General features: G+C 42.7%; 2 protein-coding genes, 2 long non-coding RNA genes and 1 pseudogene across 4 annotated transcripts; 3 read left to right on the plus strand and 2 right to left on the minus strand.

The window, feature by feature from the left end:
- LOC8065475 (phosphatidate cytidylyltransferase 1) lies at positions 98-6,107 on the plus strand. Its single transcript, XM_002459990.2, has 11 exons — positions 98-534; positions 653-906; positions 985-1,136; positions 1,672-1,813; positions 2,322-2,478; positions 3,768-3,815; positions 4,062-4,148; positions 4,250-4,378; positions 4,453-4,509; positions 5,499-5,582; positions 5,672-6,107. The coding sequence occupies exons 1-11, from the start codon at positions 442-444 to the stop codon at positions 5,747-5,749; spliced, it is 1,281 nt and encodes a 426-aa protein (XP_002460035.1). The 5' UTR covers positions 98-441; the 3' UTR covers positions 5,750-6,107.
- On the minus strand, positions 13,741-14,408 carry LOC110432217. Its single transcript, XR_002449619.1, has 2 exons — positions 14,136-14,408; positions 13,741-14,028 (listed from the first exon to the last, which is right to left on the minus strand). It is a non-coding gene; the product is annotated as an uncharacterized LOC110432217 (long non-coding RNA).
- Positions 16,648-20,923, plus strand: LOC8065476 (annotated as a pseudogene).
- LOC8065477 lies at positions 25,172-25,680 on the plus strand. The gene is made up of 3 exons (XR_002449743.1): positions 25,172-25,194; positions 25,281-25,475; positions 25,568-25,680. It is a non-coding gene; the product is annotated as an uncharacterized LOC8065477 (long non-coding RNA).
- Positions 28,271-51,546, minus strand: LOC110432714. The gene is made up of 4 exons (XM_021453503.1): positions 51,469-51,546; positions 29,323-29,544; positions 28,897-29,233; positions 28,271-28,812 (listed from the first exon to the last, which is right to left on the minus strand). The coding sequence occupies exons 1-4, from the start codon at positions 51,544-51,546 to the stop codon at positions 28,271-28,273; spliced, it is 1,179 nt and encodes a 392-aa protein (XP_021309178.1).

The following is a 72,089-nucleotide window of genomic DNA, read 5'->3' on the forward strand; positions in this document are numbered from 1 at the left end:
CAGATCCTTAGTTCAAATTCAAATTTGCCCATTTTAAAACGTGTCTTCAGTTCTGCCGTGATCCAGTCCAGGGGCAAAACTGGCAAGAGGGGGACCCCAGGGTTTGCCGAATTGCCGTTCGGACTTTCGGACGGTGATCCCTGTCTCTTTCTGTCTCTGACTCTCTCTCTCCTACCGCCGCCAGCCCGCCACCAATTTGCCGTGTCTCACCGCCGGCGACCTCTCCGCCGGCGACGGCGCGTAACAAACCAGCCGTCCTCACATCCAAGTCTCCATCCACCAGTGGCGCCGTCCCCCTATTCCGCTAGTGGTATTGAACTGCTGCAGAGCGGAGATCCGTCCGCCCATGACCATTGACCCACCAGCAGGCCCTTGATCGATCTGTCATTCTCTTGGTAATTAACCCACGCTTGCTCGGAGGAACGCTGCAGGGCGCAAGAAATGCAGAGGGACACCGGCGCCGGCGACCGGACGCCGGGCACCCCGAGCCCGACGCACGGTGGCCGCCTCAGGCACCGGAAGCGCTCCAACGAGGTGATCTGTTCTACCCTTCCATACAGAAATGCCTCTCTATTCGGCTGTTCCTGGCTGTAGAGGTGGAGGACTCATCTTGCAATCTTTGCGCATCGTTGTTGTTATTTCTATTGTTTAGGTGCCCAGCGATGTGAACACGGCTAATGGCGCCAACCTGCTCTTGAACGATCAGAACAAGTACAAGTCGATGCTAGTTCGTACCTACTCCTCACTGTGGATGATGGCTGGTGTCGTGTTCTTGATATATATGGGGCATCTCTACATCTGGGCCATGGTGGTGGTCGTCCAAATCTTCATGGCCAAGGAGCTCTTCAACCTTCTCCGGAAGGCCAATGAGGACCGGCAGCTCCCAGGGTTCAGGATGCTCAACTGGTGAGGTGGTGGTAGGATATATGGCTGATTCATGCATTGGATGACCTGGTGTTTACATTTTAATCTGTGATGTGACAGGCATTTTTTCTTTACCGCAATGCTGTTTACCTATGGCCGCTTCCTTAGCCGCCAGCTTGTTAACACGGTAACCTCAGATAAGTTGTTGTACAAGCTGGTGAGCAGGCTCATCAAGTACCAGATGTTTATTTGCTACTTTCTCTACATAGCAGGTAACTGTGACCATCTTATTTTTTCTCCAAACAATGGTCATGAAAAAGTACAATCTTACAACACAAGGAACTCCAATATTTTGTTAGTTCTTGGTTTGATAGGCAGGCATTGGACCCAGTGAGTTCAGACTGTCAAGGAAATTTGGTCCATTTCCCTTTTGGTAGATGTGTTTAGAACTGTAAGCTGGAGAAGTAGTGCCATCAAATGTTCCCTCGTTCTCCAGTTCAGGTGTTCGTTTTAGTTGATTTTGTTTATTGAGTAAAGGTGGTTTTATTATGTTTATTGAGTGATGGTGGTTGGGAAGGTTGTGTATGATGTTTATTGAGTGATGGTGGTTGGGAAGGTTGATTATGATGGTACAATGCAATATAATCCTCTATGTTCGTCTCATTAAGTTTGGGTCCTTAAGCACTTAAGCTTTTATAGCACATAAATTCTTAAGCTGTTGTTTACAAATAAATGATGCAAATGCATTCTCATAAAGTTTGAAAATTGCTTGCTTGTTGCCACCATACTAATTTATTTATTATCCAGGTTTTGTTTGGTTTATTATCACACTAAAGAAAAAGGCATACAAGTACCAGTTCAGTCAATATGCATGGACTCACATGATCCTTCTCATGGTATTTGCCCAGTCATCTTTCACTGTGGCAAACATTTTTGATGGAATATTCTGGTAAGTTTGCATCTTACAGCATGCTTTAATGCTTTGGTCTGATAGTATAATATGGATGCCAGTGCTATGCTTGAACGAGATGTAGTCATGAATACCAGCTTAGAAGGCTGAAATGTTGTTACATCTTACAGTTGTGAATAAATGATATTTTGGACAAACAAAACAAACTATGGCATATATTCATGACTGGAGGGCCTACTAATTTCTACTTTATGCTTTTGTACCGAACTGTTTTTAAGATCGTCATACCAATTGATTTTTGCTTTACTCCATTTATCCTCATTTAGTTTTGCATAGCGTGTTGAGATTATGCACTTGCCAAACTACATGATGGGTATTGTTAAAGCTTGGGCACCTAAACTGTGCCTGGATGCTGGGTGGGGGTGGGGGTGGGGGTGCATTGCTCTGGGGGTTGTTACTATTTGTTTGAAATCTGATTCAGGTCCCGCATTCAACCGGGCCCTATGTGATTAGTTGTAACGCTGACATAAAGACGATGCTTTTGTAGGTTCCTCTTCCCAGCTTCGTTAATTGCTATCAATGATGTTGCTGCATATTTCTTTGGATTCTTCTTTGGGAAAACACCGCTGATCAAGCTCTCTCCCAAGAAAACATGGGAAGGATTTATAGGTGCATCAGTGACAACATTGCTTTCTGCATTTGTGGTCAGTAAATACTTACTGGTCTTCTAAAATTATCTCTGTTTGCTATTGCTAACTAATGTCCATGTAACCAAAATATGTGGTGCATAAATATCTTTGTTCAATGGTTTTTTTGGTTGCCTTCTTTCTGCAAATGTTGGGGATGCCTTCTTATCTGAATTATGAACATTGTAAAATTTTCAATATCCGCATGTCCTGTCGCAACAGTTTATTTTGTATCACTGATGGGCTGGAAATTGGTGGGGGGTTGTTTGGTTAATGCCCCAGCCTTCTGCACTGCAATTGGGCATACTTTCTATCAGTGTTTTCTGATCGTCTGATTAATCACGATTAATCGTCCTTATCGGTCTGTAGCACTCGATTAGGGCCTCCGATTCGATTAGAGCGATCAGAAACCTGATCGTCCGATTAATTGTCGATTAATCACGATTAATCGTCCGATCAGGCCTCCTGACCGATCAGAGTTGACTGGCAGATGGGCTGCTTTTGGCATGGGATATATTTAATTGGGTCAGGCCTATTAGGGTTTCCCTTATAACTTCACCCCCACTCTCTTCTCAGTCCTCACTCCCACTCCAGCCGTCAGCTATTGAGCTGCTGCTCCTGCTCGTGCTGCTTGCTGCTTGCTTGCTGCTTCCTCCTCCCTCTTCCCTGCTGCCTGCTTCTTCCTCCCCATTCCAGCTCCAATCCAAGTAGCCCGCTGCTGCTTGCTTCCTCCTCACTCTTCCCTGCTGCCTTCTTCTTCCTCCCCCTTGACCTTGATGCTTGATGTGTACTATATAAATATATGGAGTCAAATCTCACAGGTAAGTACCCAACTAACTAGAAATATAGTCTTGATGCTTGATGTGTACTATATAAATATATAGTATATGGTATATATGCCATACATATATGATATATACTTATATAGTCCTGCTTTATGCTGGACGATTATATGGACGATTAGACCGATCAGGAGTCGATTAATCGTCCTGATCGTCGATTAATCATCCTGATCGTCCTGATCGGTGCGAGACCGATTAGAAACGATAAGCCGATCAGAAAACATTGCTTTTCTATGAAATTAGTTATTAGTCAGAAAAAATGTATGTTTGAGGGTGAACAGAAAGCTCCAAACCTTGTGTCTTCGAAAAACAACTATTGATCCTCTTATCAAACGTATGAATCTGTGATGATTTCATTGTAGTGGTGAGCAAGATTGTGCATTTAAACGTCTTATTCTGTATGTTTGCATACTTTTTTTAATAATTGGGTCTAGCACTATTAATTTAGTTTTCCTGTTTTGGCAGCTTGCTAATTTCATGGGTCATTTCCAGTGGTTGACATGCCCAAGAAAGGTATAGTTCCTGTTGGATGATTTCTTTCACCTGCTGCTGCAAAATTGCTCAATCCTGTATTTCCCATCGGCTGTCATTGACATATGGGGCCCAGGTCCATATGTCATAGACATACCAATGGTGTGTTGAGCAATTGTAACAGTGGTAACTACCTCCTTTGTCATAGAACAGCACCATTCAAGTGTGATCTAAATGTATTTCTACTGAGCTTACTGAGCTTACCTTATTTCATTACTCTGTCTATAGGATTTATCAACTGGATGGCTTCATTGTGACCCAGGTCCTATGTTTACACCAGAAAGTTACGATCTACCAGGATGGATACCACAATGGGTAAGAAGGCAATTCAAGTCTTAACTCAAATTCTCAATTGGAAACGGTTACATTCCATCTGTTCTAGTTGTTGCTCCAATTAGTTTATTGGTACTGTGCAGTTTCCATGGAGAGAAATTGCAGTTATGCCCGTTCAGTGGCATGCCTTAGCTCTTGGCTTGTTTGCTTCAATAATAGCACCCTTTGGTGGCTTTTTTGCAAGTGGCTTCAAGAGGGCATTCAAATTTAAGGTGCTTATTGTGTTTGGAATTATTTGTTGGAAATACATATCACCCTCAAAATCTTATTATGTTTATACATTCAGGATTTTGGGGACAGCATACCTGGTCATGGTGGATTTACAGATAGGATGGACTGCCAAGTATGTACTTTTAACTTGTTTTGTTTCCAAAAGGTTACACATTTGTTAGTGGTGATTTTGAATGGGTTAAATCAATTTCTGAATGTACCTTCTAGTTTGCTTCTAGTGTATTCTCTGTAATATATTTAGTGTGAATTCGTGATTAAAAAAGAATGTGTCTTTATGCATGATCATAGATAGTTCTTTTTTATTGGCTTTGCTGCCAATTCCAGACCTTAGGAAAAGTATGTAGCGATGTTTTCAGGTCGTACGATTAATCGTGATTAATCGCGATTAATTGTCCTGGTCGGTCAGGAGTGCTTGATTAGGAGGTCCGACCCAACCAGGTCGACCAGAAACCTGGTCGTCCACTTATCGTGATTAATCGTCCGATTAGGACATGGACGACCAGGTTGTGTGCTCTGTTTTTGGGCTTTTTTGACTGGGCAGATATGTGGGGGGTATGGAGATGCTGTTGGTTGTCCCAGTTCTCCAGAAATAGTTAAGAAGGAGATGCTGGTTTACATCAAAAAGAGTTCAAGGACCGTTCTAGAGGCGCCAGCACAAGTTGAAGATGAAGAGGAATGTTGGTTTACACTAATGCAGTCTTGATGCTTCCTTTATTGTGTATAATATAGTGTATATATAGAGGTATATATATAGGTCGACCAGCTGATATGCCTGGACGACCAGGGACGACCAGGGTCGATTAATCGACCTGGTCGCTGATTAATCGCGATTAATCACCAGGTCGGTCCCAGGATCGACCAGCCGACCAGAAAACATTGGTATGTAGTGATGCTCATTCTCTCTGCATGCAGTTGAGACTTTCAACTATGTTTAGTTATGCTCATTCTTTCTGCATGCAGTTCAGACTTCGACTATGTTTTTTTTTAAAAAAAAAATTGGTGTATGCTTTGCAACGTGAAATCTGGTAGTTTACAACAGTGTTTTTTTTTTTTTTTTTTTTTTACTTCCCTTGCTGAGAAACTCCAAAATATGTCTTGCAGATGGTCATGGCTGTCTTCGCATACATCTATTACCAATCATTTGTGATGGTACAGGACTTATCTGTTGAGACAATCCTAGAGCAGGTAATCTGGGTTTTGCCGTACCTGGCTAACGTTACTTCCTTTGCTCCATAAAGATATCTAGGTGCTAAACAGCATGCCCTTCAATGCAGATACTACGGAATCTGACCTTTGAGGAGCAGCATGAGCTGTATGAACAGCTAGGCAAGTTACTTGTGAGAGCGAACTGATGCTAACAGCATATATAATCCAAAAGGATAATGTGCAGTGGTTTTGAGGCCTTGCTTTTGTTAATCTTCTTGTATAGCCCTAACACCCCTAAGAACGAAACAAAGAATCACAACGCTGACAGGGATTGCATGGTTGTATGATGTTTTGGAGGATACAGCTCCGGTGTTTTTCAGAGATTTGTGTCATCTTTTTTTCATTTGCTTCGGGTGTTAGCTTGTTGCCGCATCAAAACCAGCTAATGCTGTTTTTTTCATGTCAAAGGTTCTTGGTATTTGACAATGTGTAGGAGGTTTCCTCCTGTTAGTGTTTTATTCGCTAGTACTAGTAGTACGCTATGCATCCATGTTTTTGTTACTGTATCTAGTAGCAGTATTCCAAGCCAGAATGAGTCACATGGCATCGAGTTGCATCAGTGAACTGATGCTGGTAACCATGGGATTTCTATTTTATATGTACATGGATATATTTTTGCTGTCATGCAGATGCGTTAACAATGCGGTTAGCGGGAAGGAGTGAAAACGGAATGTATATTTCACGATATCCATTTGTCCTAATGAGGTTTAGATATATGATGAATCTATGTATTTAATATCTACTATATCCTCCAAATACCCTCGAAGTTGGATTTCTGATACATATTTGAGATAAGTGCCAATTTTTGCCACATCTGCCACTGTTCCTATCCAACTCTGAATCCTAGAAACAAACTACTACCTGAATTTGCATTTGCAATGTTTGTTTGTATACGATCTGGCTTCATCTTTAATAAGTGTGGTGGTAGAGTGCCTCTATTTATTTATTTTGCAATTGCTCCCCTCAACCATCTACACTCAATCCCAACATTCATAACAAACATATTGTTCTTTTTTTTTTTTGCGAAAAAACAACATATTGTTCTCTAAGGTCCATTCGTACCTTTTTAAGACATGGAACCAGAATGGAGTATTGAGATTCTTTCTCATTACACATCAGCCAGAATGTTTCCATGATGAACGATCTCTGCATCAGTGTTGCCAACTCATTTCTTATGGATGAATAACTGCGGGTTGTCCTCTTGGTTTGTGCTTTCCAAATGCCAATACCTTGAAGAGATAGCTAAACTCTTCTTGTGACAACGATTTCAGATGGATTGGCTTTATGGTAGAAGATCTTGCAATCTTTTCAAGCCTACTTATCCTTCACCCATGCGTGACACACAAGAATAGAACTTCGTCCAATCATCGTCATCCACACCCGATGTAAATTCGATCACGACAAAAGTCCTCACACATGGGGAACTTGCCATGTTCTATATATATAGAGCACTGCTTTATGACGTGCCCAGTAATTTGCAATATCGAATAAAAAATGGCTCCCCGAATCTCGGAATTGCAGACATGTGGATCAAGAGTTCTTTTGCCAACCTTACCACCGCCAAATCTTCTGTCTTCTATCTTCTATACGGAGTACTTACGTAAGAGAACCCCACAATAGGGGATTTTTCTACCTTCTCATGAAGCCACGTCATCACCATGCAAAATCGTGTCTCATGTTTCTTTTGCGGCTTTGCCGTTTTCCCTTCCCCTGTATGCGCATGCTTGCCTAAATCCACTCCAGCCATTGATGCACCGCCGTGTCTCCTTCCCCGCATGCCATGCATGTGCCGTTTCTCATCCCTAATCCCTTCATGCATTCGAAGGTAGTTTTTTTTTGTCTCTAGAGACACATGCACTATGGGCCTGATTGGTTGCTCCTTTAATTTGTAGGTGAGCCGGGATGGAGTCCCTGTCCCAGCTGATTTCATACACATCCAAACCATACACTCACATGTGTTTGGTTGCCCAAAAGTGACTTATACAGGATGAGCGAGTTTGTTTGGTTGTCCCGTTGGACCGATTCCCGGAACGAAATCGGCCTCTCAGTTGTGTTTGGTTGCAAGAATGAAGTGAGGTGTAAGCACCCAGATATAGAATTGGTGAGGTTACCACTGTGACCAACAGAAAAAACACTACAACACAAAATAATTCAACATTTCTTCAAACTTAGATCATTATGCACCATCATTAAAAAGGACCTTGGAGTATCAGAAACATCATTGCAAAGTGCCTTAGGTCTCAATTAATATTACAAGTTCTCATCAAAGCTACTAGTACACAGATACCACCACGAAGTAGTGCAAATTAGAAAGGGATGATGCACTATGGGGTGTACTGATAGTAAGCAAAAATTGTAGACAGCAATCTTAAGCAAGGCGCGGCTGCCGCACCCAAGGGTGCTCCTCCCGCGCCTACAAATTCAACACCATTGACTTAGGCACTTTGCTCAGTGTGAATAAAAAATGGCATGAACATCATGTGCATGATCTAAAGCAAGACCACATATGTACAGCTAAAAAGAGGAGTGCATCGCACAAATCCGAGGGTGGAAGAAGATGAATCAAGAAACGAAATCCAGATCTGAAGTAAACACATGTAGATCAGCAGTAGCAGAGCACAGATCTAAAGTTCATTGTATGAACCCTAATGCTCATGGCACAACAAACAAAATCCACAAATAAATCAACAAAATTGCCGCATAGGAGACCAGAGGATTCAGGTGTCGTCGGATCTCTGGAGGACCAGCACGGGAGCCGACGGAGTAGGTCGACTCGGTTGATGAACCGAGGTCGATGGGGATGAAGAGGAGAGGGCGCACCAGAGCAAAAGGCGAAGAAGAGGTGTGGATATGGGGGGCGGTAACCCTAGCCATGAATCCCTGCGCGCTCGGATGTGGCCATCTCCCGCGCTCAACGAAATCCATCCCGCCAAGCACCACGCTGTCCCGGCTCGCGAGGGAAGCTCAGGTCGAGAAGATGAAGGCGTCCTGGATGGTGGAGGGGAAAGGAACGAAAGGATACAGACAAATCATACAAGACAAGCAACCAAACACGGGCCAAGTGCATCAAATGGAGCCAGATGGGTCTTTGCACCACCCTGTTGGGGCAACCAATCAGCTCCTATATGTATCAGCGAATCAGAGCACATGCCCGCAATTTTAACTTAAAAAAGTCTACTTTTCCTGCATCAACTTTCACGAAAGTCCACTTTTTCTTATTCAACTCCAAAACCGATCAAACCACCTCCCTCAACTTTTCAAACATTACATTTTACCTCCCTAGAGCAGTTTTGAAGGCGGTTTTACTACAATGAATAGTGGTTTGCTACAGTGACAATGATTTTGTCCTTTTCTTTTTAATTATTTCGGCTGAATATTTGAAAAATCATAGAAAAAAATCATAAAATAGAAAATTCAATTTTGTTGGACTCCACAAAAGTAGATCTACACAATGAACATATAATATGGTATGCTTTAGTATAAAGTTTTTGCTATAAAGGTTTTGTCTTTTTCTTTTTTATTTATTCTGGCTAAATATTTGAAAAATCAAAGTAAATTACAGAAAAATCATAAAATATAAAATATAATTTTGTTACACTCTACATGAGCATATCTACATAGTGAATATATAATATGGTATGATTTAGTATAATTCTTTTGTTGTAACTTTAGATCTATGCTTTTCTCTAATTAATTGAAATAATTCATAGCTGCAGCTTCTATAATCATTTTGTCGGACTGAAATGTATATATATTATATGTTCATTATGTATATATACTCAGATATTCTATTTTATGATTTTCTATGATTTACTATGATTTTTCAAAGATTCAGCCAAATAAATAAATAAAAGAAAAGGACAAAAACTTTATAGCAAAAACTTTGTACTAAAGCATACCATATTATATGTTTACTATGTAGATCTATTTATGTGGAGTCCAAAACAATTGAATTTTCTGTTTTATGATTTTTCTGTGTTTTAATATGATTTCTCAAAGATTCAGCCAAAATAATTAAAAGAAGAAAATAATAAAACCACTGTTACTATAACAAAACCGCTATTCACTGTAGCAAAACCGCATTCGAAACTATTTTAGGGATGTAAAATGTACGGTTTAAAAAATTGAGAAAGATGAATTGCCTGATTTTAGAGTTGAAGAAAAAAAAGCGGACTTTTATAAAAATTGGGGGAGGAAAAATAGACTTTTTCCTTTTAACTTTACCCGTTCGTCTCCCCTCTCCAAGCTCTCCTCATCCTTCCTTCATCATTCGTTAAATGGCCCATGATTCCTGGTCGTCATGGGCTGAGGTAAGCCCAGCTCGAATCCTTCTTCACTTGTTGAATGGACTGGCTCCACCTTCTTCCCCACACCGACATCCATTCTCTCGCCTCGCGTCCGTCCACCGGCTGCTGCCCCACGCGCTGCCCGCACCTCGCCTTCCCAGCGTGCCTCTCGCTGCTGGCGCCCCCAGCCGTACGTGCCTCTCTTCTTGCCGTCAACATGCCACCGATTCGGGATTGGGCGTCCCTCGCTCCAGATCTAGTGGAGCTCATCGGGTGGCGTGTGATAGATCTGATCTACTAGCAGTAAATCGAATCAGGAATACAATGATCCAATAGATACAAATACAAATAGACAGTAATACATACATACGCTAGATCTACCAGAAAACAGAAAGTCAGAGAGGTTAGGGTTTCGACCATGAGCGTTGCTAATGAGAGCGGATCCGACGGCGTCCATGACGACGGTGTTGACGCTGCGACGACGTAGGCCTCCACCGGCGCTGACCGACGACAGCGGGGAAGGAGTAGAATGGAGGCGGCGCGGTGGTGCTTCTCGACGCCACTGCGCACGCCGATCGGATGGCCTAGGGGATGTGAGTAGGGTTTGGCGGTGCACGACGAACTTCGTGTTGTGTGCCTGTAGCCCTCTACTTCTATTTATATAGCGCAGCGTATCGGGGGCCCACCGACCATAGATAGGTTAGGCGCCCCCAATCAGGGTGCGATCCAGAGGGAAAAGGCCCCAACAGAGGGAAAAGGCCCCAGCCGTTGGGCTAAGCCTGTGATCAATCTAACATTCTTCCCCTTGATCTCATCTGTGCTCTTTCGCTTTGTCAACCCATCACAAATCAGTGCATTGAGCATATTTCATCTTAACAGTTATCACGGTTAGATTAGACAACCACAAATACTTTTATGTTTAGAGATGAATTCTCGCATTGGGCCGCTTGCTATTCGGGAATCACAGGTTTTCCCTTAAATCCATGCCGGCTACATGTTCTTCTGAACACATTGGGCGGTAAGCCTTTCGTAACCGGATCCGCTAGCATCTTTTCTGTGCTTATATGTTCAAGACTTATGATGTGATCCCGGATTTTATCCTTCACAACATAATATTTTATGTCAATGTGCTTGGCGGCATTGCTTGACTTATTGTTGTGAGCATACAATACTGCTGGCTCGTTGTCACAATACAACTTTAGTGGTTTATCGATGCTGTCGACCACCTTTAAACTGGGTATAAAATTTTTAAGCCAATTCACCTGTCCTGATGCCTCATAACAAGCAATAAACTCAGCATACATTGTGGACGATGCAGTGACTATTGTTTGTTTTGAGCTCTTCCATGATATGGCTCCTTGCACGAGAGTGAATATATACCCTGAGGTAGACTTTCTATCATCTCCCGCATAATTAGAATCTGAATACCCTACTATTTGTAGGTCATTTGATCTTCTGTAGGTTAACATGAGCACTTTTGTGCCTTGCAAGTATCTTAAGACTTTCTTTACTAGATTCTAGTGTTCCATACCTAGATTACTTTGATATCTGCCAAGCAGCCCGGTCACAGAAGCCAGGTCTGGGCGTGTGCATACTTGAGCATACTGTAAGCTTCCGACACCTGAAGCGTATGGAACGGCTTGCATGCGATCGCGCTCAAACTTGCTCTTGGGACATTGATGTTCCCATACTTGTCACCTTTTACAATAGGAGCATGTGAAGGTCTACACTTATGTATATTGAATTTCTTCAAAACTTTCTCTGTATATGCCTCTTGGGACAATCCTAGTACCCCTAGACTTCTATCTTGGTGAATTTTTATGCCCAAGACAAAAGAAGCTTCACCTAAATCTTTCATATCAAAATTTGAGGACAAAAACCTTTTGGTTTCCTACAACAGAGTGACATCACTACTTGCTAGTAGAATGTCATCTACATACAGTACTAGGAAAATGTATTTCCCATTCTTAAACTTTGCATATACGCAATTGTCCTCAACGTTCTCTTTAAACCCAAACTTTCTGATTGTCTTATCAAACTTTAAATACCACTGTCTGGATGCTTGCTTTAATCCATAAATGGATTTCTTTAGGCGACAACCCATTCTTTCTTTGCCTGTCACAACAAAACCTTTCGGTTGTGCCATGTATACTCTTTCTTCTAGATCCCCGTTGAGAAACGCTGTCTTCACATCCATTTGATGCAATTCTAGATCAAAATGTGCCACTAGGGCCATTATGATTCTAAAAGAGTTCTTGCTCGAGACGGAAGAGAATGTTTCATTATAATCTATCCCTTCTCACTGAGTAAAACCCTTGGCTACCAGTCTTGCTTTGTACCTTTCTATGTTCTCTTTGGAGTCACGTTTCACCTTGTAGACCCATTTGTAGCCTACAGTTTTGGCTCCTTTAGGAATTTCCTCTAGGTCCCAAACTTTATTGGTACTCATAGACTTTAATTCATCTTCCATGGCTTCTTACCACTTAGATGCTTCAGTGCTCCTCATGGCTTCTTCAAATGAAGTGGGTTCATCCTCCATCTGAACTTCTTCGTATTCATAGACTATGTAGTCATCTGAAATAGGAGACTTTCTCGCTCTTTGAGGTCTACCAGAAGGTTCTGCTATTGACATTTCTTCTTCTTGGGGTTGCTCTTGTTGGGGCTGCTGTTCATCGACTATAGGTTCATTCGGATCCTGAAGGACAGGTTCCAAATTAGCCATAGGCGAAATAGCAGCAGGTGTTGTCACTACTGGTGTAGATCCAACAACAACAGGCAGTGTGAAGTAGGGTTCTTGCACCATAGGAATGGGCACGATCACCCGCTTCTCTTCAAGGGTGATTTCTTGCGCTGCCTTGCTCCCCCTGATCATTTGATCTTCTAGGAAACTGGCGTGCCTCATCTCCACAAACTTGGTATGTATACCAGGGCAGTAGAAACGATAACCTTTTGACTTTTCTAGATAGCCAATAAAATGGCAACTTACTATTTTGGGGTCTAGCTTTCTTATGTTTCGGTTAAATACTTTTGCTTCAGCAGGGCTCCCCTAGACACGCAGATGGTTGACTAAGGGTTTTCCGCCGGTCCACAACTCATATGGTGTTTTAAGTACTGACTTGCTTGGAACTCTGTTGAGAATATGAATGGCGGTTTTTAAGGTCTCCATCCACAAACTCAGTGGTAGAGTGGAATAGCTCATCATGCTGCGCACCATATCCATTAGAATATGGTTACACCTTTCTGCTACTCCATTTTACTATGGGTCGCCCGACATTGAATACTGGGCTACTATACGATTTTCCTGTAAGAACCTTGCAAAAGGTCTAGGAACTTGTCCATAAGGGGTATGTCGACCGTAGTACTCCCCCCACGGTCAGATCTTACTACTTTGATTTTTTTGTCTAGTTGATTTTCAACCTCAGCCATGAATATCTTAAACTTGTTTAAAGCTTCTGAACATTCTTTGATTGGATAGATATATCCAAAGCGAGAGTAGTCATCTGTGAATGTGATGAAGGAATCAAAACCATCCACAAATGTCACTGGAAAAGGTCCACAAATGTTTGTGTGGATCAATTCAAGTACTCTCGTGCTTCGCTTAGCGCCTTTCTTTATGTACTTTACTAACTTGTCTTTAATGCAATCAACGCATTGCTCTAACTCTGAGAGTTTTAGTGGTGGGAGGATTGATTCTTTGACTAAGCGTTCTATTCACCCACTCAAAATATGGCCTAAGCGACAGTGCCATAATTTTGATGAGTATCAATTCTCTTTCTTTTCTTGCTTGCATCTGCAGATATTGCATTCTCAGCGTTATTACATTCAGCATTCACATTCTCAGACATAGATAATAAATAAAGTTTGTCTTGTCGGAAGGCAAGACTCACACATTAATTATTTAACTGTAGCTTACAATCATTCTTGCTGAAATGACAATCAAAACCATAGTCTAACAAACATGAAACTGAAATTAAATTTCTAGCTAAAGAGGGAACATAAAGAACATCATGCAACTTAAGTGTGAAACCACTAGCTAAATCTAGAGATAAATTTCTTATAGCTTGAACTTCAGCTTCAACACCAGTGGCTACCATAATTTGTCTTTCTCCTCTTTGAAGGGTTCTCCCTCCATTGAATCCCTGCAAAGAGTTTGCAACATGAACAGTTGCACCTGATTCAATCCACCATGTGGATCTAGCATAGCTTAGATATAAGGATTCATCAACAAAAGTTATAATGTCCTCACCTTTTACTAGGCAGTGTCTCATGAACTTAGGGCAATCATGCTTCCAATGCCCTGTCTCATTGCACCATCTACAGCGATCCGATTCCTCCTGCTTCTGCTGGTTGTCTTGCTTTGGCTGTGCTTTGGGCTATGAAGAGCTTCCTCCATGTGGAGGCATTTGGAGCTTTCTTGTTGTAGAATGGTTTTTTGTTCTTTCCTTTCACAAAGTTCACACAACCACCATTTGTATTCTTTAGCCTTTCTTCCTCTTGGACACACATAGCAATCACCTTCTCTAAATCTCACTCCTCTGGTCGTGTGTTGTAGTTAACAACAAATGTCTCATACTCTTTGAGAAGTGAGTTTAGAGCTAGGTGAATGATGAAACCATCTGCGAGGGGCATCTTTAGCTTCTCTAACTTAGCTGCCATGGTGCTCATGCTCAAAATGTGCTCCCTCACACTACCCTTGTGAACCTCATGTTAGTGAGTTTCTAGATCAGGGTGGAAGCATGAGCTTTTGTGGAACCAGTGAACTGATTCTTCACTTTCTCAAGATATTCTTTTGTTGTGTCACATTCTGGGTTGACACCTCTTAAGCCCTCTGTGATGGTTTTCTTGATGACAATCTTGCACTTGCGGTTTGACTTTTCCCACTTATACTTCTCAAGATCATACTTTGCTCTAATGGGAGCATAGTCTCGCTTCCGATTAGCAAAAGCTTCATCGGTCTCCTTCTGGCCCCTTTCAGGCTCCTCTGGCTCAGTGGGCTTTGGCTCCTGAAGAGCCAAATCTATTTGAGCAAGTGCTAGAGCTGCATCAAGTTCTTCACGCCACAAAACATAGTTCTACCCCGTCAGCTTTAGGATTGCACTAATGAAGTGCATCGCATTCAGCGCTTGGTCTGAAATTAAACATGAGAAAACAGTGAGAACATTAACATTAAAACTAGGAAAAATAATTACATCTCTTAATTTAACGTTGGTTAAAATCAAGATATACAAAAAATTGACTCTCTACATAAATTCTAATCACTGTTGGGCAGAATAGAATAAATGCATAAAAATTAGAACTTGAAATTTGCAATATTGCTATTATTAACATTGGTCAAAAAATAACAATATCACAAAAATTCTGAGCTTTAAAACACAGTTTCTCAAATTAAATATCCCGTTGGTTCAATTTAATATAAGAATTAAAAATATAACTTGTGCAGCGGAAAACGTTAATTAACTTGCTATTTTTTTCAGAAGCATAACTGACTGACTGTGCTGTCTAATTAATATACACTTTGGTGCAAATTAAATAGAATTTAGACTGGGCAATCAAGTATTCAAATGCTTCTAAAAATAAAAATAAAAAATATTTTTTTGCATGTTTGGGCCTAGGCGCACTAGTCGGCCTATGGCCACTATCGGTCCAGCCCAGGGGGCTCAAGCTGGCGCGGACGGCAACCTGGGCCGGCCTGCATAAGGAGGCCTAGCGCGCGGCTGCTGATATTTTTTTCTTCTTTCTTGCTACGGTTTGCGGCCTGTCTGCTTGATTTTGGCCCAGCCCGTCGTCACGCGGTCGCGCGGGCACTAGGCAGGCCGTAACATGGGTCGGCTGGGGCAAAGAAGCCCAGTGCTCGCACCCGCCTAGGCTCATTTCAGTCCAGTGAATCCTGGTCATTAATCTCAATCCGACGGCCATCCTTCAATTTTGCATGAACAAAAAGGCCCCCAAGCAGGCCACCACTGAGAAACCCTAGCCACCATATGCCCCGTCGCCCTCTCTCTCTTCTCTCTGTATGTTCTCTCTCAGCGCGGGCAGGGAGCTGCCGCCGGCGCTCTTGCTCCTTCTTCCGGCGCGCCGCGCACAGGGAGCCACCAGCGATGGCCTTGGCGCCACCCGCGCCACCGCACCCAGCAGCAGAGGAAACCTGCCGGAGCAGGGACCAACGAGGTCCTCGGTGGTCGGAGAACTGAGTGGCACCGCCGCGGACCCTCTCGCCGGTGCGCGTGCTCCCCTTGGTGGGTGAGCACGCAGCTGTCGAGGGGATTTGCATCGGTGCCCTGTGCTCGCTTCCTGACTCGGCGCAACATGGCTAGGAAGGGCTAGTCTGAGGTAAGGCCGCCTCTTCCCCTTGCTTTAGGGTTAGGGTTACCCCTTCCCTTATCTATGCGTCTAGGGTTAGGGTTCGTTGGTTCCTTTCCCCGATCTCATTCTTTTGTGTTAGGATCTGGTGCGCTAGGGTTTTGGGTGTTCTCGATTTGACTGAGTTAGAGTTAGGATTTGGAAAATCCCCTCCTTCTACTTGTTGTGTTTGCTGGGTGATCCCCGAAACCCGATCTACTACTAGATTGGCTCTGATACCATTGATAGATCTAACAGGATCTAGCAGTAAATCGAATCGGGAATATGATGATGCAATAGGTACAAACACAAATAGACAGTAATACATGCATACGCTAGATCTACTAGAAAACAGAAAGTCAGAGAGGTTAGGGTTTCGACCATCAGCGTTTCTGGTGAGAGTGGATCTGGTGGCGTCCATGGCGACAGTGTTGACGCTGCGATGACGTAGATCTCATCCTTCGAGCCTCCACCAGCGCTGATCGACGACGGCGGGGAAGGAGTAGAATGGAGGCGGCGCGGTGGTGCTTCCCGACGCCACTGCGCAAGCCGATCGGATGGCCTAGGGGATGTGAGTAGGGTTTGGCGGCGCACGACGAACTTCGTGTTGTGTGCCTGTAGCCCCCTACTCCTATTTATATAGTGCAGCGCGTCGAGGGCCCACCAACCATAGATCGGTTGGGCGCCCCAGATCAGGGCGCGATCCAGAGGGAAAAGGCCCCAGCCGTTGGCTGGACGTGAGATCAATCTAACAGCGTGCGCTGGCCGGCGACCAGCAGGACTACGTCCGGTTCCGCGCCGTGTGCTCGCACTGGAGTGAAAGCACCATCCGCCCTCACATCCGCGACCCATGCTTCCACCCGCGCCGCTGGATGATGTTGCCCGAGGGCCACGGCCTCTACCCCGGCCACCCCGACCTCCGCGGCTTTGTGCGCTTCCTCAACCTCTCCACCGGCGCCCTCGTCCATGCCCACCTCCCGCTCCTGGATGACCATGCCATAATCGACTCCGTTGACGGCCTACTCCTCCTGTACCACGACCGTGACACCGTCATGCGCCTCCTCCACCCTTTGACCGGCGAGGTCGTCGATCTCCCGCCGCTGGCGTCCCTCCTGCCACAGATGGAGACCCTTCAATTCTGCCCCAAGGGACCCAACCGCCGCGGTTTACTCATGAACCCCTATGCCTCGGTTTCCGTTAGCTCCCAAGGCACCGTCACTGTCATGCTCACCTTTACTTGCCTGGACCGTGTCGCCTATGCCACCGACGGTGACCAGCGGTGGACTCTTTGGGATCCTTGCATGAGTCTCTTGTCTTCCCATCTTATTTCGCAAAAAAGTCTCTTGTCTTCCGGTGGTAAGATCTATATGTTGGAGTGCGCTTATCAGAGTGACAAGATACACATCTACCGGGTTGATCCTTGATCCACCAATGCAGCTGATGGATTTCCTCATTTCCCGTTGCTGATGAAGATTGCCGAATACCCATTCGACAGAATAAGCATTATCTTGAACCTTGTAGAGTGTGGCTCAGAGGTATTGCTTCTTTCTTGGGAGGATGAGTCTTGCATAGATCTAGCAGTATACAGACTTGCTGACCTTGCCGTAGGGGCGAAGCTATGTTGAAGACTGTGGGTGCCTAGGCACCCACCAAAATTTGAAAAATTACTATTAGAAGCAGATTTCCACCATGGTTATAGATTAAATTTTCATAACTACAAGAGAAAGGCACCCCCTTCTAATTTGCTCTAGCTTCGCTCCTTTGCCGTCGGAAGGTTTTTGCCTATAACGAGCACTGGAAACTCAGCCTTGGTTATAGGGGAACGCTGTCTGTGTGTTTTACTCTCACCAAACAAATGGCTGCCCTCCGTTTCACCTAATTCTGTCATCTGCGCACGTAAGCCCCAGTCTGGTCCGAATGCTGGAGAATATGTTTTTGAGCAGTACAGCCTGGGTACTGGCATGTGGACTCCAGCCAGTGATGGACACATTGTAGAGATGCTGCTGCCAAGCCCCCATGAGTTCACTCATCATATATTTACTTGTTGCTATCGTAGATATTGGTAAGTCTGTATCCAGCTAAGTTTGCCTTTTTGTTTATTGTTCATAGATTATTTACTGTTTGAAGGAGTCAATGTGGTTGTCACATCGCTTCATCCATGGTAAACTAACACTGCTAAAATTTTCTATCTTAAAATTCCAAACTGATATAAATACTTTGTGTCCTTGTAGGAATAAAGGACTCATGTTTTCTGCAGGACCTGAGCCAAAATGGTTAATAAAGCAAGAACAACGGTTTGGAGTAAGTCTGTGTGTCTACCATTTTGTATTTATTTCAACCGTCCTGCTTTTGTTATTATCAGCAACCATTCAGACATATGGTATAATTTGGTTCAATTGTTTGTAAAATATGTAACTATTCATTAGAGGTTAGATGTTGTTTGGTTGGATAAACTGCAATCAGATTCCATGGATTGTCTTGCCAGGCCAATCCAATCCAATCCAATCCAATCCAATCCAATCAGTAGGCCATTACCGGGTTACCCCCAAATAGATGGTTAGTTCCCTGTGGTATTTTGGATTTCTTAGGCTATCTCCAACAGGGAGACCCATTTGGGAACCCAAACCTAAAATGGATCTCCAACACAATACCTATAGCCTCCAATAGAGTACCCATACAGAAGACCTATTTTGGGTATCAGGAGAGGCATAACCCAAATTTGGGTATCCTCTCTCCTCGAGACCCATTTGCAGAGAGTGTTGTCTTTTAGGTCTTGTTGTTGTAGAAGACTAAAAATAGGTATGGAACCTTTTATCTGTAGCGCTACTCAAAGGACAAATAGGTCTTGTATTTTGGGTGACGATTGTTGGAGATAGTCTTAATGCTATATTAACAATCTTGGTAAAAGGTACATATTCAGTGTAAAAGTAGAAACCTACAAGTCCCTGTGTATAATATATTCTGTCTATAAATATGATAAGATCTCTGTACTTATTTAAATATATTATAATCTGCAGGTGATTTATATAGTTGGCGTTCATTTTATAACTTTTGCATGTCAATTAGTATTTGCTAGGAGTTGGTATTTAGATGCAAATGTTTTTTAAATTATCATGATTGCATATACATTTTAGCTTCTACTACCAAACCGTCTTTGGTGTGCTTTGTTGCATTTTGCTCAATATTAAGAAGATAATGTGAAGCATTAAGTCAGATAAATTGTCAATTTAATTGTGGTGCACTGCTCTTTGGTATAAAATCAGAAATTTGGTATATAAGCAACATTTACTTTTTGAAATTTGGTATAAAATGCCCTCTTTGTGATCAGGAGGACGAATCTATCCAGCATCTCTTATGTTCCTGCGTTTTTTCGGGACAGTTTTGGCACCTGCTGCTCTGTCGTTTTGGACTTCCTGACATAGGTCCTCAACCAGACTCGACAAATTTCTTTGATTGGTGGCTTCAGGCCGGCAGCTCTTTCAACAAGGAAGTTAAACAGCGCTTCAACTCGCTGGTTTCTTTGGGTGCTTGGATTCTTTGGAAAGGAAGGAACGACAGGGTTTTCAATGGCATCTCGCCCAATCTGAGTCGTGCCCTTCTCCTTGCAAGTGAGGAGGTTGATCTCTGGATTTTGGCTAGTGCCAAAGGCCTCAGAAGACTTAGAAGTCTGGTTGTTGTTCGCAATGGTGGTTAGAGGCTTTTTATAGTGTTTTTTGGTCGTCTTTCTTTGTCTAGGGCTTTTTCTGGAGTGGTTGTTTTTGTAGGATGGTTTTTGTGTTTTAGTGTTCCTTTGCGTGTGTTGGTGTGAGTATGGGGTGGTGTTGAACCTGTTTTGTACTTCGGCATTTATGCCTCCTTTTTTCTCTCCTATCTTAATGCAATGATACGCAGCTCTCCTGCGTATTCCAAGAAAAAAAAATCAGAAATGCAAATAATGTCTTCGGGAGTATTTAATTTTTTTCTTGATAAGGGGTGTAATCATCTATTTGAACGAATCTTATCCATGCCAAGTAGTGGATTATGCCATAGCATTCTTGGTCACAGGGAAAAGTTAACAGTTCCCAAAGGTTTCTATAAATGTTGGTTTTTTTTAATGTCTGAATAGGCTTATTTTGTTCTGAAGCTTGCATTTTCCCCTTTCCAGAACATGCAGGTTTATATTGTGTTTCTGTTTGTATGTATTGGGTGTTGCTGACATTCCTTATTTCGAACTCTTTCCAGGCTTGATGCTTGCTTGTTGCCCGCGGCTGGACCATGCTAAAGAACAATCCCTTCTATGGAAGTTGGAAGGCTATGTGTGCGATTAGAATTAGAACTGGCAAATGGAGCCATTCTTATCCTACTAGGCTACTACTCTTTAACTCTTTAGCAGTCAGAGGTCATGAACAACTGTAGTTGAGTTCATGCTGCAACTATGCTTTTGTCTTAAAAAAAATTGAGCATGGCAGACTTTACCTTCTCTTCTTATATATATATATATATATATATATATATATATATATATATATATATATATATATATATATATATGCTGCAACTATGCTTTCCATCTGCGTGACCCAGGCGTCGTGCCATATCTTATCCTTTGTTTTTGATTTCTCTCCGAATGTTTCACTATTGCAGGGGAAAAGAAAAGAAAATACGGTCGTCCAGTCCTCCGGCGCCGCGGTACAGGGAACGCGGGGCAGCGTTTGAAAGGCCGATTTCTTCTACCGCCGCCGGTCCAAAAGATCAAGAAATAATCAAGCTGTTTGGGTTGGGTTTTTTATTTCTTTTCCATCAAGAAATAATCAAGCGGAAACAAAGACGCTCTTGATCGTTTACTCCTGGGCTGGCTGTCCTGATATCCATCAATCAACTTCTGGATATATAGTGTTTCTAGGTGACACCATCTGGTCTCTCCAAGCGTTCGATTTTTATTTTATTTTTAGCCTATTTTTAAAACAAATTTCAATTTTGACACGGTTTTGAAAAAAATTTCAAAACTAGGCCGTTTGGCCCCGCCACCATGCATGGCGGGGCAAAATCAGAGCACCCCGCCATGCATGGTGGCGGGGTATAGGCGCCACGTGGCGGATGCATGGCGCGGGTGGCCGCTGCATGGCTGACCTGGACCCCGCCACGCCCGATGGCGGGTTAGGCCAACCCCGCCGTGGATCATGGCGGGGCACGGCCGCGCCCACAAAAGCCGCTCCCTCCTCTGTTTGGTCCATTTTTCGCGGCCGCGCCCGATCCGCCCGCGCCCCAGCCCCGCCCCTGCCGCGCACCGCCCCCGGCCGCTCCGCCCGCGCCTCCCCGTCCGCGCCCCAGCCCCGGTCAAGCCTTGGCGTCCGCGCTCCGGCGGCGCCTTCCCGGCCGTGCCGCGCCCGCGCCGCCTCGGCCGCGGCCCGGCCCCGCCCGCGGCGCCCCGGCCGCGCCCCTCCAGCCGCCCCCCGGCCCACTCGCCCCGGCCCTCTCCGGCCGCCCCCGGCCCTCTCCGGCCGCCCCCGGCCCTCTCCGGCCGTTCGTCGGCTAAGGTAATTTTTTGAAACAATTTGTTAGTTACATTGTTATTTATTTTGTTATATAGTTAAATTTAGCTAGTTAGTTAGTATTATGTTTAATTTTTATTTTTATTTTTGTTAGTAAAACTGTGAAGTAGCTAATTATTATTATTTACTTAGTTTGTAGTATTATGTTTAGTTTTTTAGTTTTTATCATAGTTAAATTAATTAAATATTTTGGTAGTGAAATTGAGAATCATAGACTTATGGTTAATTAGTTAGTAAAGTAGTATTACTTAGTTAGTTAGTTATGTAGTAATTTGTTTTACCGTATTGCTCGGTTAGTTAATTATCGGATGTCTGGGCATTTTTGTAGATGGATTACGGTGTAAGAGTTTTTTACGGAGGAAGTGTTAGGAGAGAGGATTGTCAGTTTGAGGATATGTCTGAGGATTTGGAATGGTTTGATGGTCCCCCTAGTTTCAGTGATCTATGTGAGCGTTTGAGTTTGAAGTTTGGCGATGGTTTCACACTAAAGGGTAGGTTTGATGTTGGAAAGAATAGGGCACACTATGTGATGATGGACCTGTGCAACCAAGCTGAGTGGTCCCGATACAATAGGGTCATCCAAGGTTCGAATGTGGGCATGGCTGAGTTGGTGTTGGAAACTGTTGAGAATGAGGAGGCGTCCTTCGACGACGGTGGTGATTGTGGTGTGCAGGTCCAACAAACTATGGAGAGTATGGACTTGGATGGTAATTGGACGCAGGAGCGGGTTCAATCTCCTCCAGTTGGTCAAATAAGAAATGATTTTGATGTAGACGAGTTTGAACATGAGGAGAATGAGGCGGCAGAGGATGAAATGATTGGTGATGATGTTTGCTCTGATTCTGAAGAATTAAAAAATGAGGAAGCAGGTTCACCTGGCATGTGTGCACCGGTTCGTGGCATGCCCTCAGGAGTTCCGCTTGAGGTACTTCATGCAACGCAGACTCAGGGCAATTTAGCCACAGGGTATCCAGATGATGTAGAGGAATATGAAGGATGGGGTCGGGTTAGAGAGGCACAACCTTACGTTGCACCACCCTCTTATACATCGGCAGAGCTTACACAGCTGAGGGAGGCTGGCTTGCCCTTTACCGGTGTTCCAAATTATATGGATGTCAGCATGTCGCATATGGCAGTTTGTGACACGGGTTTGCAGATTTGTAAGGAATCATTGTACAACCATGAAAATTTAATACTCAGGAAGGGAATGCTTTTCAATACGATGTCTGAGATGAAGTTGTTCCTTCAGGACTATGCTGTGTATCATCATAGACCGTACACGGTTCGTCATTCCGACAAGGAGGTAAAATTTCAAATAGTATGCAAGGCAGGGTTTCCGTGCACGTGGAAGTTGAATGCACGGAAACGGTCGAGTGATGGGAAGTGGAAGGTAACTTCAGTAGAGCAGCCGCACAGATGCCAGACTAACAAGGGCAAACGGTACCATCCCCAGTTGACGGCTCGGTACCTTGCTCGCCGTATATTGGGTCTTGTAGATGCGGACAACGACGTATCGGTGTCTTTCTTGCTGGAGACCATAGCCACTTTTGTTGGGTATGAGGTAACATATGGAAAGGCATGGCAGGCAAAGCAAATTGCCCTGGCAATTCGGTGGGGTAATTGGGAGGAAGCCTATAACAGGGTTCCACGCATTTTGTGTGCAATGCAACACTTCAACCCTGGCATGAGATGGTTCATATACACAGGAGGGTTTTATCTTCAGAACCCGTTGAGGCATATTCTGTACCGTGTGTTCTGGTATTTTGATCAGTGTAAGCATGCATTTCAGTATTTCCGGCCAGTTGTTCTAGTTGATGGCACATTCCTCACCGGCAAATACAGAGGTACATTGATGATGGTTGCTGCTGTAGACCCTGAGAATCAAATTGTGCCACTGGCTTTTGCTTTGGCAGAGGGGGAGAACAATGATTCGTGGTCATGGTTCATGCGTCTGCTCCGTCTTCACGTCCTTGGTCCTTCTTGCACCATTTGTTTGATATCGGACCGTCACATTGGAATTCTTAATGCTGCCGGTGAACACATTGATGGGCACCCACCCCTAGTGCACCGTTGGTGCATGAGGCATTTTGCCGCTAATTTCTGGCGCCGTCAACGGAAGAAGGAGGTGGCAGACAAGTTAAAGGAACTTTGTAATAAACGTACGGAACACGAGTTTAAGGAGACAATGGCGGAACTACAGAAGATGATGAACCGAGCGGGCAAGGCATGGTTAGATCAGCAGATGGAAAATAAAGCGAAGTGGGCATTAGCATATGATGAGGGTGGGTTTCGGTATGGCATAATGACAACAAACTCCTCTGAGTCTTTCAATCGTGTGTTCAAAGGCGTTCGATCTCTACCAGTGTCCGGTATTGTTGAGTTCTCTTTTAAGAAGTGCAATGAATATTTTGTTACGCGGTATGGCCTAGCCCTGAGGAATGAAGAGGAGCTTGGAAGATGGGGGAAGGCTGCACACGAATATTTGCAGGAGGCTGAGGAGTTGTCCAAGCAACAGGTTGGCGAGGCCTATGGACGAGATAGACTTGTTTTTAGCGTACGAGCTAGAGGGGGCACAAACCTTGGCGGCGAACGATTTGGTGGGCGAACGTACCGTGTGGATCTTCAAAAAGTAGAATGCAGTTGCAACGTACCTCAGATCATGCATGCCCCTTGCTCACACATGATTACGTCTTGTCGGCTTAGAGGTTTTGACCATACAGTTGAACCATACATGTCACCCTTGTATCTCCGTGCCAACACCCTAAATGTTTGGGAGAAGAGCTTCGAGCCGTACCTTGACGAGTCGCAGTGGCCTCCATATTATGGTGAGGACTACGTGCCTTATCCGGACCTAAGAAAGGTAGGGAAGGGAAGGAGGAAGAAGAAGCGACTGAAAGGCGATATGGACAATATGAAAGGTTATGGCGATGACATGTATGGTGGCGGTGACTTCAACGAAGAACGTGCGCAGAACCTATGCAGCATTTGCAAGAAACCTGGTCATAACGCTAGATTTCATAGGAGGGGTAGACAAGAGGTTGTTTATTAATCTTTGTGCTTATCAAAATTCTTAGTAAACATGCATTTATGTTATTTGTCGTCAAATTTACTTGCTTTGTCTTATTACTAATGCTATTAATTGTACTAATGTTTTTTCTTTCATTGTTGAAATAGGCGGGCTACGATGGCGGCGCGGGCACCTCATCCCCGCTTTAGCCTCATTGAGGCGGACTACGACAAGGACCACCGGGCCAAGGCCTTGTCGGAGCAGCAGAGGCCGTTGTGTGTGCTTCGTGGTCGCACGCACCACGTACACAGCTGGAACGAGCGATACACGCCGTACATTCGTCGTGTAGGCTTTCTTGAGATCGTCCGGGTCTACAACAGTGGACTTCCCACTCTAGACCCTGTAGTTCTTACTGCTTTTGTTGATAGGTAACATAACATTTTACATTACTTTAATTTGTTTGTTAAATATGTGCCCTCAAATAATTGATATACACAACATTATAATGATGCAGGTGGAGACCAGAGACGCACACCTTCCACACACCTTGTGGAGAAATGACTATCACATTGCAGGATGTGAAGATGATATTGTGTTTGAGTTTGTCTGGTCATCCGGTGACTGGGGTCGTCGATGAGTCTACTTGGCTAGACTTGGTACAGGAGTTTTGTGGCAGGCGGCCATCAGATGCTGAAGTTAAAGGCACCAAGTAAGTTCATATTTGAGTCCCATTGAAATTACTAATACAACCGTTTTAGATACATCCATATTTATACAATATTGGTTTACAGGTAATTGCAGGAAGACCTCAGGAGTCTCGACGTCTTGGATTACGCAGAACTTTGGTGCAGGACCACCGCCTGATGCTCCAGATCATGAGGTGGAGATGTATGCAAAGGTGTGGTTGTGGCACTTCTTGGGGAGTTTCTTGTTCCCTGATTCCTCAGGAGACAGCATCAGCTGGATTTTCCTGAGGATCCTTATGCGGCCGCTGGAGAACATTGCCGGCTACAGTTGGGGTACCGCGGTGCTTGCATGGACATACCGTCAGCTTTGCCAGGCCTGTCATCGCCAGTCTTCGAATGGAAACCTAGGTGGCTGCTCATATCTACTTCAGGTTTGGATTTGGGAGCGTTTTCCAGTTGGAAGGCCCACTAAACCTCCGGGTTTGCCTGTAAGTGCATTTGCTATTTCGATTTGTTCATAACACTTAAGGCATTTGTGACATTATGTTTGTGTTAATTGCAGGTATGGGTGCATGAAGATGTTGGACCCACCGCCCTTTTTCTCTGGACAGATGCTAAGGTAGTCAGGGGCGAAGCAGACAGGAGGTACAGGCAGTACACTGACGAGCTAGACGTGTTGACACACAACTACGTAAGTTCAATTCACTTTTAGTACTAAATGCACTATTAATGCGTTTTATTTTGAAATACTAAAAATAAGTTTACAAATTTTGCAGGTCACATGGTCACCGTGGTCTCGGTGGGAGCTAGAGGGGTATCTTAGTCCACGCTGCGAGGAGGAGGATAGCGATTGGCTTTACGATGGCCCACTCATCTTCTTCCACGTGGTCGAGATGCACTACCCTTGCAGGGTTTACAGACAGTTCGGGAGGCTGCAGGGGATTCCACCGCTGTATTCCACAAACGATGAGCTGCATAGGTATGATGGCACTTTGTTTGTTTCCATTAACTGGCTCGTTGCTAATGCAATATATTTTTGCAGGATTGATCGTAGGTTTCGGTCCACGCAAAAGGATTGGGCGGTCAGGCACGATGCACATTTTCAGACTTGGTATCACAGGCAGGTTTCCCTCGTCAACTCACTACCACCGCACGACCCGGCCAGATGGATGGAGTACCTACAGTGGCTGCACCGGAGTACGAGGACTCATATCATGGTCCCGTACACCAACACCCCTGCAGATGAGGGTGGTGAGGATGACATCGCTGATGCGTTCGACGAGGCGCAAAGGGTTGACAAACAGGTTCTTAGGGCCCCCTTAAATAGATATGTGGTAAGTACCTTGGACTTTCATGTATTATTTGATGTTTATGGCACAACAGTTGTCCAAATGATCGAGTTAATGTTGTGTGTGATGTTGTAGTCACAACAGTTGTCTAACTACTCCGAGGAAGCTAGTAGGCAACTCTTCCGGAGTAGAGACGACAAGAGCAACCCTCTTCGCAGCTTTGTGAAGGTACTTTCGATAAAATAATTCATTATTACAAAGCAATTACAACTAAATAATACATGTTGTCATTTTAACCTGCAGAAAATCAAAAAGGGCTGCAAGAAGTTAGCGGCTAAGCTGAGCTGTGCAGACACGACATATGAGCCTCCGTTGCACCCCATGTTGTCTAGGAGCCAGACGGCCTCGATGTCCACCAGAGCTACTTCGGCTAGGGCCGCTTCCTCCTCTGTACGTACTCCGCAGTACACAGGGAAGGGTCCAGCGGACGTGGACGATGACGACGAGGCCCTTCAGTACTCCACGACTAGTGGCGACGACGACGACGACGAGTTACAGTGGGAGTTCACCGGTCACGAGGAGATGGGTACCTCACAGCTAGGCGGTGCTCCTATTGGTACACAGGGGGTGGAGTACACACCGGAGGAGTACACACAGGGGGTGGAGTACACACAGGAGGAGTACAGACACGTCGAGCACCAGGTGCCTATACTGTGCTTTTACTTTTCTATATTTCCATGATTCAAAATTTAAAATTACTCATTAGGGTACTTGTTTGCAGGGTACTTCGTCGACACAGGAGATGGACCGTGTCCATAGGCGGCAGCGAGAGAGGCAGCGGCGAGACCGCACGGATGTGGGGTGGACTAGCAACGTGGTGCCTACCAATCCTAGGAGGCGACGGAAGCCACGAAACCGCTACACCCCTGGCGATGATTAGATTAGACATGTTTAGCAGTTGGGACTTGTCATGTAGTACCTGTGACATATTGTTATTTCCAGCACGTTGGTAACTGTGACATATTTCTAGATATTTGATGTACCTTTTTTAAGCATTAGTGAGAATTATTTAAGTTGTTCGTTCTAAAGTATCTTTGGTATTTACGTAAAAATCTCACTCTTGCCAAACCAGCTGCGAACCAGGACAATCGGTTAACAAAAACCGAACAAAGACAGTGCAGCAAAGGTTTTGGCCAATTTCTGGCTACCCAGCCATGGCGGGGTAGCCAGAAATTGGCCAAAACCCCATGTACCTTTCATGGCACTATTCAAAGTGACTTCCTCTATTGCTTTTTAAATATTACACAAAAAAATAGCTAGTAAACATGCAAGAAACAAAACTTTTAAATGTTATATTAGTTAAACATATTAGAAAATCTTTTTAAATTGTTATGTTAGTTAAACATTTTGACAGCTGTGGACTTTGGCGAGGAGCGATCAAATTGAAATACGTCGGAGTACAAATTATTACATGACAAGTTTCAAAGTACAAAAGTCTCATCCCTAAGCCACTCACATACATTACCACATCAATCAAACTGCGTGCACCACTGCGTAAGCAACTCGTCCTCGGACTCCCAATCGTCCACTACAGCCTCCTTACCTGTGCTCGCCTCCGCTGCCTTGGCCTCACTAGCCTGTCTCTCGTAGTAAGCTGCCTCCGCCTCTTCTGCCGCCTGAGAGTATAACTGTCCCTCTTCCTCGGTCATGTCTGTTGGCCACCATGAGTCGTAGACCGATGTCTTCTGATTGTGGTATGCAGCCTCACCCTCCTCTGAGGCACCGACAGGCATCGGTCCTGACGCCTCACCCTCCTCTGCAAGACGAAGTAGGTCGCCTATCCTTCCCATTTCATAGTCATGCTCCTCCTGAGGGTACCCCAATTCCTCGGCAAGACGAATGAGGTCGTCTATCCTTCCGGTGTCGTCGTCTTCCTCCACCTCGACCTCCTCTTCGACCACAATCGGACGACTAGCGGTGCCACCAACTGCACCGTCCCGCCCTAATATCATATTCTCCGCGTACTTAGCACGGCCCACATCTGCTTGCCAGTTTCCGGTGCATCCAATCTCTGTAAGTACAAAATTTAAAGAATTAATAACATATTCATTTCAGAGAAACAAACAGTTTCACTTTCAAAAATTAAATGACTCACTAGCACATAATGAGGCAATAGTATCGTTCAAGCATTGCATCTCAACTCGCTCAGCCTCCTCCGCAGCCTTCCTTGCATGCTCTTCAGCCTTCCTTGCACGGTACTCCTCTATCTCCTTTTCCCTCTCCTCGGACCACTTCTTCCATGCAATACTCGCAGGGTTACGAACACGCAACTCCTGGGCGAATGCAAGCATTTTCTTCTTATGGTCCTTCACAAAATCAGTGACGTAGTTTGCAGGATAACCTCTCGTCTTGCGAACTGCTACTCTTGCCTTATACTCATCTTTGAACTTAAACACATCATCAGATGATTCCCATTTGCATTTCTGAGTGCTCTGTTACAGGAAATATATGAATACAAAGTTAGCGTACAAAAACAAATATATGAGTATAGTAGTACTAAATGTGCACAGTCCTAGCAAACCTCATCATAGTCGATCATGTGGCCACAGAAGTGGCCAATCCCAAGACCTGAAGGAACTAGGCCGTAGCTAGCTTCAACACCACATTTGCACATCACGGGAGGCGCAATAGACCTCCGCTTCTTCTTCCACTCTGGAACCTCCTCCTGCTTCTCAGGCTCTGGCCAATGGCTCTTTGGACCATAGATCCACTCTGCGAAATGGCACTTTTGAAAACCACGATCCTACAAAAAGAACACATTAGAACACACATAAAGCAACTGAAATTTTAAGATTGACCGTAAAACTTACTTCACGCCGCAGAGGACAAATGAACTCTAGTTCATTCCGTGGATTTATCACGGCTTGTTCTCCGCAATGACACTTTGGAGGATCCTCGAGCCGCCGTGCAGAGGCTACAGCCTTCTCTTCCTCCGTCATAGGAGGAGGGTTAGGGGGGCGGAACCCAACGAGTAAACAATTCACGTTTGCAATGATCAACGCCGTGGTAGAAAAGCAGAATTCTTGGGTCAAACTTGTCCGGCCCGTCGATCCATTAGAAGAAAAAGCACCGGAAGTAGGGCTACAAAAGAGTTTCAATTGTCTCATTGAGAATAAAAAGATAAAAAATCAATAAGAAAAACAGAGGGCACAGTGACTTACGCTATAACTATAACAAGTATAGAAGCAACGTGCCGCAGTATCCGGATGTCTCGACTGGCTCACGTGTGCCAGATGTCCACAATCACAGTTAGAAATAGGTTCCTCGGGAGGCACGGGGGCATCCTTGCAAGACACATCGGGGTACAACTCTCTAGGACGACCCTTTTTTCGCCAAATAGACTCACGATACGAGTCCTCCATCTAAAAACGCGAAAATAATTCAACAAAAATCACATAACTAAACAAAGTAACGTAACAAGAGATTTACTAAACATATTAAAAATAAACAAATGAACTTATCTAAACTATGAAAACATAAAGGTTGTAAGAAATTTACCTTATCCAAACGAGGGGTGGCCGGGAAAACAACCGTGAAGAACGACGAGGCGGAGAATACGCAGCGGAGAGGGGCGCCGAGGCGGGGCAATGGAGGTGAAGGACGACGCAGAGGGGCACCGGAGAAGAGCGGAGCTCGGGTGTGAGAGAGGGAGAGAAAGAGAGACACTCGGGGTGAGAGAGGGAGAGAAATGGGAAGAGATGGCCGTTCGGCCGACTAAGTAGGGCGCGGGCATACCCCGCCATGATCCACGGCGGGGTAGCCCTACCCCGCCATGATCCACGGCGGGGTCCACGTCACCACAAGTCAGCACACAGGACCATGCAGCGCTGACGTGGCAGGGAGAACCCCGCCACCATGCATGGCGGGGTGCAATGTTTTTGCCCCGCCATGCATGGTGGCGGGGCCAAACGGCCTAGTTTTGAAATTTTTTTCAAAACTGTGTCAAAATTGAAATTTGTTTTAAAAATGGGCTAAAAATAAAAAAAAATTCGCGGAGGCTGAGTATCGAGCGGTTGCCAATGCCATTACTAAAGTCACTTGGTTATGCCAACTCATCTTTATTCGCCGCTGCCTTTGTCACTCTTTATGTAGTTCTGATCCAATCTCTATGTATGTTTCACTGTCAATTCTGCCTTTGTCACTCTTTATGTAGTTCTGATCCAATCTCTATGTATGTTTCACTGTCAATTCCGGGGGGGGGGGGGGGGGGGGGTTGCAGGGGCGGAGCTAGGGGTACCCCTATAAAATGTGAGAAACTAGTACAAACCGCGCGCCCCTGCGCGCGTAAGTGCCCATATTTTAGGTTTGTAGAGGCAAGTCTCTACGCTACACCACACATAAGAATAATATGAGGAATTAATTAATAATAGTAGGTAAATATATACATAGAGATAAAGATCATGCAGTATATAGGTATATACTATATGTGCTGCTGTAATTGTTCTCACAGCAAGTAAAGATATATGGACTGCAAATGTAAATATAGATCGAGGATATATATGTTTTATGTATAGACTACAAAGTAGTTTAGAGAAATATATAAATTTACATGTACATACATATAGCGGTGTCAAAGGTTCCAGACATGTAGCAGTTCAAAAGGTAATGAGAATTTCTCATGCCAATGCATCAAAGTTGCTGTCCCTCCCTAAAAAAAAGTTGTAGTCCCAAGTACAGTGCGACCAGTTTACAACTAATCCTGTCACGCCACCATTATCTTAATTGCAAGACAATAGGCAGTAAGCTGCATACGTAGAGTTGGCTGTGGCTGGTATGATTCACTAACTCTGCTGACCAGTCACCTTTCATTTAGGATGTTTACTCCACCACTGGTAAACCCTCCACTATCATCTCTGTTTTCAAAAGACTGGCTCTAAAGAACAAAAGAAATGATAGATGAACAAATTAGTTTCAATGCAGTATAGAAAGTTTGAAGTGTAGCTACAAAATCTATCGCTTACATGTATTGGCAACATCTTGGTTAGCAGAGGACCTGGTAGCACTCATTTTTTCAATCTGCGTAGCAGGGGCACATCAATTAATAAGTTGAACTACCAAAAACAAAGTAAAAAATAGAAGAAAATGAGACATTCATTTACAGAGCCTCATAGTTTCTGCGTAGCATTCCAAGCTGTATCACATAATAAGGCACATTCCACACTATAGTATCACATAAGGAACGTTGTTATACACTGAAAATGATCATAGTATCAATAGGAAAAATGCTTTGTAAATTATCCTTAATGCTATATAATTTAATAAGGCACATTTCATATCACAGTATCACATTATGGAGCATAAATGGCAGGAGGCTAACTTACATCAGTGATTGCACGAGCTAGCTTTGCATATTGAATGTAAGCTAGCATAGCTAAAGAAGCACACATCTAATAACATTGGCATAAATAAGAAAAATCTTTGCAATAAAATAGTACAATGAGTGTTCCAACATAGTACAGATATGACACTGGCGAATAAGCAAAATGTTTCTAGCAAAATGCTAGAATCTGTGGTCCAGCATAGTTTAGAACTTTAAAAGTTACTTGCTCTTCTTTTTAGTAAAATGCAGGTACTACCAATGGATTCATCATATCTCACATAAAAGATAAGTGTGGATATAGCCAACTTTACCTCTATGCATGGGCATGTTCAAATTGGTTCAAATTTTTTCATGTTTCCATAAAATAAACAAATAAATGATTTGAAGCCTATCATCATTCTATGAGTGGATAATGGTTCAGGAAACAACGCAAATTAATGGAAAGATCATTACCTGCAGGAGTACAGGGTAGGAGCAAAAAAATGATTTTAGCATTAGCCGTCACACATGCACTCCTGCAACAGATATAGACTGATCTGGTTAAATTAGATCTGCTAGCATCACATGAAAAGCAATTGAAAGAAGCATATCATTTCTTAATCCCAAAGTAATGTCAGCTAAGATCATAGACCTCTGGTTCATCCATCTGAACTCAAACTGAGAGCAGGAATAGACATCAGAGCAAAAAAAAGTACATAAGAACATGGCCCTTCACACCTAAATGCCTGAATTCTTAGGCACATACATTAGATCATCCATGAAGTAAAATTAGAACCAACATGTAAATGTGATTAATGGAGAGAAGCACACACCTTTCGCTTGAGGATTATCACTCTGCTAATGGGAAATCCTGTACGACCATTCTATTTTCAAAGGATGGAAATGGAACCCGATTCTACTTTAGCGCCAAGCTACAAAAAGGTAGTGATAGAGATCAATCAAGAAGGGTGTGTGGCAAGTCAAGTTGAAGACATTCAGTCATGATAGTCTGATAACAAGGTGATGAAAATCATTCTAGACTAAATAAGAATTAGGCACCTTCAATAACACATGAGACAACCAAGGTAATAAGCATTATGTATAAACCTTTCACATGGATTAACATGGTAGCTGCAATCCTATACTCGGTGATGGGACCTAAACAAAGTCCTAACTAACCTATTTTCTAGAGATATCCTAGGAAGATCATGCTGGACAACACACTCCAAGAACCCATATGTCTTGAGAAATCTCTGAACAGAAGCTCATGTATTATCTGAAAAGCGGGTGGAATTCACAAGAGTCTAATTAGCATAATGCAAGTGACAAAAACTACACCCGCTAATATTTGTATACACACCTCTGCATAATTCGTTCATCCAATTATTCGCATACCTAATACGAAATTAAAAAATCAGCAATGTATAACCAAGACATCTTTTAGCACTCAAAGACAGTAGATAAAATATATGAGAAAGTTGCATAGTGGATGAAGAACGACATGTATGACTTACCTACTACCTTCTTCCAACAGCAGTGGTGATGGGCGTGTTAATAAGCAACTGATCCTTATGACCTTTTTTTTTGTAGAACTCTATTGACCTCACAAAGTTAGTACAAAATATAGGATAACAGAAACATAATTATATTATTACTACTATTCTGCATTTTACATAACACAAGCAAAGCACGTATGTGATAAAGTACCTAATCCTACAACTTTACATAACAAACAGAGCATGTAGCTAACACTACAAAAGCGATCCTTGCAGACTCCCTAGTGTCTCATAAGATGGGGGGAAGATTTTTTTACCGTGCACTGTACATGACATGGGGCTGATTCTGGACCGTTGATTGCGGAATCCAACGGCTGAGGAGATTAGGGAGACGTGGCCTAGCTGGCCTTTCGGGGAGCTCCTGCTGAATGTAGTTGTAAATCCTATACAAATTTGTTGTTAGCTAGTATATTTAGTGTAACACCCAAAATTTTGATTTCAATTAATAGGAATTAATTTGATTATTTAAGAATTTCTGTGAGCATTTGAATCTAGCAAATAAACAATTTTGTGTAAATTAAAATTCACCATAAATTTAGAAACATGAATTTGCATTCATGCTGGGGCATATTTTTATTTTGTGCTGTGAGACTTTGGTTTGAAGTTAATGGTGTTCAAAATTCTATTTGGAAAAAGGCTTTGAAAAATATAAAATAGAAAAAAAAAGAAGAAAAAGAGAGGGGGAAGAACCCCGCAGCCAGCCAGCCCAGTTTTCCCCCTGGCCCTTTTTCCCTCCCCCCGCCCACTAAGCGCGGCCCACCAAGCCAGGCAGGCCCGCGCGCGCCTTCCCCCCTCTCTGCTTGCTGCCGCTGACGGCCGGGACCCAACGCCTGTTTGGCTAACCTCACGGGCCCACCTGTCAGTGCACTGGTCTTCTTCTCCACATCGTAACCGCGCAGGTTTCCCTCTCCGGCCGAATCAATTCCGAAATCTAGGGATTTCCTTGCCTTTTCGCGCAAACCGACCCCTATTTAACCCCTAGCGTCGCCCCGCGTGTTTGTTTTCCACCCCGACGCGAGTTTAGAGCCCTAGTCGCCTAGTTTTCTCGCCGTCGGGATCTCGCCGAAAGGGAGCAAGCTGCCGCGCGTCGCGAGCTCCTCTCCGTTGCCTCTCGGCCCTTGCAAAGTGGCTAGGTGAGTCCGCGGTGAGCTCCTCGTCCCTCTAGAGTTTTTCTTTTGTTTTTTGGTGCACGGTAGCAAGAAAACCGAGGACGCCGGCGAGTCCATCCATGGCGCCACCATGGGGAGCTCTGCTCCGGCCGGCCGCCGGCCACCCCTCCCCCCAGCGTGCCTGAGCCGTACGTTTGCATATCAAAGGCGCAGATTAGATCGTACCCCTTCGGGGTAACTTTTATTAAAGAGACCCTCAGTTTTCCTCTTTTTGAACCAAAATCAAAAAGATAAATATGTCATTAATAAGAGGTGAAACCAAAATCATTTACTCTACTCATAATGAGGGGTAGTCACATAATAAAGATAAATATAAGTGATAAATAAGGATCATGCATCATATATATAAAGATAAACACACTACTAGAGAACAGATCTTTTGTCAATGTGCCAAATGAGCTTTAGTCCCAACATTTTTGGCGCCCGGGACAAAAGAGATCTTTAGTCCCGGTTGGTAAAGCCAACCGGGACTAACGGTCCCTCCCCAACGGCTCCGGTGTCAGGCGTTGTTGGGGTCCTTTAGTCCCGGTGTGTGTTACCAACCGGGACTAAAGACCTACCTTTAGCCCAGGTTTGTGCCACTAACCGGGACTAAACCTTTTGTCCCGGTCTTTGGCACCAATCGGGGCTAAAGGTAGGTGTTTAGTCCCGGTTGGCAACACCAACCGGGACTAAACCCTCCCCGCTATAAATTGAATCTCCCTCCTCCCTTCTTCCTCTCCCTGCCCGAGCCCGAGGTCCTTTGTTCTTGCTTGTTCTTCCATTGTTCTTCCTTGTTATTGCTCTCATCTCCCGCGATCGATCCATTTCAACGCTTCTACGCCGTCGTCGATTTATTTGAATGGTTGGTAGCTTCATCCTCCTATGTTTCTCACCGCCATATGTAATTTCATATTGGACATATGTCTATTTTAATTATTTCATGTTGCCATCTCTCCAATCATCATCTTCTCATGTTTGAATTTTTTTCAACGACTGTTTTATTGGGCAGGGCTTGGGCTTGGCTACAACAAAAATATCGTACGGATCTGAATGTGTCACTTCCTCCTCCTGTTCTACTCCCTTGGGTGCCCACGCAGCCGTTCGGAATGAATCTATGTGGATACTATGTTTGTGAATTTATGCGGTGCACCCTATTTAAACCTGCTCAAAGTGTTCTAAAAGTAAGTAACATGCATGTGTATACAGTAAATTCATATCTTATTTATTTGTTAGAACTAAATAGATTTTATGTATATTAATATCTTTTTTAACTAATGCAAATGTAAGGAGTGGAATATGAAACATAAAGTGTTCGAGTACACATTACTTCTTGGAGTCCAGGAGACGATCGCCGGATTTATCAACGATCATGTCATTCTGGAAGACGGCGAGTTCCACTTATACCCGCAGGGCTTCAAGCCCATTCCAAACAAGGACGAACACTTGTATGAGCTTTGAGTGGGCGGGCAAACATTATGTAATCATTAACCGGTGGCAGCACACTTGATTATTACTTGTACATAATATTATTATTGTAAATGTAATGTGTATGTACATATGTGTATAGCTATATAATATATATATAGATATATATATTATACGTATAATATATATATGTAGTTTCATACTTTATTTGTGTGCAATAATGACGCTCTCGTATAGGTGGAACGTATATATATGAATAAATTGGAGAACATATACAATTGAAAACCAAAATCAATAAAGAAATGAAAAGGAAAAAGAAAAAGAAAAAGAAAAAAACCCTTTAGTCTCGGTTGGTAATACCAACCGGTACTAAAAGGGGTGGCCAGGGGTGGCGCCACGTCACTGCCTAGCGCCCCCTGTAGTCCCGATTGGTATTACCAACCGGGACTAAATGTCCCCATTTAGTCCCGGGCCGGTGAGCCGGGACTAAAGGTGGGACTTTTAGTCCCGATCCCTTAGTCCCGGCTCGCCACCCGGGACTACAAGTGGTTTTCGACCGGAACAATAGGACGGTCCTGTACCAGTGCTTGTGTGTACTTCTGTTGAGAGATGAAGACCCCTTCCTTCATTTGCTTGACTTGAAATCCTAGGAAGAATGATAGCTCGCCAATCATGGACATCTCAAATTCCTTGGACATCAAATCACCAAATTCCTTGCAAAAATCTTCATTAGTTGAGCCAAAAATAATATCATCAACATAAACTTGGCAAATGAAGATTTCCCCATTCATCTTCTTGGTGAAGAGTGTTGTGTCAACTTTCCCAATCTTGAAGCCCTTCTCAATGAGGAAGTCCCTAAGTCTCTCATACCAAGCTCTAGGAGCTTGCTTGAGACCATAGAGTGCCTTGGACAACCGGTAGACATGCTTGGGGTACCTAGGGTCTTCAAAACCAGGGGTTGCTCAACATAAACAAGCTCATTAATGTAACCATTCAAAAAGGCACTTTTCACATCCATTTGAAATAACTTGATATCATGACTAGATGCATATGCAAGTAGGATACAGATAGCTTCATCAAGTCTTGCCACTGGTGCAAAGGTTTCACCGAAGTCAAGACCTTCTTGTGAAAAGCCTTTTGCCACGAGCCTTGCCTTGTTGCGCACCACCTTGCCATGATCATCCTTCTTGTTCCGGAAGACCCACTTTGTTCCAATCACTCTTGCATATTTGGGTCACTCTTCAAGTATCCACACTTGATTGTGAGAGAAGTTGTTCAACTCTTCTTGCATGGCAATGATCCAATCCACATCCTGAAGAGCTTTCTCTATGGTCTTTGGTTCATCTTCAAGAGACACAAAAGCGTGATGTTCAATAAATAAAGCATGTCTAGAGTGTGTAGTTACACCACGTGATGGACTCCCAATGATGAGATCTTGAGAGTGATCTTGGAGGAGATGTGATGATCTTCTTGGCGCCACTTGAGGGGTTGCTTGGGGAGCATCAACATCTTGTGCTTGTGCCACCGTTTTCTCATGAGTGACTTGAGTGTCTTCATGAGCATCTCTCACATCCTTGTCTTCATCTTGTGGGACATGTGCGGAAGGTGGTGGATCAATGATTTGCACATCATCATCCTCTTTTGGCTTGATTTCCCCCACCGGCATATTCTTTATGGCATCCCTCAATGGTTCACCACCTACATCATCAAGATTATCACTTGCTCCTTGGGAGACATTAGTTTCATCAAATTCAACATCAAATGTTTCGTCAACCATGTTTGTGGCATGGTTAAAGACCCTACATGCCTTGGACTTTGATGAATAGCCAACCAAGTAGCCAATGTCACATCTTCTTTGGAACTTGCCCAAGTGTTGGCATTTCTTGTAGATGTAGCATTTGCACCCAAACACTGTAAAGAATGAGACATCAGACTTCTTCCCATTGAGCAACTCATATGGTGTCTTCTCTAGGAACTTGTGAGGAAAGAGCCGGTTTGATGCATAGCATGCGGTGTTGATTGCCTCGGCCCACATCTTCTCTGAAGTGTTGTACTCATCGATGTCCGGTTCTTTCTTTCTACTACTCCATTTCGTTGTGGTGTGTATGTTGAGGAAAACTCATGTTTGATCCCAACTTCATCACAATATTCTTCTATGTTGCCATTATCACTTCAAATCTTCTTGATCTTGACATCAAATTGATTTTGGGCATTCTTTGCAAACTTCTTGAATATTGATTCAACTTCGGCCTTGTCTTTCAAGAAGAATGTCCAAGTGTACCGGGAGTAATCATCAACTATGACCAAGCAATATTTGTTGCCTCCAAGACTAGCATATGTGGTTGGTCCAAACAAATCCATGTGGAGTTGCTCAAGCACTCTTGAAGTAGAGAGACAGGCCTTGGTTGGATGGGTGTTTGCAACTTGCTTGCCGGCTTGACATGCACTACATAGCTTGTCTTTCTCAAATGTCACATCCTTCAAGCCTCTAATCAATTCTTTCTTCATCAACTTCTTGAGTGTGCCCATTCCAACATGTGCTAACCTTCTATGCCACAACCACCCAAGTGAGGTCTTGGTGAATAAGCAAGTCTTCACATCAACTTCATCGGATGAGAAATCAACTACATATAAGTTGTTGTGTCGGAAGCCTTTGAATACCATTTCATTGTCATCTTCCTTGGTCACTATTACTTCCTTTTTCTTAAATAGGCATTGGAAGCCAAGATCACAAAGTTGCCAACCAAGAGCAAGTTCAAACTCAATGATTGCACATAGAGCACATTGGTGATGGAGTTGTCATTTGATATTGCAACCTTTCCTAGACCCTTGACCTTGCCTTTTGAATTGTCACCAAATATGATCTTCTCTTGGTTGTCAACATCTTCATCAAGTGAGGTGAACATCCAGGGATCTTCGGTCATATGTTGAGTGCAACCACTATCAATTACCCAATGTGATCCACCGGTCTTGTAGTTCACCTACACACAAGAGATCAAGCTTGAGATTTAGGGACCCATATTTGCTTAGGGCCCTTGACCTTCTCTACTAGTTGCTCTCTAACTCTTCCAAGATGAAAGACTCATCTTCTTCTTGCTTGTCATACAACAAACCAAGCTTGAGATATTGGTTTTCTTCTTTGAGCAACTTGTTTTCATATGCAAGCTTCTTGTCTTGATCAAGTGACTCAATCACTATGGTGTTGTGCTTGGCTTGCTCTTGCATCTCTTTATTGAGCTTGGCATTTTCTTCCTTTATCTTGATAGTGTCCTCATAGCTCTCAGCCACTACCACATTCTTGCCCTTGCAACCAACACATTTGCTAGTGCTCTCCACAAGTAGGTCATCACAAGATGTGGCTACATCAAGCTTAGCAACATTGTTAGTACCAACATGTGTTTCATTGATTGCAAGATCATATGCTATCTCAAGATTATCATAGTTAGCTTTTAAAGTTGTGTACTCTTCCTTCAAAGCTCTATGTCTAGTGATAAGCTCATCATGAACACTCTCAAGTTTATCATGTTTATCTTTGAGCTCTTTTAAAAAGAGTTTGAGCTCCTTGAGCTTAGTGGTCATGATATCATTTTGATCTCTAAGCTCATCACTAGATTTAAGCTTTGCTAGAAGTGATTCATTTTCATGTTCTAGCTTGTCATTTTCACTTCTAGTTTTTCTTATGACTTTAGTGTATTTATTTAGCAATTGTACAAGTTTGTCATAAGAGGGTGATTCATATTCACTATCACTCTCACTACTCTCATCCTCACTTTGTACCTTCTGGTCACCGTTGGCCATGAGGCATAGGTGTGTAGAGGATGTAGATGGTGGAGAAGATGATGGTGATAAATCATCAATAGCAATGGCGGCAACCTTCTCATCATCACTTTCGTTGTCGGAGGAGTCACCACTTGTGCTTTCAATGTCGGCGAGCCAATCACCAACAATGTAAGCTTTGCCATTCTTCTTCTTGTGGTACTCCTTCTTCGTGCCACCTTTCTTCTTGTATGGCTTCTTGTCGTTCTTATCATCATCACTTGAATCATCTTGCTCTTTGTTCTTCTTTTTGTACTTGTCCTTCTTGGTCTTGGGACATTGGTGAGCAAGATGACCAAGATCACCACAATTGTAGCAATCCATCTTGGAGATGGGTTTCCTCTTGCTACTTGTGAAGAACTTCTTCTTCTTGGAGTCAAAGTTGACTCCATTCTTGTTTAGCTTCTTCAACATCTTGGTGGTTCTTCTCACCAAGAGGGCAATGGATGCATCATCATCACTTGAAGTTGATGACTCAACTTCAATCTTCTTGGCTTTGCCCTTGTGAGAAGCCTTGAGAGCCAAGTCCTTCTTCTCCTTCTTGGCCGATGAGGAGCCATCTTAAGGGTTCATGTGCATGTACATCTCATGAGCGTTGATCTTCCCCAATATGGACGTTGGTGTGGCGGAGAAGAGATCGCCTTGATGAACCATGGTTACTATGTGCCCATATTTCTCAATGGGGAGAACACATAGTATCTTCCTCTCCACATCCGCCGGACTCATTTGATTGAGCCCAAGTCCATTTAGCTCCTCTACAATGACATTCAAGCGAGAATACATTTCGTTAGCATTTTCTTTGGAAAGCATTTCAAATGTATTAAGCTTGTTCATCACAAGATGAAAGCACTCCTCACGCTCACTCTTGGATCCCTCATGGAGCGCACAAAGTTCCTTCCATAACTCATGGGCGGTTTTGTGGTTCTGAACACGGTTAAACACCTCTTTGCAAAGACCTCTAAAGATATGGTTTTTGGCCTTAGCATTCCACTTCTCGTTTTCTTGCTCTTGTGGAGTAAGAGTGGTGTCTTTTGCCAGAGGGGTAAACCCTTTGGTCACGGCTTTTAGACACTTAGTGTCACATGCCTCGAGGTATGACTCCATCCATATTTTCCAATACGGAAAGTCATCGCCATCGAACATGGGTGGCGGTCCATCCCCGTTAGACATCTTTTCTCTAGGCGGTGAAGCCTAAATAATGAGTACTAGGCTCCGATACAAATTGAAAGGATCAAGATGCCCAAGAGGGGGGGGGTGAATTGGGCTTCTCTAAAAATTTAAGCAACCTATAAGCTCCAATTCAACCCCTTGTGCCTAGTGTGACTAGAGAGCTACCGGATAAAAGTTTTGCAACCTAATTCCAATCCTATTCTAGCATACCAATTCTAGGAATGTAAAAGCTCAAAGTAATTTCACAAAGTAAATGTTAGAAAGTAAAGGGAGGAGGGCAAGAAAGGGCTCGGCGATGTTTTGTCGAGGTATCGGAAAGTCGCCACTCTCCACTAGTCCTCATTGGAGCACCCGCGCAAGGGTCTTGTGTTGGTACCCCTTATCTTATAATTATAAACATCATTTTAATAAATAAAATAAATAGATGGTAGGGCTTTGAACTAACCTTTCCACAAGTTTTGTTGCAAATATCAATTTCAGGTATGACACGTGGAAAGGCGCAAAAGTCACGAGAAAGTGCATTTCAAGAAAGCATATTCAGAAAAGGCGCAAATCAAAGATAAATGGAAAAGCCCACCAAAATACCGAACTGGATCCATCCATAACCACGGGAAGGATCAGGGCCCAGAGACGAACTGACCACGCGAAGGCGGTGGCTAGGGGGCCCACCAGTGGTGCGGCCGCACCTTGGTGCGGGCGCACCCCCCCCCCCCCCCCCCCGTGGCGGCAACTCGGTTCCACCTTTTTCAGGCGGTGGCGACATGCATAGGATGGTTTCACCTCCTACCAAATTTAGATCGCCATGAACCATCCTTGTTGGGCTATAAATAGATGGCTCCACACCATTCAACACACACACCATCATTTGGAGCAATACACCTCACATTTCTACACTTGTTCTATAGTTTAGATGCAGTAGTAGAGCAAGGCAAAGCTAGCAAAGAGAGCTTGTCTCCTTGGAGGATCTTAGAGCTTCTTGGTATGAATACAATTCAGTTCTCCTCCATGAGCAAGTTATTATCTTATTTATATGATTATGCAATTGAATTAGAGTATAGTTGTGTTCATATCATGTTCATAGTATATGAACTAGTTCTTAGTTCTTGTGCTATGGTCTTGATGTGTTCATCCTTGTTCTTCATCGTTCATCGAATTAGTATGAATAGACAAAGGATTAAGATTGGGGTAACGGTTCGTTGGGCTATGATGGCCACTCTTAGCTGACCCTGTCAATCCGAAGTGTTGGGGTCCTGGGAGGCTAGGAGGTGTTTCCAATTACATGGGCGAGGTGCTCGGGTATGCAGAGATCAGTGGATGCGCGGGTATGTTTTGGATAGAGGGGTAGGTAGCAGGGTAGTGACAGCCCTTTCATCCCTGGTATTCCCCCACGATCAGGTATTCCGGTAGGAGTTCTGTAAGGCCCCTATCGGCTGGATGTCCAGCTGCGAGGATCTCCCCAAAGCCTCAGACTTAGTTCTAACTCTAGTTATATTGATTAGATGTTCTACTAACAATTATTTGCATAGTTATATAAGATCAATGCCGGCTCAAGTAGTTGTTCTTTATTTCTTTTATTTCCTTATTTTCTCTTTATTCCTTGAGGTTGCCCCGATGAGTGTGTCCACTATCCATATTTTAAGAGCCTGTCGTGACCCCTGATTAGACTATGTCTACCTATGCATCTCAATAAGTGATCATGCTACAGACCAAGCTAGATGCATTTGTTACACCCTCCTACGGGATTAAATACAATAACTCTTGAATACTCACGGGTTGAAATGCCACAATGATAGTTCTGTTCGCTTGCAGTTTTATTCTTTATATTCATCAACTATTGATTGGCGTACCTAAGTATCGTTACTTAAGATTGTAAACTCTGTGCATTTATCTGGCGCTCTGCTACAGCTTTGCATATCGTAAGTAAGGATGGTTAGGATGGCCAATCCGGCATTCCTAATTATTGTTACCAGACTGCACTGCTAAGGCCAGCGACGTTAAAGGCCTTGGGTTATCTCTCTGACGTAATGGTAGTTATGGTATACCAACACCCGACATTTCTGTTGCCATTGCTAATGATGGATTTATAGTCTATCTTTAGTAGTGACGCTAAGAAATGCCAACATCTTGCTCCCCCTTAGTCCGTGCAAGGACCAAGTGCTCTCTACGGGCTGATTCTTCGACACTCTGTCGCGGTGAATCGCCCACAACCGCTCACAAGCTTGACATGAGCCACCCACAAGAACTCCGGGAGGTCTTCGTGCCTCCAATCACCATCGAACCGTCTAGGTGATGGCGATCACCAAGAGTAACAAGCAAAGAACTCTCACTTGACCAAATCAAGGCACTAGAGAGTGGTGGATGTACACTTAACTCTTGGAACTCAATTAGAGAAGGATTCACTCAAGAAATCTCTCAAATTCTCAATCCTCTCTAGGCTCTTGCTTCTCTCTTGCACCACAAGGTGATTCTCAACTGATCAAATGGGCAAGAGAGCTCCCATGGACGAGGTGGAGGAGTATAAATACTCCCCATCAAGTCCAAAGGCCGGCCAACCGTTATACACTGAAAACGAGAGCACCGGACGCTTGTTATGTTACACCAGACGCATTGCACCGAGCGTCCGGTGATCTCATAACGGCTAACTGTACCTCTTCTGACAGAGCACCGGACGCTACCTCTGAGAGTTCGGTGACACCGTCCGGTGTGAGGGTAAACTTACACCCTCCCTGGGTTTAGGACCGGGCGCTACCCGGTGAGTCCGGTGCTAGCGTCTGATGCCTGGGTCAACTGCAGACCTCCCTGGGTATAGGACCGGACGCTACCCGATGAGTCCGGTGCTAGCGTCCGGTGCCTAACCCTTGGCACCCAGTCACTCTGACTCGAGTCAACCTCATCGGACGCACTCACATAGCGTCCGGTGGTGCGTCTGGTGCCTGCTTAGGCACCCAAACTTCGTCGAAATGCGATCTTTCCAAAAATGAAGTTTGTTCCTCTCGATCTAAGGACTATCTCTGAGCTGTCTAGTGCTAGGTTTACCAAGTGTGCACCACACCTAAACCTAAAGCCTTGCCTAGGTCAAGCTACTAGATCAATGCCCCTCTTAATAGTACGGTCAAAGGTAAAACAAAGTCCTAAACTACTCTAAGTTCCCTTCTTCACCATGTGGCACTTAGACCTAGTCTAGTCTTGACGATGTCCAACCATCCTTTGAAAACCAAAACGATTTCCACTATTAATTAGGCATGAACATCCTTGTCCATCGAGTACCTATTACCATGACCTAACACTAATGACTTTGTCTCTGCAAAACACACGTTAGTCATAGTAATCAATATTGTCATTAATCTCTGAAACTCATTAGGGGCCTAGATGCTTTTCAAGAATATGCACTAAAACAGTGTGCAATCATGTTTCAATACTGGAGATCTGAGATGAATACCAAGTGGGCAAAGAAAGGGTTGGACCCGACAAAAAGGTATAAAATTACGTCGGTCAGTGGGTGGTTTTTCTAGAGCAGAGCAGTGACCCAGACTTCTTAGCTCTAAGTGAAGCCAATTCCGAGCTCGCAATGAAGAACAAGTACCACCACCTAGGCACAGGTTGTTACTAAAGTCAAGGCATTATGGTTGCCTATGTTGTCTAAGCAACTTGGTGAAAGGACTGCAAATTGGATTCGTGCTTGAAAACCAAGAGAGACTGAGACTGGTGTGTCTTTTGTTGACCCAATGGTTGAAGAAGCTACAAAGAATATTTTTGCGGTGGCAGCTAAGAAGCAAGAAGGATCATTCAAGCCACAAAGGGAAAGAGATATCCTTACAGCTGGTCTGGGTAACCCTAAGCATCCTGGTCGTGTATGAGGAATCTCATCCGAAAAAGGATGAAAAGAAGGATTTGGTGAAGAGTGGGCAGGTATATACAAGAAACATGATCGATACAAGGAAGCAATGGTAGATTATTTTAAGGAGGAGGCTAAGAAAGGCTTCAAAGACATGATGTCTCAAATGCTATCCAATCCTCCACCTGAATTGATGTAGTAATTAGCGAGTGCGATGTCTGTTCAACAGATGACCACTCAGTCTTCCTAACTGTAGCTAGTTCCAACAATGGTCACATAGACTCTAGTGGTTCCTAGCAGTGTCGCATCTATGGGTCACAAGGATCACTATCTAGTTAACGACATTGATATGCCTCTGCCTTGCTCCCTAGTCATAAGATATGGTATTAACAATATTCATACAAGGGAAGTAGCCATAGGATTTGCCATCCCAATATGTCAGTACCATGGTCGTGACATTCTAGAATAGTACTACAGGGTGGAAGTGTCGACGATCGTCCAAGGATACGAGGACGATATGCTAGAAATCCTTGGTCCTAAGGGTATTGAGAAACGTGGACAAGCTATCAAGAATTTCATCCTTTGGCCTCGACGGGACGTCCAGTTATGTGAGCCGCCGCCACCACCCTCTCAAGCCATGTTTGTTCCTAACCCACCATCATCACCTACCTAGTCTCTTCCTATCCCACCAATATTGCCATCATCACCGATCTTGCCCCCCTCTCGACCCACCATCATCACCTACCCCGCTATCTTCGCCACCAGAGCCATTCAATTATCCAACTTCTCCACCATGTATAGATCTTAAACAGATGACTTCACTGCCCATGCTGCCAAAGAAGAAATTTTCTGTATCCAAATTGGTTTCCCCTTTTGAGCCAAAGAAAAAGAGCGCTGGCACGGCCAAATTTTTGTCAGAAATTGCATGGAACCGCATGGTCGTATCGTTGACTTGGCTGAGCACAAGAAGTCAGCGCAAAATCCTGCGACAGTTACCATAAATATCAGGAAGCCAACATGGGAGGATTACCAAAATATGCCTATTACATATGTGTCGGGCAGGCCTCTACTCACTTGGGATAAACTGAAAAAGATCTCAGCTAGTATAAAAAGGTTGCCTGATTGGTACAAGAGAGCTTCTACTGTTGGCATTGACACGATCAACGTGTCTATACCACCAACAGCTTTTGTTAGTGCCATCAAACAGCCGTTGTTACCTTCGAGGACATGTGGTTGATGATGAACCTTTAGAGACTCGACGTATAGCCCGTAACGGTGTTTGTATTATAGGTGTCACTCATACTAACACATACATGTGTTGTTATTAGTTAGTTCTATCAATTTTTTAATATTTGACATGCACATGTGCCTTGCATAATGCAATATGATTAGCAGGAGATCCGCTATGGTCCAAATCCACATTCCAATGCCAATAAAAGGATTGGGTATCTGAACCCAATGAAAATATGTGAGAATGAGCACACATTCAAAGTGGGTTCGAATAATGATAAATTAAAGGGGATGACACCTCAAGAAGCTCAGCGACATACAGAGGAAATAAGGAAGAACTTTGAAGCCAAATACACCGTTTACCTAGGACACGTAATGCTTCAGTATCAACACAGGGAATCTGTAGTTGCCCCATACAACTTTGGGTAAGTGTGAGTTTGCATACATCAAATGAATAATTTTGATACACATGCATCACGAATTTGATTCATGCAGGGGCCACTAGATCTACTTCATCATTTACCGTATGTCACACCCAAATTTAAGGATAAATTTGAGTACAATAATCTCATGTGCGCCCCAGGAATAGTCGCGCACACAAGTCGACAAATTACAAATATATCATAACAAGTGTTCTTACAAAACGTTATTACAACACAAATATATATCAAAGTCTGCGACAAACGGAAAATAAACTCATAACTAGCTATGACAAGATAACTCCAACACAGGGACGACCGACTGGGGGATCGCCAACCTAGAAGTCCTCAGGAAATTCCTCGTAGAAGCTGTCATCTGTTATCCATCCGGGATTTTGTCCAAAAAGAAAGATAAAGACAAGCGTGAGTACATCTCGTACTCCGCAAGCATAACATAGGATATTATGCGGCTCAAAGAGGTCAGACACTGGCTACTGCAGTTAGCATTTTAATTGGTCAATATTTTAATCCTACTTAATTATCAATTATGCTTAAGCTCCCGATTAGCCCAAATGAGTACATGGTAATAACACCGTCAACCTTCTCGGCTAACACCATCACCATCACGGTTAAACCACATTAATCATCACGATCAATGCGTCAGATTTTCACAAGTTATTTCCCATAACCTTCCACACCCAACTATTCCGTAAGGGTCCAAGGCCGCTCATGTCCGAGAGCACGGCTAGTATACCAGTTTGATCAAACTCTGCGCAGAGGTGTGCACTTTTCCCGTAAGTCGTGTTACCCATATGCCCGGGGTTTGCAAGACCCACTAACACTTCCAAGGTGAGCGGGCAGGGAACACTATAAAGCCTTCCATAGGCCACGTCTAACCAGTTAGGGCCGCGAGGTTTCCTCGGCAGGCAGATATAGAGAACCCCCCTTTCCTATGGCACAATTCCATCACGGCTATACACATAAGAACAGAAGCAGTTCTATACCCAAAGTGGCAAGCCCCTCTTGCGCCCTTTCGGGTAACCTCTAACCAGCTAGATGAGATCCTATTACTGAGCTAAAGTTAGAGCCATATAACCATCACGGTTGCACTGTAAGTCCCGGATTGTCGCTTACAGAGAAGTCCTTACGGAGGGTCTAGGTCAACCCAACCGAAGTCAATTGCACCATAGCCCTTTTTCCCAACATTTATCATCATATTCATTAAAGTCAGAGTGATAGTAAATTCTCAATTAATTAAAGCACTAGCAAAGCTACCCACATGCATTCTACCCATAGGTGTCATAAATATATAGTCAGGTAGCTAGGATGTCCTTAGGGTTACCAAATTAGACACATGCAGATGCGTAATTAATTAAGTGAATAGGTGTACAAGGGAAACCCATGTTATACTTGCCTTCGGTGAAGGGGAACTGCTGCTGGTCCTGCTGCTCCTCGAAGAAAAATGGATCACCCACGGACACGTCACCGTCTGCGCTCGATTGGTACCACACAACAACACGCATCCAGGTTCATTCATACAAGCAAACAATCATTTAATTAGAACAGTACACCAACAGATCAAAAATGAAATAAAGTATTTGAAAACAGAACCTACGTTTCGCTACGATCACATAGATACGAAAATCACGAAAATCGGAGCTAAAACGACCAAGTTACGACTTTTTCGGCGATTTCCTATAGGCAATTAATTAATTAAACCTAACCCTGAAAATAAAAAGTGGCAAAATACAGAAACAGTGGTACTATCATGTAGAGAATTTAATTACGAATCTAACGCAATTTGAACCGGTCAAATCGGAGCTATAACAAATATTCTATGGCCAAAACAAGTTCAGTGGCAATTCTGTAGTTTTCTGAAAACGTAATTTGACCTAACCGACGGGATTTACGCTTTCTAAAAGACAAAACGTATTTCGCTCGAAGGCGCTAAGGACTGCGGCCGAATTTGGAAGTCTGGGAGGGGCTCTTTAAGCAAATTCTCCCCCGAAGGGGTATCGGGCGTCTCTGGCCGTCCGATTTGAAATGGACGGCCAGGATTAGATCCTGGGAGGGGGAAGGGAAGAGAAGGGGGCCGGCCGCCGGAGGGGGAGGGGACGGCGGCGGCGCTCCATGGCCGCGGCGAGCAAGGTCGCCGGCGCACATCAAGGGGAGGCTACAGCGCGCGGTTTTCCAAAACGAGACCACCGGGAGAGAGAGGAGGGCAAGGGGAATTCATCCCCGGCTATGACGCGGCCGGAGAACGCCTGAGAGGCCTGCGCCATGGCCGGCCGCGACGAACTGCTCCGGCGAGCGCGGCCGGGGCGCTAGAGAGCCTCGTTTTGCTCAGAAAAAGAACGGGGAGGGAGCGGGGAGGAGTGGGAAACTCACCAACGCGACGAGAATCGACGAAAACGGCTCGAGACGGCGGTTTCACGCGGAGGTCGCGGCGGCGGCTTCTCTCTGCGCTTTCGCGGATGGGAGCAGAAACGAGGAGAGGAGGAATGGGGAGGGGAAGGAGGCTCGGGCGCACGGGGAGGGGGTTTTCTCCAACTGAAACCGAGGCGCGGGGGAGGGAACGTGGGGGGGAAGCGGGGCGCGGCTTGGCCGGACGGTTTCCAAACCGAGAGAGAGAAGAGCGGGGGTGACGGTTGGGGAAGAGGGAGCTGACAGGCGGGCCCGGCCTGTCAGCGGGTGAGAGAGAGAGGGGGAAGGGAGGGGATCGGCTGGGCCAGGCCCAAGAAGAGAAGGCGCGCGCGCGGGTGTTGGGCCAAAATGGCCGAGAGAAGGGGAGAGGAGGAGAGAAAAGCTTTTCATTTTTATTTTCCAACCAAATTTTCAAACTCTTTTCCAAATGAGTTTTTTTGAATCCAACATCTTTTCTTCAAATCCACTCATCACATAAATAGATGCACCAGCATGTATGCAACAAAGTATTGGCCTAACTTATATTTAATTTTATTTTCTCCAAATTTATTTATTTTCCTATATTGAAAATGCTCACAAAAATTATTTAGCAAAGCCAAATTCATCTATTTTGAAAAGAGTCAAATTTTGGGTGTTACACCGTAGGGATGGAAAGGTGTTGGTCCTAGACTTCATAGATTACAATCCTTCAACTTATGCAGCATCCGTGACCATCTTAGAGCGGTAAGCCAAGATGTTCATTCGTACTTTTATCGATGAGATCGAGTATGAGAATAACATGGTCATTCTTTTCAAGATCATAGGGCATATAGGTTTTATAAGATTAAAGGCGGAAGATGCGAGTCATCAAAACTAGGGCAGCCACTGCAAATGTTTTATAAATGACCAGTACGTATGTAAAATTATGAATACATACCATATCATACATGTTAGAACTAATAATCATAATAACCACCGCCAATTATATATAGTGCCACAAGCAACCAGCCAGATCAATCCTCTGTGGATTCTATGTGTGCGAGTTCATGAGAGAGAACGGACGATACATCAGTAACCCTTCTAAGGTAATATATAGTAATAGTGATTTATGTAGTTCTGTCATTGAAGTTACAAATATATTACTTATTGTAATAAATATATGGTGTTTATAATCTTTCTTTCCAAAAATATGATGTAAAAAAGGCAAAGCACATGACCCAAAGTGCTTTATACAACCTAGTTGAAGACCTATGCACATTCATCTTGAAATAAGTCATTCCATGCAAAGGAAAATATTACGATGCCACCAGCATCTTAGTAAGGCCAGACTACAAAGTGCTAATGGAGATTAGTAGGCTAAACCTTAGTCGAGATGAATATTAGAGCAGAGGTGGAAACTTTGATGTATATAAATGTATGATATAATTAAATTGTATGTTCCTATAGTTGACATGATCCAATAGGTTTAACTAGTATATATATATATATATATAGGGTTTGGAGGGAATATTTGGAAAAGGGCGATTTGAAAACATTCCACTGGCGGTTTCCTTTATAAAACCGCCAGTGGAAATGGATTTGCATAGGCGGTTGTCTTAGCCAACCACGTGTGAAAATCCATTTCCACTGGCGGTTCTCAGATAGCTGCCGGTGGAAAGTTTTCATTTTTCACTGGCCTCTAACGCTGGCGGATCTGAAAAACGTATGTAGAAATATGTTTGGAACCGCCAGTACAGAGCTTTATTGTGCTAGTGTGTGCCACCCGAAGCACCCACACAGTGCCACCAACCTTGGAATCACTCACAAGTTGAAATTATAACAATAATCAAAAGTAGCTAGTAGCTTCTAGAAGGTACTGGATACATCTTTGAGGTAATAGGAGAGGAAGGAAGGAAGAGGAAAGGTTAAATCGAGTCAGAGACCGACTCAAGCGCACAGAGCCAACCCAGCATATGCTGCAGCCCACATCTCTCTCAGATCCATTATTTAGTACAATAGGTACATGACACAGAGGGAGGAATTTGAAGTGATAAAAAGGAGGGCAAATGTTTCTGTCAAAGAGCTGATCAAAATGCTCTTTTTTGGTTTCTTGTAAACAAGCAATGTCACAGCGGAGTGTTCCACTTCTTATTTTATTTAACGTGAAATTTTATTGTTGCTTGGAAGAAACTAGAGCCATCCGGATAGATCATATGAATATAAAATAAGAAGAACCAGTGTAGAGAAATTTAAGTTGTGGGTCGAAACCAGAAATATGTGGGACCGGAACTAGAAATAGAAAATTTTTTATAATAATATATTTATTTAAAAGATAGAATATTATTTTTTAGATTAATATATTTATTTAAATGATAGAATAGTACTTTTGTATAGGCGGCGCCCTGGCCATTGCATTCGCTGTGCGCCGGCACCTGAGCAGCGCAGGCGGCCCCCCTGGCCATCACATTCGCTGTGTGCCCGCACCTAAGCCATGGACGACTGCGCCGTGTACCACACTACATGACGATGGAGGCAATGCTCGAGTGCCCGCTGGGCACTGCTGCGTTCCGCCCATGTCCATGGAGTTGCTGCTCATCTCCTTGAATCAGCTATCTTCTGCATATAGAACCATGCTTTGCTGAGTTAGAAACTTGAGATACGCCATTGACAGAGAAGAAGGGAAACTATGCTGCTGGTGCAACAGTAGCCTAGGGTGCGGCGGGGGGGGGCTACACGGCCACGCGGAGCCGGAGCGCACCACCCCAACTGTCCAATACGAGCACCGAGCACCATTAGCATGCGACGGACAGAAGGTAGGACTCGACGAGTGGGGCGAGGCCGAGGCCGCAAGAGCGGCCGCATGAGATGCTGGATGCGAACATTGACAGCGCCGTCATGCGTAGGAGGATCTCTTGCATTTGCTGCTCACAGCTCACGGCGGGGCGAGGCAGGCCATGGGGAGGAGCTGTTGGGCTGCCTCATGGAGCTATTATGTACAGTAAGAAAATACCAAACTACCCTTAATTACTTTTCTTAATCAACAATAGCTGCAAATAATTTTGAAGGAAGGAACCGGTGGTTCCTCCAAGCACCGTAACAAAGCTCTTAATTAACACCTCTAACATTTCAGCACAAAAATATTCCGAGATCTATTCATTGATTATAACAAAAGATGTAGAGGCACTGAAATTCCACACGATAACTAGGGGAATAGACAAAAGAGTGACAAATGAGCGGCAGGCTTCACTTCTGGGAATCCTTCACATCTTTGGCAGGCTTCACGAATGGAGTTCCTTGTGAGGTTAGTCTCCACAATGACTTCCGTCTTCTTGGATGATTCGCGGATAAATAAGCAACGATTGCTTATATATCATGGTAGATGGATAAATAAAACAGTATAAAAAATGTGTCAGTGTTTTGTATGAAAAAAAATTGCAATAGTTAGAAATCAGTAAGCCATCTATGAGTAGAGATCCACAAAGAACCTTTTACCATGCTTGAAACTTTTCAGTTTACAATAATTTATATACCATACTATATGAAAAAAGAATAACACAACGATTAAGAGAAACTGAAAGTTGACGCAGGTTTTATCTTTATTAGCTATTGTGCGTTGCAACGGGGTTTTGCAACGAGGTTTAGGATCTATAACTGGATGATTTGGAGTTTGAGAATTCAACGGTCATATTATGTGTTTCAGCATCTTATAGTCAGACTTTATATCATGCTATGACTACCGCACTGAAAATAAGAGGCTCAAAGATTAATTATTATGTCATGTTTCTATTACAAAATAGGATGCATAAAAGACTCATGTGTGCCCCAGAAACAGTCGCACACATAAGTAGACAAACCTCAAATGTACCATTGCAGTGTTTATTACATAACGGAATCAATAATAAATCACATAGTCTTATACAATAATGATAACAAGAATAAATAACGCTTTCGACGGAAGCTCCACACAGGGACAAATGTTGACTGGTTGACTTCAAACCTAATACTCATAGCGATAGTCCTCATTCCAATCATCATCATTAGCATAACCTGGGGTGTTGGGAAATTGCAAGAGTGAGCACATATCGTACTAAACAAGTATAACCAAGGGTTCATGAGGCTCAAATAGCTGACACTGGTTTAACTGCATTTAGCTTTTAATAGTGGATAGCATATTCATAATTAAATAGCAATTGCCAAGGTAGCATAAATAATCCAAGAATCACATCAAGCATAATTAACTCATAGTATAAACGATAATCAAATGAACATAATAACTTAACAAGCTCATCATCTTTAGTATAAGAACCCTCAAGGCCGCTCTTAACCGTGAGCACGGTTAGTATATCACTTTTTAACACTCTGTAGAGGTTGTACATCTTTACCCATGAGTCATGGTTTACCCTTTCGCTAGAGGTAGCTAGTCTCTTAACCCTCTTACTAGGGAGGTCGGCAGAGATCACTATGAAGCCTTTTAAAAGTTCGTATGATATATTAGGGCCGTAAGGTTGCCTGGGCGAGCAGATATAGATGCCCCCTTCCAAATGACACAATGACGCGCAGCCTATACACATAAGGATAGAGGCTCGCACTATACCCATGTCGGCAAGCCCCTTTAGCGCCCTTACGTGTAACATCTAACAAGCTAGAAAAGGTCTTCATACTGAGCTAAAGCCAGAGTCATTATAGCCCTCATAGTTGCACTGTTATTCCAGTGATCACTTACAGACAAGATCTCATATGGTTATCAGTCATCTTTTAGCGTTCATTGCATAGCTATTAATCATCTTACAAGATCATGGATTGCATCAAGCACTAGCGTAACTACACCACAATGCATATCAAATAGGTAATGAGGAATCCAGGTAACAAACGTCTATGATTTTGCTAAGATCGACAAGGTGGAAACATGCATATGATATATATGTGTATTTCAAGAATAATCCCAAGTTATATTTGCTTTGATCAAAGCTCTCCTGAGCCTGCCGCTGGTCGTCAAAAGCTTGGTCTTGCTCACCAACGTATGGCTCATTGTTTATTCCCAAACATCAATCAACAACACGCAATCCAATGTAGACAATTATACACAAAGCAAACAAGCTATAATTAGAACATTACACCAACCGTGGTAAAACAAAGATAAAAGTTTATAAAAATATTCTACGTAGTGCTACAATCACACAAACGTAAAGTTCACGAAAATCGGAATTAAGACGTAGAAGTTATGAATTTTCTATGATTTCCTATAGATAAATAAATAATTAAATGCTACTGCGAAATTAAAAAGTTGCAAAACAGTGAACTAATACTTCTAACATATAGAGCTCGTAAATATGAATCTAACGAAATTTGAATGGACGAAAACGGAGTTAAAACGTATATTTTATAAGCAAAACAAATCCAGTGGCAAAACTGTAATTTCTGGAAACGTATTTTGAACTCAGCCGGCAAGAATACGCCTTCCAAACTGAAAAGCGTAGAGTCGTAAATGTGCCATGGACCGCAGGTTGATTCCTGGAAAAGTCCAGGGTCTCTTTAGCAAACTTCGCTGCGAAGAGGTATCTTCTAATCCTATCCCTTGATCTTCGATCGGACGGTCCATGATCCAGCAGGGGGGACACAGGCGGCGGCCGGCCGGCCCCTATACTCCGGCGCGGTGGCGGCCATTGTTGCTGCCGCCAAGCTCGTCGGAGTTTGCCGTTTTCTTGTTTCCGAGCACCAAAAGCAAAACCGAGACCATGGGGAGATCGAAGAAGACATCGCGAGCTCACCTAGGTGCTTGCTTTGGCCCGGGAGAGGACAGGGAACTCGCGCCGCGGTGGAGAGCGGGTGCGGCCAGGGCGAGATCTAAAAACGCGAGGTTTAGGACAGCTAGGGCTTGGTTTTGCGATTTAGATGCAAAGGGGAGTTTGCTGCGGTGCTTGGGAGTCTTATAGGGCGCGATTGAGCAAGAAATCCCGGATTCTTCGGGATTTGGAAGATGCGGCTCGAGGCCGGTTGCTCCCTAGCCATGTCCTTGCCGGTTATGGCTGAAAGGTAGGGGACGAATTGCGGCTTACGTGTGGGCCTCGGTCGTCAGCAGGCCAAGGAGGGGAGGAGGGGAGAGCGCGTGTACGACCTAGCCGCTGGGCCGTTCACGGGCCGAGCGCTGGGGGAGAGAGGGGGTGCTGGGCTGCGGGGTGGGAAGGGGAGCTGGGCCTCGGCCTGGTTTCTGGGTTTTTTTTCACTTTTTTCTTTTTATTTTCTTTTTCAATTCTTTTTTCAAAGAAGCTTTTGAGCAAAAATAGATAAAGTAAAATAAAAAACAAACAGCACAAGAATACTATGCTCCAGCATGAATGCATAAACAAGTTCCTAGCCTTATGATCCATTTTAATTCCAACAAAAATTATTTATTTGCTAGATTTAAATGCTCACAAAAATACTTAAATAAATCAAATTAATTCCTATTAATTAAGAACCAGATTTTAGGTGTTACAATTTCAGTCACACCACTTTATCTTGTCCATGCTTAAAAACATTGGATCATGGAAACCATTTTTACTTTAAAATTAGGAAAACAAAGCTTGTATACCTGTGTGTTGTTATGCATTATTATATTTCATTATTTCTATAAAAATAACTAATTAAGTGTATCGATGAATTCGAGTAGTCTAATATTACTCCCTTAGTCCCGAAAAGACAGCAATCAAGTAGTTTGAGATTTTTCGCAACCTCAGCCAAGGATCCGGAGGTTTGCCCAGGTCAAGCCAGCAGCTGTCATGGCCAGTAGCACCTTTTTCTCTTCGTGCCCGCGAATCACGCACGGACGGCTCAGGTGGCACCCCGATGTTGGTGGGCCAGCATTTTGCGTCATCGTTGCGGCCCATGTCTGACACTTAGCTCCGTGTCGTGGTCCCACCTTGTCCTTGCGGCCTGTTTCTGCAGCTAGGTGACCAAGCTTCACCTCGCCCTTACAGCTTGTGGTCCACGATGGAGCTATGCCTCGCCACTATCGTTTGTTCCACGCTCTGCGTCATCATCATGGCTCACAGTTAGCACCTGAGCTCCATGTCATCATGGCGCTCGAGCTCCACCTCGTGATTTCGGCCCGCGCCCGAGCTCCGCCTAAGCATCACACCCTCCTAGGTCCGGTTTATAGGCCGGCTCCCTCCTCCCCTCTGCCCATTTGAAACCGAGAGCACCATTGTTGTTCTTGGAGCTTCTTCTTGCTTGTTCTTCATTTGTTCTTCATCTCCAACGCCCATCGTTGATCTTCTTCGACTCCGTTATCGTCTCTTCGTGCTTGGAGGTGACTAACTTTTGTCTTTCTTGTCTTTCATGTTGTTTTTGGCTTGTGATGTTCGCATTATTTTTAGCTCAAATCCACGTTGTTATTTTGAATCATTCACATGAATATATATATATATCATATTTCATGGTTGACCTAGTATTAATGTAGTTTGCAAGAATGAATTATAGTATATTTTTATGATCTTAGAAAGTAGGATAGTTCAAATTAATTGGTTTGTTAATATCACTTGATTTATTTTTATTACTACATATAATGTCCATTGTATCATACATGTTTACTAGTAAATGTGGAATTTATAATTGTTTAAAAATTGAGTATGGATAGTAGATGGCAACCGTGACCGGGTCTTCGGTCTCTCAACGGGTTCAAAAGCGATACCGTCCGGAACTCCCTCTCATTACTTGTGGCAAGTGTGGGCAGAAGATTTTGATGGAGTACAAAGTGTCGAAAGAGAGAGTAAACAAGGGTCGTATATTCTACAAGTGTCCAGATCGTAATGTGAGTTATTTCCAGACATTTGCTTATATATGTGCATATTTTTTTAAATGATATTAATTAAACTTTTGATTCTCTCTTTTAATTTCAGTGGGACGGTACCGGCGGATGTACAGGTTGGTACTGGAAGGAAGAATACATTGAACACATTAAGAAATCTTCTGCACAGGTGGTTGAGGCTGAAGGTGGTGAGGCAGTGAGCCGACGAAAGGAGTTCAATGATATTGATCAAGCGAATGATCTATCTATTATAGTTAGGATCGGACGCGAACTAATTATGTTGCTTAAGTGCATTTTAGTTTTAGTTTTTTAGTGCTAGTTGCGATTGTATTTGTTGTAGCCAAGCTTTCCTAAATTAATCAACTATGTATCTTAGACATGTTGTGCAATAAGATGAGAAACTATATGTGTGCATTTTTTTATAATATATATGTTATATTTAATGCAGATGGTAACACGTAATTGGATGTATAATGCCGATCGGCGCTCCGAAGAGTTCATTAATGCCGTGCACTATTTCTTAAGTGTGGCCGAGTCAAATAAGAGGGACGGTTTCATGTGCTGTCCATATGCCGTGTGCAAGAATTTGACGGAATATTCTAACTCAAGAACTCTTCATTCACACTTATTAAAGTCAGGTTTCGTACCAAACTACATTTGTTGGACCAAACATGGAGAAAGCGGGATTATAATGGATGAAGGTGAAGAAGAAGAAGAAGAATTGGACCATGCCAATATTATTGCTCAGTATGGTGGCTTCAATGATGTTGCAATGGGGGGAGATAATGAAGAAGAGGTGGCGGCAGAAGATGATCGGGGCGATGATGCTTTTGGTGATGCCATCCGTGATGCACAAAGAGAATGTAAAAGTGATAAAGAGAAAGCCAAGTTCGAGCGCATGCTAGAGGACCACAGGAAATCGCTATATCCCACCGCTGAAGAGGGGCAAAAAAAGCTGGGTACCACACTAGAATTGCTGCAATGGAAGGCAAAGAATGGTACATCTGACAAGGCATTTGGGCAGTTATTGAAGATCATAAAAAAGATGCTTCCGAAAGACAATGAATTGCCCACCACTATGTATGAAGCAAAACAGGTTGTCTGTCCTTTGGGATTAGAAATCCAGAAGATACACGCATGTCCTAATGACTGCATCCTCTACCGTGGGGAGGAATACGAGAATTTGGATGCATGTCCAGTATGTAAGGCATCACGGTATAAGATTAGACGAGATGATCCTGGCGATGTTGAGGGTGAAGAACGTCATAGGAAGAAAATTCCAACCAAGGTTATGTGGTATGCTCCTATAATACCACGATTAAAACGTCTGTTCAGAAATAAGGACAATGCAAAGTTGTTGCGGTGGCATAAAGAAGACCGTAAGATAGACAATATGCTGAGACACCCTGCCGATGGATCCCAGTGGAGAGCGATAGACAGAGAATTCCCAGATTTTGCAGATGATGCTAGAAACTTGCGGTTCGCCTTAAGTACAGATGGTATGAATCCTTTCGGTGAGTAGAGCAGTAGTCACAGCACTTGGCCATTTACTCTATATATCTACAACCTTCCTCCATGGCTATGCATGAAGCGGAAGTTTATTATGATGCCGGTGCTTATCCAAGGACCGAAGCAACCTGGCAATGACATAGATGTCTACCTAAGGCCATTAGTTGAGGAACTTCAACTTTTATGGAGCAAACCAGGAGTTCGCGTGTGGGATGAGTACAAACAAGAGCACTTTGACCTGCGAGCATTGTTGTTTGTAACAATCAATGATTGGCCAGCTCTGAGTAATCTTTCAGGCCAGTCAAACAAGGGATATAATGCATGCACACATTGTTATGAAGACCTTGACTGTGTATTTTTGAAAAAATGTTGAAAGGTCGTGTACCTTGGCCACCGTCGGTTTCTTCCTGTGAACCACCCAGTACGAAAGAAAGGCAAGCATTTTAAAGGTAAGGCAGACCACCGGACCAAACCTCTCAATCGAACCGGGGATGATGTACTCGAAATGGTCAAGGATATAAAAGTGGTATTTGGAAAGGGACGAGGCAGCGAACCTATTCCCAAGGATGCTAAGGGACACATACCCATGTGGAAGAAGAAATCCATATTTTGGGAGCTACCTTACTGGAATGTCCTAGAGGTCCGCAACGCGATCGACGTGATGCACCTGACAAAGAATCTTTGTGTGAACTTGCTAGGATTCATGGGTGTCTACGGGAAGTCTAAGGATTCACTTGAAGCATGACAAGACTTGCAGCGCATGAAAGAACGAGACAACCTGCATCTAGAAAAGACAGATGATGGACATCATTACTTAAGCCCTGCTAGCTACACTCTGAGCAAAGAAGAGAAGGAAAGCATGTTTGAATGTCTTAGCAGCATCAAGGTCCTATCTGGATTCTCCTCCAATATCAAGGGAATAATTAATGTGCCAGAGAAGAAATTCCTGAACTTGAAGTCCCATGACTGTCACGTTCTAATGACGCAATTGTTGTCGGTCGTTTTAAGAGGAATTCTACCTCCACACGTACGTCTAGCCACCGTAAAGCTATGTGCATTCCTCAATGCAATTTCTCAGAAGGCAATCAATCCAGAGCAACTAGCTACTCTGCAGAATGATGTCGTTCAATGTCTCGTCAGCTTTGAGTTGGTGTTCCCTCCATCCTTCTTCGATATCATGACACACCTCCTAGTTCATCTGGTCAAAGAGATTCGTATTCTCGGTCCTGTGTTCCTACACAACATGTTCCCCTTCGAGAGATTCATGGGTGTCCTAAAGAAATATGTCCATAGTCGTTCCCGGCCAGAAGGAAGCATTGCCAAGGGCTACGGAACAGAGGAGGTCATAGAGTTCTGTGTTGACTTTATTCCAGACCTTGACCCAATTGGCATTTCTGAATCTCGACACGAGGGCAGACTCAGCGGAAAGGGAACACTTGGGAAGAAAACATATATTGGCACGGGAGACGATTACTTAATAAAGCACACTACACATTTCTCTAGAACTCCTCATTGGTGGAACCATATGTTGAGGTACACAAAGATTTCCTACGGTCCCAGTGGCCCGGGAAGAATAAAGCTTGGATAATGCGTCAGCACATGGAAACTTTTGGCGATTGGTTGCGCAAAAAATGTCAAGGTGATGAAAACATTGATGAGCAGCTTTATTTGTTGGCCAGGCAACCATCATGGCATGTCCTCACATACAAAGGGTACGAGATAAATGGTAACACATTTTACACAGTTGGCCAAGATAAAAGGAGCACCAACCAAAATAGTGGTGTACGCGTGGATGCCACGGATCCAAATGGGAACAGACAAACATATTATGGACGCATAGAAGACATATGGGAACTAGTCTATGCAGCTAATTTTAAAGTTCCTTTGTTCCGGTGCCAATGGGTGAAGATGACCGGAGGTGGGGTAACAGTCGACAAGGAGTATGGGATGACAACCGTGGACCTTAACAATAGTGGGTTCAAAGACGAACCATTCGTCCTTGCTGCAGACGTGAGTCAGGTGTTCTATGTCAAAGATATGTCTACGAAACCAAAGAGAGGAAAAAATGATGACCACTCAATCATCAATGAGCCAAAGCGCCACATTGTCCTTTCTGGGAAAAGAAACATTGTCGGAATTGAGGACAAGTCAGACATGTCAGGCGATTACGAAAGGGATGATCGAATTCCGCCCTTCATAGTCAACAAAGACCCAAGCATTCTGTTAAACAATGAGGATACTCCATGGTTACGGCAGGATCATAACCAAGGGTCATACGTCAAGAAGAAATTCACTGTTGTGTCGGCTTGACTTTGTATGAAACTATATTTGAGAATTGTGAATTTTGATGTGTGTAACAAACTTTGTATTCATGACTTTGTATTTATGACTTTTCCAATTGTTAGAGATCATCAAATGCAAAAATTGTCATGACTATATGTGTCAATTGTGGATTTTCAACTACACCTTCCCAAAACTTTGTCAAATGCAAAAATGGTCTATATATGAAATGTAGATTTTGATGAGTGGAACAATATTGGTATTCATGACTTTTCCATTCGAGACCATCTAGGGTTCCGAAACCGCTGCGTGGCTATGAGTTCTATGAAAATTCAAAATTCAGTGGTTCAAACTTTTCCAAATGAAAAGTTGACCATTAGACAAAATGTAGAACTTGATGAGTGTAGCAAACTTTGTATTCATGACTATTACATTTGGGACAATCTAGGGTTCGGTCAAAGGGTGTGTTTGTAAAAACCAATGCTTTGACTTTGGTCAAACTTGGTCAAATGGCCCATTTGATGACTTCAAATGAAAAAAGTTTGAATACAAAGTTGTTAGAGATCATCAAGATCTATATTTTATATATTGTCCATTTTTCCATTTGGATAATTTTGAGCCAATCCTAATTACATTTCTATAAAATCCAAGACGGGTTTTGGTCAAACTTGGTCAAATGACAAACTAAATTACTTCAAATGAAAATATTTTGAATACCAAGTTGTTAGATATCTTCAAGATCTAAACTTTTTATATACACAACTTTTCCATTTGAGAAAGTCTAAGTTAACAATACCCACCAATTCTTGAATCTCACACAAACTATATGAAACTATATGTGTCAATTGTGGATTTTCAACTACACCTTCCCAAAAATTTGTCAAATGCAAAAATGGTCTATATATGAAATGTAGATTTTGATGAGTGGAACAATATTGGTATTCATGACTTTTCCATTCGAGACCATCTAGGGTTCCGAAACCGCTGCGTGGCTATGAGTTCTATGAAAATTCAAAATTCAGTGGTTCAAACTTTTCCAAATGAAAAGTTGACCATTAGACAAAATGTAGAACTTGATGAGTGTAGCAAACTTTGTATTCATGACTTTTCCATTTGGGATAATCTAGGGTTCGGTCAAAGGGTGTGTTTGTAAAAACCAATGCTTTGACTTTGGTCAAACTTGGTCAAATGACTCATTTGATGACTTCAAATGAAAAACGTTTGAATACAAAGTTGTTAGAGATCATCAAGATCTATATTTTATATATTGTCCATTTTTCCATTTGGATAATTTTGAGCCAATCCTAATTACATTTCTATAAAATCCAAGACGGGTTTTGGTCAAACTTGGTCAAATGACAAACTAAATTACTTCAAATGAAAATATTTTGAATACCAAGTTGTTAGATATCTTCAAGATCTAAACTTTTTATATACACAACTTTTCCATTTGAGAAAGTCTAAGTTAACAATACCCACCAATTCTTGAATCTCACAGAAACTATATGAAACTATGTGTCAATTGTGGATTTTCAACTACACCTTCCCAAAACTTTGTCAAATGCAAAAATGGTCTATATATGAAATGTAGATTTTGATGAGTGGAACAATATTCGTATTCATGACTTTTCCATTCGAGACCATCTAGGGTTCCGAAACCGCTGCGTGGCTATGAGTTCTATGAAAATTCAAAATTCAGTGGTTCAAACTTTTCCAAATGAAAAGTTGACCATTAGACAAAATGTAGAACTTGATGAGTGTAGCAAACTTTGTATTCATGACTTTTCCATTTGGGACAATCTAGGGTTCGGTCAAAGGGTGTGTTTGTAAAAACCAATGCTTTGACTTTGGTCAAACTTGGTCAAATAGCCCATTTGATGACTTGAAATGAAAAAAGTTTGAATACAAAGTTGTTAGAGATCATCAAGATCTATATTTTATATATTGTCTATTTTTCCATTTGGATAATTTTGAGCTAATCCTAATTACATTTCTATAAAATCCAAGACGGGTTTTGGTCAAACTTGGTCAAATGACAAACTAAATTACTTCAAATGAAAATATTTTGAATACCAAGTTGTTAGATATCTTCAAGATCTAAACTTTTTATATACACAACTTTTCCATTTGAGAAAGTCTAAGTTAACAATACCCACCAATTCTTGAATCTCACACAAACTATATGAAACTATATGTGTCAATTGTGGATTTTCAACTACACCTTCCCAAAACTTTGTCAAATGCAAAAATGGTCTATATATGAAATGTAGATTTTGATGAGTGGAACAATATTGGTATTCATGACTTTTCCATTCGAGACCATCTAGGGTTCCGAAACCGCTGCGTGGCTATGAGTTCTATGAAAATTCAAAATTCACTGGTTCAAACTTTTCCAAATTAGATAAAATGTAGAACTTGATGAGTGTAGCAAACTTTGTATTCATGACTTTTCCATTTGGGACAATCTAGTGTTCGGTCAAAGGGTGTGTTCATCAAGATATATATTTTTATATGATTTTTTATTTGATGAAAATTATACCCAACTAGCATTCCTAGTAATAAATAACAAAAATAAAAAGTTTTACGTCAATATGATGTGAAAATAAATTTCCAGTTCATTGGATATAGTTTTTGTAAATTTATTAGAATAATATATTTTTGCTTTAACAAAATACTAAACATTTCTTACAAAATCATTGCAAATTATAAAAATACAATAAGATATTTAAGTTTAAAAATTTTCATGTGTACATTAAAACAAATTACAATATATGTCACGTTTTAAAAAACATTATGCAAAATATTTAATTTACTATACAATTTAATATATAAATTGTATATATAAACAATTGAAAAACCCTAAACTAAATAACAGGGCCTTTAGCACCGGCCCATAGTGGGAACCGGTGCTAAAGGGTCCTGAAAATTTCAAGAGCCCGCCCTAGCGCGCGCTGGACCCTTTAGCACCGGTCCGTGGCTGGAACCGGTGCTAAAGGGTCCCTTTAGCACCGGCTGGTAACACGAGCCGGTGTTAAAGGGTCACACCGGCTCGTGTTACCAGCCGGTGTTAAAGACCCTTTAGCACCGGTTCCAGCCACGGACCGGTGCTAAAGGGTGCCCCCCTATATAAGCCGCTGCGTCCTGGATCTGAGCAGTTACCTGCGTCTTCGTCTCCAGCGCCGCGACGTTCGTCGTCTTCACCGCCGCCGTCGCGCCGTTTCAACTCCCAGCGCCGTCGCGTCCTTCTTCCAGCGCCGCCGCGGCCTCCACCAACGTTGCCGCGGCCCTCCACCAGCTCCGCCGCGGCCCTCCATCAGCGCCGCCGCCGGAGGGCACCTGCAGCGCCGGCCAAGCAACGTCGTCTCATCGATCTCTTCTCCGATCCCGGCCGGCTGTGTGCTAAGCAATATGTATAGATCGAGAACGCAATGCATCTCTCCATTGATTAATTAAATATTTATATACACTAGACCAGATATATATATATATATATGTATATATATGGTGTTTTGATTTGTAGTATTATTTTTGGAATATATTTTTATGTATATATATGTATTATTTTTTGTATGTATGTATATTATTTTTTGTACATATATACACACATATATATAGTTTGTATGTATGAATTATAATTGTTTGTATGTATGTATGTATGTATTATTTTTTTAATATATTATTCTAGTATATATATATAGTATGTATGTATGTTTTATTTTTTGTATATATGTATTATTTTTTGTATGTATGTATATTATTTTTTGTACATATATACACACACATATATATAGTTTGTATGTATGAATTATAATTGTTTGTATGTATGTATGTATTATTTTTTTAATATATTATTCTAGTATATATATATAGTATGTATGTATGTATGTATGTTTTATTTTTTGTATATATGTATTATTTTTTGTATGTATGTATATTATTTTTTGTACATATATACACACATATATATAGTTTGTATGTATGAATTATAATTGTTTGTATGTATGTATGTATTATTTTTTAAATATATTATTCTAGTATATATATATAGTATGTATGTATGTTTTATTTTTTGTATATATGTATTATTTTTTGTATGTATGTATATTATTTTTTTACATATATACACACACATATATAGTTTGTATGTATGAATTATAATTGTTTGTATGTATGTATGTATGTATTATTTTTTTAATATATTATTTGTAGTAGTATTTTTTAGTATATATTTGTTGTATATTATTCTTGTATCATATTTTATTTTCTAGTGTTTTGTATATATTATTGTTTGTACTATATTATTCTAGTATTGTTTTTTATTCTAGTGTATTACTGGGCTTAAAAGATTCTAGTATTATTTTTAGAGCACTCCAACACTTTCATTTGTAGTAGTACTAGTAGTAGTATATAAGTCTCTAATATATGTTCTAGTAGTGTTTAGCCACCAAATTTATTCTAGTAGGGTTTTGTATATATTATTGTTTGTACTATATATTATTCTAGTATTGTTTTATATTCTAATGTATTACTTGGCTTAAAAGATCATAGTATTATTTTTAGAGCACTCCAACACTTTCATTTGTAGTAGTATTAGTGTATTTCTTATCTTATATAGAATATATATATATATGTATGGTTGCAGACATAGAAATGGCTGACCGTCCTCATGATGATCCTGATTATATGGAAGCTGCCATTCAAAATATGATCGATGACGGTAGTCAGTACTTTGTTGATTACCACGAGATCATGCAAGGCAATCCTACTGAGCAACAAGAGGGCAATGCCCCTGAGCAACAAGAGGGCAATGCCCCTGAGCAACAACTTGTCGTGCAACAAGAAGAAAATACTGGCGAGGTATGTAAATGTAAACATATATAATTAATGCATCTCTTACATTAGGTTTTAGATTTATTACTTGGTTATTAATTTAGTATTTTTGTTTCTATATCTACGTGTAGCCTTCTGGATCGACCTCTACGGGGAGAAGCGTACCTCCACGAGGGCCAAAGAAGCCGTTGGAGGGCCGCTATGTAATCTCTGAGTTTGAGATAGCTACAGGCAGACCACTTGGTGAGCATGCAAATAAATATGTTAGTCACTGTGGATATCTTGTGAGAGATCAAATACCGATCAGTGCTCGTGAATGGAGAGAGAAGCGACGTGCTCCTGAGATCAGTTTTGTCTCTGATCGTGACAAGGAGTTAGTTTGGAAAGCCGTCACAGACGTTTTCACCTTCGACACCAACGATGAAGAGTTGAAGGTGCGAATTTATGACTGGACTCTGAAGAAGATGGCAGTACTCTTCTAGAATTGGAAGAAGTCTTTGTACAATAAATATGTCAAGAAAAACGAGACTCCAAATTTCAACCTCAAGCAATATGTAAAGCTGAGGGCCTTCTGGGATGACTTTGTGCAGTACAAAACATCAGAAGAGGGCGAGGAACGAGCCAATAGAAACAAAGAGAATGCTAGTAAAAAGACATACCACCATCATATGGGATCAGGTGGTTATAAGAGTGTTGTTCCCAAGTGGGACCGAATGGAACAGGAGATGCTTGCTAGGGGGGTCACACGCGAGACAATAGCAAAGAATTGGAGCGAGCGCTCCAAGCATTGGTTCTACGGTCATGGGGAAGCGTGGACCCAGACACCGGGGCGCTAGTTTGGGGCCAAGAAATCTCTAGAGCAGCAGAGAGACTAGTCCGTGCACGAGAGGCGGTTCAGTCTGGTGAGTTCAGGCCTAACAGGGAGAAGGATGAACTCACCTATGCGCTTGAAAATCCTGAGCACGGTGGGCGTACGAGAGGCTATGGGGCAGTTCCGTGGCTACAATCATTCCAAGCCGATCAAGATACCTACAGAAGCCGCCAGAGAAAGAAGGATGAGGAGGCAGAGTGGATCCGCCGCCTGGAAGCTTTTGTTCTGCAGTCACAAGAGCGCGAGAAAGCTCGTGAAGAATGGATGCAGGCAGAGATTCAAAGGCAAGTGCAAGCAGCACTTAGTCAAATGACGAAAGGGCAAGGTACATCACAGCCTGAGGTCAATGTTAGCCCCCCAGGCCAGTTGAAAAGCAGCTGCGCATCCACGGAAGTACCAACCATTCAGGATGACACGAAGCTACACTTCCCCGTGGATGATGTCACAGAGGCTTTTACTACCTGTGAGCTGCATGTACCAGATGGGAATGCCACCAAAAAGGTGGCTATCACTGTTGTCAACCCTATCGACCGAACGAGAACTCCAAGAATACATAATCGACCAGTACCTGGTGGATATGCTAGCGTCTCGGTTGATAGGGTTGAGAAAGGTTGTGGCAATGTGCCACTAGACATAGAAGGGGGAGACAGAGAGAAGACCTTAGGTGAAGCTGAGAAGACATTTATTTGTTGGCGCAAGCGCTTCATAATTATTCCTCAACATAGGTTTGTGTGTGATTTTACTTCTTATATTATTTATTATGTATTGAAATTAAAAAAAGTTTGCTCACAAAACTTGTAATTGTTTTCTTTACAGGGACTCCTCCAACCTAAGTCCAGTTCTCTCCCCAGCGCATCACAGTGCTGCGGGCGGTGACAATGCTGGATCTCCTCCAACACCTGCGGCGGCCACACCGACCCCGCCACCGCCTCCACCACGGTCTCCACCTCCTCCACCGAGGTCTCCAACTCCTCCACCGAGGTCTCCAACTCCTCCACCGCGTTCTCCAACACCAAAAAGATCAGCCCCACCACCTCCACCGCCTGCACCTCCCTCTCCAAAGAGTGCACGGTCTGTCGACGAAAGCTGGTCGGCAGTCTACCTTGGGGTATACCCACGGTAGTAGTTTATCGGTAGACGGTGCGCGAACTACGAACTCGATGGTGACGCAAGACACAGGCGAGCTTTTTATCCAGGTTCGGCCGCCGAGTTGGCGTAATACCTACGTCCTGCGTCTGATTGTATTGGTTTGAGTTGAGAGAATAATGTGTCCTAGGGGGGGTCTCTTGCCCCTCCTTATATAGTCCGGAGGGCGAGGGTTACAGATCTGGAAACTAATCCTAGTCGGTTACAATTGCCATAGATAGTTCAATATCAATTCCTATTCTAACCGACTAGAATCCTGCTTGATCTTCACGTCTTGTTTCCTTGCGTGAAACTCCAAGCTGTCAGATCAAACCTTGAGCTTGTCTCGTAATGGGCCAAGCCTCCTGGCCCAAGTCTAGCCGTAAGGGTATAGGGGTTTATACCCCCACACAGTCGGTCCCCTCGCCTCCAAAGCGAGGTAGTAAGAAGCGGTCCGCCCAAGAAGGACCGAAGTCATCGGTCCCACCTCCAAAGAAAGCTGCCTCAGCAAAGAGAGCTAAGACACCAGAAAAATTACCTTACGAAAAGAGTGAAGAGGAGGTAATTGCTGCATCCAAAGCTGAGGTCCAACAATTTTTTGATAAAGTAAAGGAGGATAGGAAAAAACGGCTTAACCCAGAAAAGCCGTACTTTTATGTGAAGCCATCGGAACTGAGGCAGAAGGTGGCGGACCATCAAAAGAAGCAACGCGAAGCTCAGAAAAAGCCAGCACTTTCGGACTATGAGCGGTCTCTGGTCAAGTCTTCACAGCCTAAGAAGAGAGTAGGAAAGGGGGTCCCACAGCTCGGAGAAGTATCAAAACCGGTGCCCCCTTTGATTGTGCCAAATCAATACGGCTCAAATGAAGACTTGATGCCAAAGAAATCCTTAGCGTTGTCTGAGCTAGACTCGCTTGAGCGTTACTTTGGACAGAGCGGTTTAAATATGGAAGAAATTGCCGCCATTCTTGGATGCCAAACATTTGAAAAAGCCGAGGTAGTTGATCAATGGAGGGCAAGATATGAACCGGGCAGAAGTCTATTCGACCCTAAGCGTTTACACGAGCTCGGCACACAAATGTTTGCAATAAACAAATGGTGCATTGAGGCGTCTAAAAGGGGAGATAATTGGATTTCTGTTCGTATTAGACAACATCACTACTTCCGTGGAGATGACCTCATATACGTGCAGTTCGAAGAATTGCACCAATTATGTCACCTCGACGCTCTTGACAAATCTCTTGTCAGCTGCTTTTGTCTGTAAGTATTTTTTTCTTTTTATTATACTTCTAACTTCTTTAATTATATGTATATAATCCTTACACACTTAGGATTTGTATGTATATATGCAGGCACCAAATGAGAGAGCTCAGAATGAGAAATGACAATAGTATTGGGTTCGTTGACCCTTATATTGTTTTCAAGGCTCCGCAGGCAGTGTGGACAGCAGATCATGAGACAGAAGTCTGCACCAATCTTATGAGGTTCTTTGTGATCTAAAAAGAAAAACAAAAAATACTCTTCCCCTTCAACTTCGAGTGAGTTATATAGTTATTAAGTGCATGCATATTTTATTTTACATTATAGGACTGACTATATATATGTGTGTGTAAACAGCTTTCACTGGATACTCATGGTCATTGAAATTCCCAAGAACCGGTTGATAATCTTTGACTCAATGAGAAAACCACAAAAAAATTATCAACAAATGGTAAACATTATTCAAAGGTACGTAATGTCGATCTCAGCTACAAAAATATCATAATATGACTCTGTAATTATTAGTTCACGATCCACAATGGCTGTGTATAGGGTTTGGGAAAGATTCATTGACCGTGAACATCTCAGTGGATGTAAAGCGCCGCTTAACATAATACATCCACAAGTAAGTTCTACTAGCTAACAAACTTTCGCTAACTTTTAGCCTTCTTATTGTCGTGGTCATGAATATTTTTATATATATATCGTACAGTGGTGTTTAAGACAAGAAGGGGGGAACAATCTATGTGCATATTACGTGTGCAAATTCATGATGGCACAAGTCAATCAAACACCCACAGAGACGCTCAGAGTACGTTACATGTCTCTTTTCATTATCTCCTGAATTATATTGAATAACTTAGATAACTAATACCTTTTTTATTTATTTCAAATTAAAGACGGAATGGCTGAGGGAAAAAGTCCTACAACAAGACCGAATCAAAGCTATCCAAGAGACGATAATAGGATTTCTCCGCGACCAAGTGATCAATCCAAACGGCGAGTTTCACTTCAACGGCAACGAAACTCTTATTCCAAACAACGATGATCATTTGTATCGTTTGTAGACATTGGGAGAAAAAACTCTATGTATATGTGTTACGAATTTTGTACATATAAAACTATATATATAAAGCTTTTTACATATCTATTTAATTTTTGATGTGGTCTATTCATTTTATTATAGGCAAAGCTTAATTATTAAGCTAAGCCTATAATTTTCATTTATATATGCTTAATATGCGTGTAATATAAATATATTATTGTATCAGCAAAACATGTATTGAAAAACCTATTATTATATATTATATATAAACAATAAACAGAACCGAAGAAGTGAACCAAAAAAAGAAAAAGAAACCCTTTAACACCGGTTGGTAATACCAACCGGTGTTAAAGGGTCCTGCAACGTGGCAGCCCTGGCAGGACCCTTTAACACCGGTTGGTATTACCAACCGGTGTTAAAGGGGGGCTTTAGCCCCGGTTGCCAGAACCGGGACTAAAGGGTGGGCCTTTAGTCCCGGAAGGGCAGCACCGGCTCGGGAACCGGGGCAACAGGCCATTCCCGACCGGTGCTAATGCCCGATCATGCAGCAGTGTCGAGACTCCACGAGATAGACGGACTGCTGAGTTTGAGTTCGGAAAGGATTCTTTATTATTGGCAGATACAAAGATTGGTGGACTAAAGATTTCACAATTATATATTCCGAAAAGATATAGATATAGATAAAAACATATTTAGAAAAAATGATATAAGTATATTTTTATATAAGTATTTTTTAAAACAAATCTATTCATATAATTTTCATGTTTGCAAACTCAACAATTTAAAATTTATTGATGATTTATATTCCCAATATTTGACTCAAATCTTGTCCAAAATGACTTCTAAATCCTATACGGAGAGAGTAGTGTTTTAAAATTCTAAAATAAATTTTTAAAAATATGATAGATCGAGAAATTTTAAATTTAGGTGGATACATAATAAACCTAACCGGTGCGTATGTGTTTTTTAAAAATACATTATTGGAGGCGTTGATTCCAGTGCAATTATGACTGAGATCCGCGTGCTATACACACATGACTGAAAAAAAACATGCCGGGATAAAAAAAAGGGCTAGCTACACAGCTTGAAGCGGAAAACCGAAAACGCAAGACAACGTGGTCCACCCAACGCAGAAAGACAGCCTGAACCAAGGAGGACCCGCTGCGGCGCTTCCAATCCTACTCCAACCTCAAATGAATTAGCCAAAACCGAGTCAATTTATGATTATAAGTTGGATGAAAATCTAAGGTGGAAGAAAATGTAAGGTGGACTGAAATTTTGCCTCTTTATTATTAGGTAGAGATAGAGAATCAGAGGATGCTACTGACACCCCTTTTGTCTTTGCTAAACATACAATTCGATACGTTGCTCCATTCTGCAGTGTTGATAACATGCGGCTGTCATAAAAGTTCTTTTCGTACGCAGGAAGGAAACAAACAGAACAATTGGATTAAAGCGCACGTTGTAGAATGATACTCCCTTCATCCTTTGACTTTTTTTACTTCAAGTTTCATCACTTGTCTTATTCAAAAAATTTATGCAAATATAGTCAAATTTAAGTCATTTTTGAAGAACTTTTATTAATAAATCTATACACAACAAAAAAAAGTAATATTTTGTATAAAACTTTGAATAAGACGAGTGGTCAAACTTGATATTGAAAAAGTCAAATGACTTAATTTGGGATGGATTGAGTAGCATTTATTATTTGTTTCGGCTGCGCAAAGGTAGAGGACGGTGGAGGGGTTAACCAAAGAACAGATGACGCAGCTAACAGCGTAAAGCGGATGATGCTTCGTTACTTGAATGCATCGGATCCTGGCACTACCACAATAGACCCCAAATAAAACGGCAAATGAAAGCTTTGATGTCAATCGCCTCCATGCTAAATTGTAAGACGTTTGACTTTTTTATCATAAATTTGACCGCTTATCTTATTTAAAAAAATTATACAAATATAGTTTAATTTAAGTTATTTTTAAACTAAGGCACGACAAAAAAATTATAGTTTGCACAAATTAAATAAGACGAATGGTCAATTTTAATATTAAATAAAAATCAAATTTTTTATAATTTCGGATGGATTGAGTAGTTTACAACGATTCTTCTGGAAGGCTGAAACTGTGACACAGGAGCACAACTTCAGATGATTTACATATAGAATTGTTAGTTGTGTGATTAATTAGTCCTCTGGACTGGAGATTGCCAGATTGTTATTTTTGCTAGTTGCTGGGCTGCTGCAACAAATCTTTCCTTTGTTTCGTCAACGTTATGAGGCTTCTTTCTGGACTCTGGAGATA

This window comes from Sorghum bicolor, chromosome 2 (assembly GCF_000003195.3).
Source record: "Sorghum bicolor cultivar BTx623 chromosome 2, Sorghum_bicolor_NCBIv3, whole genome shotgun sequence".
Classification (NCBI taxonomy): Eukaryota; Viridiplantae; Streptophyta; class Magnoliopsida; order Poales; family Poaceae; genus Sorghum; species Sorghum bicolor.

Bases quoted from the DNA above. Each gene is read 5' to 3' on its own strand.
- LOC8065475 (XM_002459990.2), top strand. From the start codon at position 442: ATGCAGAGGGACACCGGCGCCGGCGACCGGACGCCGGGCACCCCGAGC. The intron at 4,149-4,249 runs GTAAGAAGGCAA...GGTACTGTGCAG, and splicing joins CAGGATGGATACCACAATGG to TTTCCATGGAGAGAAATTGC. The intron at 5,583-5,671 runs GTAATCTGGGTT...CCTTCAATGCAG, and splicing joins TTGAGACAATCCTAGAGCAG to ATACTACGGAATCTGACCTT.
- LOC110432714 (XM_021453503.1), bottom strand. From the start codon at position 51,546: ATGGCCAGGGGGGCCGCCTGCGCTGCTCAGGTGCCGGCGCACAGCGAA. The intron at 29,234-29,322 runs GTTTGCTAGGAC...TTCCTGTAACAG, and splicing joins ACATGATCGACTATGATGAG to AGCACTCAGAAATGCAAATG. The intron at 28,813-28,896 runs GTGAGTCATTTA...TTGTACTTACAG, and splicing joins TATTGCCTCATTATGTGCTA to AGATTGGATGCACCGGAAAC.